The following is a 72,089-nucleotide window of genomic DNA, read 5'->3' on the forward strand; positions in this document are numbered from 1 at the left end:
TCCCTCCACAAATTTTCTATTGGATTTTGGTCTGGTTCATTGGCAGACTTAAGAATGGTCTGTACGTGCGGCTTCTTGAGCACGGGGACTTTGCGGGTGCTGTGGGATTTCAGTCCATTAAGGTGTAGTGTGTCGCCAGTGGTGTTCTTGATGACTGTGGTCTCAGCTGCTTTCACATCATTAACAAGCTCCTCCTGTGTAGCTTTGGGCTGATCCACCACCTTTCTCCTGATCATCGTCACACCATGAGGTGAGAGCTCCAGATGAGTATGCAGCTCCAGATTGAGGGAAACTGATGGTCATTTTATATTTCTTTCATTTCCAAATAGTTACACCAGCTTCTCATCAAGCATCTTGCTGATGGCCCTGTAGCCCATTCCAGCCTTGTGCATCTCTACAGTCTTGTCCATGACATATCTTGACATATGTTTGGTCTTACCTATAGTGGTGGAAAGGATGGAAGAAATAGATTCTGTGGACAGATGAGCTTTATACACAGAGAAACTTGAGATCATGAGTATCTGTAAATGTTCGATTGATTGTAATATATGTGCCACATGGACACACAGCCAATCTGCAGAGCAAACATTCTGGCTGAGTTGTAGGAGATGAAATATTTCTTTCTTTCAAGTCAATTTATAAATTCTATGTCATGTTTTTTTTTATTTGGTTATCATAAACTGCCATGAAAATTAGAGGCTGTTCATTTCTTTATAAATAAATAAATAAACTTACAAATTCATCAGGGATTCCAATAATTATTCCTCCCCATGTATTAAAGTAGCTTTACAAAAGAATGAGGAGTAAATAACCCTAACCCTCCTGATGGGCTTGTTGCCAGCTTGGGATGTTCTACAACATATTCTTTCAAAGAGCAGTGGTTTCCTTTGTGCTAGTCTTCCATTGACCAAATGTTATACCAAACTGTGTAAACTTCTGGTCATTTTTTGCTTTTTTCCTACTTTTTTGGGCCCATTGGGTTTTTACAGCTCTTTTAAAACTACAAAAGTCTCCAAGTCTTTACAACTATGTTTAGTTGACTCTGTTGCCTCTAAAAGTAACAACAGTCTTGAATTTCTCTCAATTTATTTGAATGATTGGGCGTCGGTAAACAGCCAGTAAACTTATTTTTGATCAACTCATAGCTCATACAAGGTTACAGATACCATGTAATGAGTAATCCAGACTCTGCGTAATGCTTTTAATAAAGCTGGCATAAACATACAGTGGATTTTCATGGCTTAAAACATGACTATGCAGGCTTTAGCCAGTACCTCAGTCCATTTCCCACCTCTGCATTGCTACACTATTTTCACCCCCTTGCCCCTTCAAACTATGGCAGTTGAGCACTGTACACCACACAATATACAGTAATTTGTCTCTGATTAAAATTTCTGCTGAGCTTTGAAGCTGGTGTTCTGTGCTGAAGTGGTCCTCCTTGGTAAAAATTGAAAGCCTTTTCATCTCAGGGGGCTTAAAGGGTCAAAGGAACACCAAATAACCCTTGCAGTTGTGTCTCTCTTTTTTCCCCCCTTAGAAACTCGTAACAAACTGCACCTTTGTTGGACGCGGCCTCTGTCAGGCCGGAGCTCTGAGGGCTGCCCCCAGGTTCAGGCTTTGGAGACCCTGTCAGCTTCAAAATGGGGGTCTGCTTTATTTCACCCCCTGACCCTAGGCCCAAAAAGAGCCACGCAGGAAAAACAGAGAGATATATGATACATCGAGGCCCAGTGAAACTCGGTGAGGTGAGTGAATGAGGTGACTGAAAACAGCAGAGTGAGCAGAAAAAGAAGGAGCTTATTGTAAGGGGATTTTTTTTTAACACCACAGTTTCTATTTGGGGTGAAGGTTGCTACATTGTGAGATAGAAGCAAAGACGTTCATCCATTTGATTTATTATTGTAAGAGTATAATTTATTTTTATTTTATCGCCACTCAATGTAAAGGAGCGCATTCTCTGTCACAAGCTTTGCATTTAATTTGCACCTTCCCTGCTGTCAGTTATTTACAAATAAATAAACAGATCACACTGAAACAGAAATAGGGTATGATGATTAAACAATCTGGGGAACTGAGTAGGATTCAATTTTCTTTATGAGTAAATTTTAAGATAATAAACTGCAACATCAGAATAAGAGCTAGAAAAAAAGGCAATATTTGCTTGTGTCTGAATTGAGATTGATATAACAATTACATATAAAAAAATAAAATAAAATCCATGGATACATTTTCTGGTTTGGTGCATTTGCATAAAATGAATTAAATTAATTGACTTGGGGGTATTGCTGCATAGCCAATCAATCTAAACCAGGACAACCCACAGGGCATCTACGGGGAGGCGGAGAGGAAGGGCCTCCTATTGTTTTGGGGCCCTATGTCAGCCAGTCCTTGACCTTGGGGTGGAGGTCCAGGCCTGAGTGAGAACTGTGAGACAAGGGCTTGGTTGCTCAATATGGGAGAGCCAAGCTTTCAAGCTCAGGGTCACAGGGTCACCATCGATGCTGAGGAGTATTAATGAGTGACCTTCGGAAAATGGTGGAGGAGCGCTAAAGGATGGAGGGAGGAGGTGAAAAATACGAAAGGAGCGGGTGGGGTGAGTGGCAGAGAGAAAACTGTAAAGCCCTGAGAGAATGGAGGCTGAGACCTGTTTCTTCAAGATAACAGAGATTGGCCTATGAAAATGCATCCATCACAAGGCCACTAAGCCGCCGCCGCTGCTGCTTTTCTGTGTCCGTGTCTGCTGAGAGCTTGCTAGGGCTGAGAGGAGGAGGGGGAGGGCTGGGGCGGGAGCGTGGGTGGGAGGGCAATCTGTGGAGATGGAAACGGAGGTTAGGGGAAGAGGTGACAGAAGGGGGAAAAGGGTAAGGGTGGGATAGGTGGCTGAGGCCAGCCTGGCGTGGACAAGTGAAGTGGGGATGCATCATTGCTTATTCAACAGGGAAGCAGATCTCTAAGAAGATAGAGGCCCACCAATCTTTTGAATGGTGGGTGGTGGTAGGAGTGTGGTGGGGGCATTTGGACGAGGAGCAGCCAGCGTGCAGGTTATTTCTAATTTTGTGCATGAGATCAGGGCTCAGGGTGTCTTGGACAAGGCAGTCGCGATATACAGAGGATGAAGCAAGTTAGAAAAGATGAGCTACTGCTATAATGCTCTTAGAGGTTAAAGGCTTAGGTACTTCAGAAGAGTCTGTTCAGTGACAGGTTGCTTCTCCCCAAGACAAGAACTAACAGACTTAAAAACTCCTTTGTCCCACACGCCATCAGACTGTTTAACTCCTCTCTGGAGGGGAGAGGGAGGGGAAACAGGAGGACAAAGGAGGGAACAACTAAGCTGTAGTGCCTCTTCACCTCACTGTGCAATACCTTTTGTGCAATACTTTTGTAAATAGTCAACAGTGCAATAGACTCAATACTTGAAATGTGCAATTCACTTGTATTTTTATTTTTATTCCTATTTATTCTATTTATCCCCTTCGTATATTTTATTTATATTGTCTCTGTATTTATATATATGTGTGTGTGTATAACTCTGTAACTTCTGTCGGTGCTGTGCTTTTTTGGAAATCGAATTTCCCAGAGGAACCCACCCGAGGGATTAATAAAGTTCTATCTTATCTTATCTTATCTCTTCACATTCTGTAAGGATTTCACAGGGGAAATAATTGCTTGAAGTGCATGTAACAGTTAACTGTCATTTTATCCTTATATATATATATATCTGCTTCTTAGAAACTGGTTTGGAATTCTTTGAAATAATAATCCATTTCTCCGCAGCTTCAGTAAACTTTGAAGTTTATACTTTCCACCGCACCTATATGTTTTTCTCTTTAAAGTGCTTTGTTTGAGTCCTTCTTAATACTTTTCTTCTTTACACTGGCGAGCTTTTCATTCAGAGTACAGTGCATATCCATCTCCTTTTACATCACAGATCAATGCTATCTGCAGGAGTGCAGGCACAGGATTGTCTGCTTTATACTGACTTGTGTTTTCCTCCCATCACCTGCTGTGCTCTCCAGAATTTCCAAGAAAGCCTTCTCCCTCCCCTCCATGCCACTGCGTGTTCAGCCCTTGATGTGAAGAGCAGGTTGACACAGATGAGCAACAGACGAGAGATAGATTGAGGAAGTGGGGGTTGGGTGGCGAACTGTGTGCTTGTCCTGATGACTTCTATTCTGCACGGGAAGTGGCACGCTGGCGCATTCGCATCAATGCGACTGCTTTCAACTTTTTTTTACCCGCCTTTTTTCTATCTCTTCTCTCTTCTTTACCCTGCTTTGCCCTCAGGCTTTTTAATTTTCACCAGTATTTCCTGTGGTTTCCATCCACGCCGAAGACAGATGCACCATAGGCGCTTTAAAGCTCTATAATGTATACATTATTCATATCACTCCACAAAAGGTGCTCATTAAACTTTACATGGCCAATGGAGGAGGCAGCCATAGATTGAAAGTGTTGCCCATATCACAAATGCCACAGTGGATTGACGGAGAGCATTGGTGGGGGGTTTGATTTGAAGATGGCTTTGATTTAACTCCAGAGCTATTTGCATCTGTCTTCTCCCATCCCTTCCCAGCTCCCTGTCTGTTTTCTCTAGGGCTTGTGCCCTGTGTTTTTGAGTACTACAAAGAAGTTAAAGATACTAGGATGTACATGCATAAAAAATATCTGCAGATATACGTTTACTCACAACTATTAAATATGAATTTATTCTGAATGCGGATCATAAGATCCACACAGGATATACATGTATTTATGCATAAACCTGTAATTCAAGATGCATCTTTAAATCCGCCTAAACCCTTGCAGACTTTTTCACAAAGCATACAAGCTGCCATAGAGGGCCCTCTGGGCAAGACCTGTACGCTTTCCTTTTCCTTCGAGCATTTATCCCTCAATAATACAACACTTAACCCTCCTGCATTGTCCATGAAAGGCTTGGCTGGCAGGTACAGTAAGCTGGTGGGACTAACAAAAGCTTGGCGCTGAGCTAAGAAAAACATCCACACAGGGAAATGAGCTGTCATTACAGTAGCAAGACAGCATTCAGACACTTCTGTGTATGTGCTCATCTCCGCTTGCTCGCTCTACCCCCAAGGTCCTCTTCCACTCATAAATACATAATTATGCCCACCGCCGCCATGATGATTACTGTTTTCATCAGCTGTCAGAAATGACCTGAATTACCCATCACTGTTTGACCCAAATGCAGCCGTCAGATATGTTAATCACAGCTTACATAACCACTCAGCCCTCTTTCCAATGTCTTAAACTGTGTGTACTTGTGTGCCTGAAACCCTGGTAAATAGCCCCTGCCTCCCATACAACAAATTAAAGAGAGAAAAAAAGGGAATAAAAGAAATGCCAAACTCTGGGTGAAGTATTTGCATCCATAAATTAACCTTGGCTTTGACATATCTCTGCAGGTGGTGTGCTGAGCTGTACCCTTCTAATATTTAACATGACAGAAAAACGAGAAAGGCTGATGTCCCTGAAAGTTATGACCTCAAGCTTTCTGATAAGCAGAGTGGAGAGAAAAACAAGATAATGTTGAATTGAAAACTCTTTTTTTTACTGTTCTTTCTTACTAAAAAAAAATGTTGACAAGTATAAATATGTATTTATGTAGAAACTGCATTTTTAAGAATGTAAACAATTCCTCCTTTCATACTTTGACAATGACTTGTTTTTTATTCATTTCAGTGAAATCATTGCAAAGTTTGTGCATGTCTGTGTCTGCCTTTGGAGCATGCAGTGAACTGGGAAGACCCATCTGGACATCTTAAGTCTTGCAGCCATAATCTCCTGATGTTTCATGTTGTGTCTCCCGCTCTACTACAACCCTCGTCGAGGGTTTCAACTTCAAGTATGTTTGACATTTTGCAGCTTGAAACCACGTAGCTGGGTACAAGACAGCTGTCTCAGTGGGATTTGTAGGTACAATCCCTCAGACTCACGGCATTAATATTTCTTTGTAGCCCATTAAAAGAACAACTCTTAACTCTAGCCACGAGAATTTACATCAATTTACTACTACAATATTATGTGCCTTTTTATGTCCACATAAATTCATAGCTAGCAGTTATTTAAATTATGGGTACGATGTTTGCATAGTGTGACTAACTGATCATTTTGTAAAAATACCAGCTTTTTAAGCACATTATATTATCTCACTTGTATATCTGATTTATGTGGTTGTAATTAGACACAGGATTTTATCAGCTCATCAAGAGTAATATTAGAGTAAGACTTCTCGCTGTCAGTGTAAAGCGTCATAGCAACAAGTTGCAGTAAAAGGCTTTTGCAATGTTATCTCATTAGTGGTAATTATAACAGATATGAGCCTGTATTATTGTGTGAGCCCGAAGCGAAAGTCCTTCCCCCAGCACAGTGTCTGTTTCCACATAACAGTGGGTAGATTTTGCTCTGCCATCTTTTCTTTGCATAAACAGTGCCTGCAGTCAGAGTCTGCTCTGATCAAAGGGACAAATCTATCCAGGAGCAATCAGGTTGCTGCGCTGGCCCAGGCTGCTGACAACTCCAGGCTCTTTGATCAGAAATACATCATCTTCAGTAGGCTGCCTGCCTGGATGCCTTTGTCTGAGGCCAGGAAATAGGGGATGTGATAGCTCCCTTTTGGTGCTCTTCTTCACTGCTACGCCTTTTGGCAGGCAAGATGAAAGCTACCCTAGTTATAAGGGAAAATACCCCCCAATGAACTGAGCTGATCTTCTTAGGTGAAGCTGGAGCCACCACCCTCTATAACATCACTAAATCTCTACAAACTGCCTGTGCATAATGATACAGAAGATATTGTCAATTTCTCTTTTCTCTTCCCCTGTCTTTCTTGGTGAAATGAGACTTTGGTTCAGATAGTATGCCAGTGCAATTGAGGTCACACCCAAAAGCATCAGTCTCCCTCCTCCCAATTCAGCAGCCGCAGTTCTAATAACATGGTCTTGTCGGCAAGGAAAAGAAAAGTGAATGTCTGGGCCTCTAAGCACACCTCCGTCGCTCCCCTCCCCTGCTTTCAACCCCTTGACTGTGAGCTAAAGTGATTTTTTTCCTTTTTTTTTCACCCAGCTTGAAGAGGTGGAACAGGAGATGTTGAATGATGGACAGGTGTGCAGGCATTGTGCTGTTCTGCTCTGCACTGAAGGAGATCATTGATTTGCATTATAGTCCCACACATAAAACACAACCCTCCCCGCACACCTTCGCACCCCCCCCCCTCCCCATCCACATCTTACTGTTCCACCCCTATGACTGCGCCGCCTCCCACATGGCAGCCCACACCCCAGCTCCTAATCAAGGAGTGAATGTTTATCTCTCTTCCTGTCTTTTATAGGGGTAGAGTGTTATCTCCGATTTCTGGTAACACCTCACCTGAATTGACCCGAGAGGGGAAGCTATCTCGCTTCTGCACGGGCCTTCCAAGTCTGCTCAAATGATTTCAAAACATCATGTTACCTCGCAGCAAATGCACACAGGCGTTTATTAAACGTTGGTTATTGTATGGGACTTGACTTTACCCGCTAACACACTTAGCTCATATCTAAGCTCAAATCAATCTAACCGGTTTCACTTAAAACTTGTTGCTCGTAGATGTTTTTTTCCTTTCTCTCGGGAGAAACTGAACAAAGCAACAACAACCGGGGAAGCTGATGCTGCTTAAAGGTGTAATCCCCTGCGTCAACAGCCTCAGAAGCATATCAGGTGTCTTTAAGCTCATCCACCTGTCAGTGAGCTTTTCTAGCAATTACACATCTGTCAAGTGTCACCTATCTCGGCTCTCACTGACAAGGGTTATGTCAAGCAGTCAGCCATTACGGCAGCCCAAATGGAGTCTGCATTGTTTTGAGCCAGCAGGAAGTCGCTGCGGCATGGAAGAGTGAGCAGGGTGTCCACAGTGTGACTGGGAAGCCAAGCTAACGGTTAGTTTCAGAGAAGAGGTGGAGGGGGGGGTGGACGGGATCTGTCCAGACCTCTTTTCTTGCTTCGCCTCATATTTCTCAGAGCAAGAATAGCATCCAGGGGGTTTCTTGTTTGCTACACCGAGCCTAGAGACTCATCCGGGCTGGTTTAAATCTTTGCCCAGAGCAACAGCTTTTATATGCATGCATGACCTGTCTTCAGACTGTGAAGATGGTTGTGCATAAGAGAAAATGTGGCAGAATGCTAAATATGATAGTGGGTTTAGAATTTCCAGGGAGTTTAATTTGATCTCCTGTCTGTTTGAAACTCAATTGCGTGGGTTTTTTGCAGAGATGAGTCATAAAGCACATAAACTGAGAAATGCTAGAAACTTTCCTGTCATTAGATGATGTTTTTTGAGGAAGACACAATTGCACTGATTTCTTCTTCTTAGTAATGAGTTTAGCGAACCAACTACGCTGGACATTTTGCAAAATGCAATCTATTTATTTAATAATAAACCAATAAAAAAAACAGGTACTGATTGTGGGGTCAGTTTCAACCTAAACGAATGTCGGCTATGAAACTAATAAATAGGATAAATCATTATTAATGTGCTGAAGGTTATCATAAGGTGAACAACTTTCTTTGAACGCGCCTCAGTCCCCGTGAATATTTTAGTGCATATTATAGTTTGAGAGCCTCATCAGATTCCATGTTGTCTGTGTGGCCTATTGTAATAGCTGTTAACATCCATCTTTGTGGCTCAGCTGAATTTTGTATCACAGGTGCTATGCTGAGTGTTAAAAGCTTGCAAGTAAAGAAAGAAAGGCAGAATCTGGGTCACTTTAATGCTCTCGTCCGTCACACCGCTACATCTCCTCAGGCCTGAGATGCAAGGCACATTGTCAAGTATTAATGAAGAAGATGTCCCCGTGGGGTTGGTGTTTGTCAAACCAAATTACATACGTTCAGTTGAAAAGGTGGGGATTATTTTTCGAATACCTTCTGAATGTGTAGGATGCAACATACAGTGGCACATTTAAAAAAAACCCACACAGCTCAGCCATCTCTGAGCAGAAGCATTGTGATGTTGTGGTATACATACTGACATACTGCAAACAAGTGGATTTGCTCTCAACAATACGCACCATAGCTTCAAAAGCTAGTAAATATGCACACATGTAAACAAATAAGTGGGGCAGAATATATTGTAGCAGCGTGCCAATGACTGTTTGGTGTTTTTTATTATTGTGTTTCTATTTATGGCTTTTCATTGAGTGAATAACTGTGACTGGCGAAAAACAAGAACAGATAAGCAATGATGAGCTTGTGCGTGACTTTAAAATAATAAGACAAAAATAAAGAACCTGCATGACAATGGTAGTGCTTACGTGGCCATAAAACGACAATCTTTTGCAGGGCCTTAAAACACATCCAGTTGTTTATTTTATATTATAAAAACACACACGACCAAATCTACTTGTGTAAAAAAAATCCTGAAAAATAATCTAAATGTCTTCTTGGCAAAAATGCCTTTTTTCACAAACTGCTTGTTGTAGCGATGTTTGAAACTTTTGTCCCACGCGGTGATTTTATTTGGGTGCCGAGAACAAAAATCATTCTCAGGCAATTAAGTGGCATTGATAATACAGAGATGGCTTGCTGTGAGAACTCCGAAGCTATCTGCATCCTTGCTCATTTATGGTTGGGATTTGGCCTACCATGGGAAAGAAGCAGAGGAGGTGGATCTGCAGAATTTTCCCCCTCCATCACTTCTGCTTGTGTCTTGCTGAGATTTTAAATAAGCCTAAAGATTACTTGAGGGCCTTTAAATGCAAATTTTGGTGAGTGTGCAAAGCCCCTCCTGTAAACCTCAGCCTTATCATTTGCCTCTCAGATTAGTGCCTGTCTGAGATGGGAAACTGGCTCCAGGCCCCCCAATAAGCTGCGGGCCAGGGGCCACTCCAGCGAAAGAGAGAGAGAGAGCGATGGATTGAGCAGGAAGGAGCTTGCTACGGATATTTGTGCCAAGGTCAGTGGTGGCTGCTCTCACAGTAATCAGCAAGTATCAGGAGACTTACATCTGGTGGTTTGCTTATCTCACTGGATGTTTGTTTGTGTGTTTCTGGTTGTGTTTGAACTAGCTTAAAACTCACAGTGCACAGCACTCTCAGTCGCGGGGCTCTGAGCCAGGATCCCTGACAGATTAGGCGATAATCAATTAACAAATTAAGAAAAAGTAAGCATAAATGCTCTGTGTCCCAGGCATTCCTAAACACCATGTGCAGCTACAGCATTTGGACCAGTATCCTACATTTTGTAGGTGGATAACAGATGTTTGAAATAGCTTTGATAGGTATACTGGGTCAAAGGAAAATTCAATAGTATTTATAGCTTAAAAGATGAAAGGATCCTGGCTTGTGGGTGCATTTATATTTGAATGGCACTCATTCCATTACTTAATGATTTGAAAAAGCTGTTAGGAAGCTGAGGCTAAGCCAACTAACACATGACCCTGATGAGTCAATGTGCTAAACAGACAAGGCTCTGCCTTAGGCACTTTAAGAAAATATGACATATGGAATAGAGGAGGATACATTAGCAAATATCATACAATGCCAGTGTTTGCAGATTAGAAAAATGCTTAATCTTTAGTCTTCATTCTTTCTTACTATATTTTTTTAAATATTATAAATGCATTATAGTATCATATTGGGATGGGTATCCTTTAGGTTTTATCCGATACCGGTGCCAAACCGGTACTTTTGAAACGGTGCCGGTGCTTAAACGGTGCTCAAACCGGTGCTTAAAGAATGGAGAACACAAAATTGGTCCAAAAACCTCTCATGTTCAGCTGTTTTTTTTGTAAAAAGACAACAATGTTAGCCTTTTCTGCAGCTATAGGGGATTTATGGCGTCACTCTTGGCTGGAAGCAGTGCTTAAACAATGGAAAAAACACAAACTTTGTCCAAAAACCTCTCATGTTCAGCTGTTTTCCACTTTTTCTTTGGTCATTTTAGCCTTTCTGGCCAGGGTGAAGGGAGCATCTGCCATCAAACAAGAAGACAGCCGCATGTAGCTATGATGATGTTTGCTAGTTCACCTTACATGCATTAATGTAATAACGTGGTTAGCCTACTCAACGTAAATCACACACAAACAACATGAAGCTACTCACGCAGAGAAGAACGGCTGCTGCTGCATCATCATCCGTCATCATTTCTGCTACACTGGCAGGGCTAGGGGCCAGGACTCTCCTCTTCGGGTTTTTGGGGGATGTTGCTGACTCCGGGTCCGATAACAGGCACCACACCCGCAGTAGATGTGCCCGGTGTGAGGTCTCGCAGCAAGCTATCAAATACGGCGCATTTCTCTGCTTTTAAAAACACGCTATGCGTCACCAGGTGTTTCATCGGATTTGAGGTGTTACCTCCTTTGACAGTATCACAGTATCAGCTTAAAGCACTTGTTGCAGGCTGCTGAGTTTGCATCTTTTGCTGTGAAGTACAGCCAGACTTTTGACCGCTTCGCCTTGGGTGTTTTTAATCTGTAGCTCTGCTCTAAAAGAACGTACGTACCTGGGCCCGCCTGCTATCCTCGGAAACGTAAAATGATTGGCTAGAATCTAAAGTGTATCAAAGCTCAGGGAAAAAAAGCACCGAAATGTGCGCTGCTTTTCGGTCTGGTTACTACCGTTTATGTCAGAACCGGTGCCATCATGGCACCGGATACCGGTACCCATCCCTAGTATCATAACTATAATACAGGGTTAAATCCCTCACCTGAAATTCAGGTTTAGTGCTATCAAGTACATCTTAAGGAGATAGTTTTACTTTTTTTCACGTTTGTCACTATGATCATGTGTGGGCTGCTGTGCTGAAGACTAGCCATTGAGAGTTGCTTGTGTGCATCAACAAACTAATTTGGCTCTGGTCTTTTTTGGTGACACAAAAATAGTTACTACTGTGAAAAACTGAGCCACAGAGGATAAAATGTGAAAAGGCTGACAAAAATAACTCTGTCGATGCTCAGAGATGACTGTAATCATCAGCACTGCCCCCAGAATACATTCTGTGAATATAAAATGGCTTTTCAGACCATAGGTTTGAGACTGCAATGTACTTTTTATTTCTCCAGTTCTTCTGTAGTGGAGCCTGCATCTACTAGCTATTACTAGAACTGCAGCTTAAGGCTATTCTGCATTGGCTTAAGTGGCAAGCCATGATGGTACTGTAACTGCTTTCTGCTAAGTATGACTCAAGGAGCTGGGCCGCTCAAGGGTAAAACTAGTGTTGTTGTTTGGAAGTGTGTGTTTATGTTCCCAGCGCTGATGTCTCTGGCTTGTCTTTTCATGCTACACTTCTCCAACTAGTCGGCAGAGCTTTTTCCTTTTTACTACATGGTATCTAACTATCTCAAGCACTGAGATCACTGAACTGCTTTTCAATGTTCAAGTGCCCTATGCAGCATAATGCTGCAGCACCTTTTGATTTCCCAAAGCTCACTCTGTGCGTCTGACCCATTGTGCAGAAACAGCTGGAGTCAACGAGACCCTGTGTTGTCATAAAGCATCAAACTCAGGTCAAGGTCATGCAGGGAAAAAGTTATTGATGGAGGGAAGAGACGTGGTGGCAGTTTCAAATGTTGCTTTGGTTGACTGGTCTTTTGGTATGACCCCACCCACCTCGCCATTACTAAGGCACACTTATACACAACTGCCCTTTCATCCCCTTTTCCTCCACTACTTCCCCTTGTCATACAGCCTCCCCTTCCTCCCAGGTGCTGTGAAATGCTGTGGATGAGGTCGAGGACATGAGGAGCCCACCAGAGAGAGAACAGATGTCACTTGCCTCTTGCAGCACGCTCAGGGATGTTTGTGTGCATATGTGTGTGTGTGTGTGTGTGACAGGTAGCATGTTGTGGTTGAAAGGTAAAGCGGGGGCTCTACTCCTAGAAGGACATGGAATGAAATGGGGGCTAATAAGGGGGAAGAGGCACCACGATAAAAAGGAAATATATGAAAACAGATCTTGGATGTAGATATCTTATTTTCTGTTGTTGCTTTTGGGTATCATGACAACAGAGTAATGCCTAATTTTATCAATTGTGGATGACATTGTTGTGTATTAGTAATGAGATTTGACAGCTACAGTACATTAATGTGCACATACATGAGCCTGCAAACATTTACTTTCACATAAAACATAAAACATAAATAAATAAATGGATGGATGTACAAGCCCTGCACTTGCCAGGTGAGTGTAATTGGAAGTATCATTGCTGGTTTATTCAACAGTGCTGTATGCTCCCAGTCACTGTGGTCATAATTATACACACATGCATCACTTGCTTAATGTACACTCACCTGTAAATTGACTCATTACATATCATACTGATAACAGGCAAGCCATATGCACTTAAAGCATGGAAAGTGATCGGCTGTGTCCCCTCTGTGATCCCTGCCTCTGTGATTAATGTATGTATTCATTATTCAGCTTGGCGTGCAAGATTAGCAGAATATTTGGCAGATTAGCCACAGAACTATCTTGCGATCTTTATCTTTTATTCAGTAACTCGAGTGCCCCTACTAATCATAATGGTAGCTATCCCGAGTTGCGTGTAGTGAAAAAGGAAAGAGATATTTTTTCCTCAAAGGTTTGGATGGACTGTGCCATTGCTAAATGTCTGCATTGGATGTTGATCTTAACTACACTCGGATATATATTTACATGCTTTGCCGGCTACGAAGGAAAGGAATGTATCCTAACGTTTGAGTATCTGTGAGCCAGCATCTCCTTTTACCTTCCACTTTCTGAAGCCTATGTATTTCCTGTAGAGCTTAAGTGTTCAAAGCTTCCTTTATGCTGCAGCCGGTGAGTTCTGCGTGATAAGCAGGCGTATTTTTCCTTCGGCATGGCTCCCGGATGATGAAAACATCAGAACCGAATGATGACTTCTGAGTGTTGGGGCACTTTTCAAAAAAACTGCACACCACTGGAGTAAATGCATGCATGTGTGCAAATGTGTTTACACAAGTGTTTGTGTGTGCACGCTAACCAAGCTGTTTAATCTGAGCCAGTCACTGACGGTAGAATGGTTGTGGCATCTTATCGTCTGTCGTTTGAAGGTGACATCACTCTGAGGATTCTCTGCGAGTGTGTGACTGCATCCATTGTGTTAGTGAAGCATAGCTTGTGTGCCTGTTACACATATGTTGGCAATTATGCCTCAGAGAAACCAGTGGGCAGGATGTAAAGTATACTTGAACCTATATTGCATAAGTCTACAATCAGTGGCTATGGTAGTGATTCAAACTATGGTAAACACGCTGGCATGTACTAATCAGGCAATCTTTCATCTTCTCGTGTTGCAGGCAGTTGATTCATCTTTTTGGCATGGTACTGTATACTCTCATGTTAAAGTCCTGAGAGGTTGTGTTGAGGTATATAGCACTGTCTACATGCAAATGCATGATGGAGAAATAGCACAAGAGTTTAAAGGTGCACTGTTCCCATAAATAAACACTGCATTCTGCATCATTTCTAGGAAAGAAATGAGGCAAGAGCCTTATGAACTGGTATACCCCAGCAAACTCTAAGCTTAAAATCATTAATTGGTGGAGTGGATTTCATTGGACAGCCCTTTATTTATGTTTTACAAGAAGATTGCCTCATCCTCCAATTACTATCCAGGCTGAAAGTATCGCTGATTTAGCTATTAGTAACACTCTTCTCAGTTGGCTTTGTTGGGCTCCCTGAGTGTTTACAGTTTCCTTCTGTTGTCTGAGAGCAGTGACAGTTCCCTGCAGTTGACTTCTGTTAACTATCAGATGCCAAGTTCCTGCTCTCTATATAGGGGATACGCGGCTAAAAAAGCACCGGAGGGGCATCATAAAAGAGCCTCACAGGATATTGAAATAATGACCGTTGTTTGCAACAACAGGATAGCCCATTCAAATGATTTCCTTATGTATTTGTCCAGAATAATCATAAAGTCTTCCGAGAACACTCAAACTTGTCTGCGGTCTGCTAATCCAATATAGAATGAGGCACATGGAAAAGAAACATTACCTCTAACTACCTAGTTATCTGGCTGGGTCTGCCACGCAAGCTGAATCTGCTCTGATTTTAGGGCTATCAGTCTGGAGAGTGAGGGCACAGGCAGTGAATTAATGGTCAGGAGATTTATTTGTTTGGTGTAATAAGGACTGTAAAACAGTAAGAGCTCTGTGCAGCCTTACAGGCCCCATGCCCCTGGGTACAATCAAATGTTGCCAGTAAATCAATAGAGCTGGAAGAGGTTTTTATAACCTGAGTTTAACACCAGGCTCTAAGTGCTCCAGGTGACAGGTCATTTGTTCATTATCCCAACTTATCACAATAAACAATGGTAACTCTGATTGGACTACTCTGCTACCACGAGGGGAAAAATTGGAGAGGAAGAAGACAAAAATCTCAAGTGGGCAAGGAGGTGCTAATAAGGAAGGCAGTGAGTGGGCAGGAGACAGGGGAGAACCAGAAGATTAACCACCATAATTATGTACAGGAGCGCAGAGGAGGACTGGGACAGTACAAGTAACAGATAGCAGGAAAGCTCTACAAGGCTCCACTGATGACTCTTCTGATGCAAGGGTTATAATCGTACCTCCCCTTTTGGTGCCACCAGCCGCTCTGGTCTTTTAATATTGTATATACAAACAGTGTGCCTGGTTCTTCTCCTGGGAGCAGTCTTGCAAATGTACATCGCACTGTGAAGAAAAAAAAAAAGGGATTCAGGATTGGGTTGTGTCTCGAAACCACAGTAATTCCTTTAATAATTTGGTGGCGTCTGTCAGTCCTTCCAATTTCTCAACCACTTCAGTAGGGCTGAAACCTACGGCCGCTTTGGGGTGAAAATTGACACTTTTTTTGCCCTATATTTATTCAGACATATTGCAAAAGTACAGTCTCTGAGAGGTTGAATGCACAACAGCTTAAGAAAACAGAAGGAAACAGAAAAATGCTGCAAAAGCTCACAAAACACAATGAAAACTGAAAACAACACAACAGAAATAGAAAAAGAAAAACACAACAGAAGTTGAAAAAAAAGTGCTGAATTAAACACACACACAAAATGGAAGTAGAAAAAATAAAACATAACGGATGCATTTTTGGGGACCTGATGAACAGTTGCCAAAGTCACAGAAACCAAAATATGTGAAGGACTGCATTGAGACACACTAGAACCATTTCGGCATTTTAAAATGTGTAACTTGGTTAATTTAAAACCCTGACTTTTACTAAAATTGGATTATTCATCAAATACTGAATTTTGGGGTGTGTGGGATCCATAACAAAAAAACCCCCACTTTTACCTTCGAATCACGAGGACGTCATTTTGACCCCATAGAAATGAATGTAAAACCACTACTGCAGCACCATGGGTTACCTAGCAACATAATAATTTACAAACATTTTGACAAGGCTGGGTATACCCCAGACAGGTCGCCAGTCTATTGCATACAGAGAACCAATCCCATTCACATTCACACCTATGAGAAATTTAGCAATTAAAAATTAACTACATATCTGTGGACTGCCGAGGAAGCAGCAGTACCCGGAGAGAACCTGCGAAAGGCCCAGCCTGTTGGGGGATTTCAATGCAGGACTTCTTGCTGTGAAGCAACAGTGCTAACCACGGCACCACCAGAGTGTGGAGAACTAACCCGAGCAAATCCAGAGTGGAATCCAGAGCACACGTTATCCAAAAATAATTTTTTACTTCCATGATGTTCTTGCTTTTCCTCCTCAGATTTACAGTCTGTAGTAAAATGACAAAAACAAATTTTGTCCAAATGTATAAATAAATGAAATGAAAATTTACAACTTAAAATATTCCAGAAATTACGTCTGTTGTTGAACGATAGGGTCAAAATGGTTCTATCTGGCGGTTTTAATGAGTTTGGAATGTTACTGTCTCCCCAAAAACACTTCCACTGTGTTTTATGCACTTTTGCAGCTTTTTGCTGTTGTTTTCTTAAGTTGCAGAACGTTTCACCTCTCAGGGCCACCATGGAAAACCGAATAAGAGGGATCTAATGGTAAGATATGACAACTAATCAATAAAAACATGTAGTGTTTGTGTACAAATACAGCCACTGTCTGAACTTGCTGGAGATTTTAAAGACAAAGCCCCTGCAGTCGGTGAAGCAGTAAACTGGGCCTCCATGCTGTTTTTAGATTGCTTTGCCCAGAGAAACCTTACAGCAGTGCGCGTGCATATTTGTGACCCCACTGGGAATTGAACTCCTAACCCATGATAACCACATGCTCCATCAACCAACCTCGACGCGGTTCTGCACCTTGTAAAGGTGAGTAAAAGACACTGCTACATATAGAAAACACATGGGATATGTTGCTTGTAAGGTACAGTGCAAAAACTACTGCACAGTTATTCAAATTTTGTGTGCTTAATTTATGACTCCTGTACAGGAGCGTGGCAGCTGGAGTTTGTAATTATACAACACACTCCACTCTTTCTACTCTGCTGGCGACACGCTACTGCATAATTTACAAGTCTATTATCTCATCAATTACAGTGTAATTACTTAGACGTACAACTAGTTTCTTACGATATTATAAAGCAAGCCATCAAATGAATAAGTGAGCAAACAAACAAGCAAACAAAGAGAAAAAGGTGGCGCAAACAAATAGATTAAAAGGGTAGGTTTTTAGTGTGAGACGTAAAGTCACGCCGGTGTCTCCAACCTTTTCTTTTTTTCCTTCTTCTTGCAATTAGTCTGCGAGGGAGGCCTTATCCTCGGCTTATCATCTGCATTTGTTTACCCCTGTTTCCACTGTTCTGCAAACCATCTCATGATTCATTACTGTGATTAATAAGCCTATCATGTGAAACCAAAATACTGTAGCTATGCATCTGAAGACTTATTGTCTCTCCTCAAGGATGCATAATTAAGCCGCACGAATCTGTTCCTTCTTTTCTTTTCGTCTCTTTCCCTGTTGCTTTCTCTCACCCGCTCCGTCTTTCACTTTTTTTGATGAATTAATGACAGAGTGAGTTAAGCGATGCATTATGCATGATAAAAATTGCTCTGTAATGGAAACAAACACACAGCGTTGTAGGTCGGGATGGCAAATCTATTGACCATCAGCTGCACCTCATCCAGTATGCATTAACAGCGGAGGAGAGATTTGTTTTTATGGCCTGAATGCTAAAAACTAAGCTGACAGAAAACACTAAAAACGCTGATGAGCTCTTTGCAATGTTGGAACATGGTCTGAATTCTTGTCATTTTAATAATACTCACTGATGTGCAAACTCTGTGAAACTTCAAACTGAATTGGGGAATGTTTGGGGTTATGTTCGGAGCACATTTTCTTTCCATTTGTGACTGGTGTGAGTTTCAAACAATGTGGCTCTTAAATGGAGATGGAAATAGCCGTGGATGAAGTTAAAAGAAATAAATGGCAATGATCCCATCACCCACTCTCTACGAGCTTCAATCAAAGACATCTTTACTGCAGCTCCTCCATGTTGCATCCCCCCCCCCTTTTTTTTCTTCAAACATCTGCGCTCTACAGACGCAAAAAATGTCTAGACATTTCACAGAGGGTATCTTTGAAATATTTTTCGATAAACAAAGGTCTCATTTCTTTCACGAATCGGGCTTGTACTGGGCTTTAGCATACTCAGAACAGCCCATTGAATACTCAGTGCATTCATGCTGCTGGTGTTTTGGCTGCTGCAGGTCATAGTGGTAATAAATCTGGGGAAGCTGGCCTTGGTAATGGACTCCAGAAGGGGCTCGGGAGTTAAACAGTGATGAGCAATGGAAACTGTGGTCAGCAAGAGAGCAGCTGTAACCCTTAAACAGGCGTGGACAAGATGAGAGGAAGGAAGCAGCCAAACGTTTGGAGGCCCAGAAATGGGTCTATTTTAAGAGAGAGCTGGAGGGAAAGGCGCAGGAACCCGACTGAGCAGCAGTTGAGCAGCACATGTTGGTATGCTGTAGGCTGCCTGTTCGGGAAGCAGCGAGGGCTCAGCAGGAGAACAAGAAAGCTGGAGATGAATTGCTTGTAGGGAAGCACGGTTAACTACAAAAACTAGTTTTTAATGTTAGGTGTGCCTTAAGAGGTTTGTGTAACAAGTAAGTGGAGCTACACAAGTATAGTCCTGGAATAACATATGTGGTAAGCCACCGTTGCATAATCCTCTAGAGACTTGGTTAGAAACTAGCAAAAAACAAAAAATAAGGCTATAAAGATACAGCGAGGAAAGGTGGGAAGAAGGAAAGATGGAGAGAGAGAAATGTAGCCAACAGTTTATTTCTTTTAGATCATTAAAGTCTGTCTGGTCACTTACTGCCCTCATCTTTTCACCCTTTACCTCAGGATGATCTTCGATTAATGACAGATGCTTTGTGAACAAGCAAGAGAAACAGCTCCTGTATTGATATGTATATTAGCCTCCACAGGCTTGGTCTCCCCTGCCGGACAATACTTATTGACAAGCATTTGCTGCCACCAAAAGTTATTGTCTAAATAATTGATCTGATTGATCGGGCTCAGTGGAAATCAACAAAACGACAGCTTTAATAGGTGAAAATGTTTCTCGTGAATCAATACGGATTATTACTCAGCCATACATTGGATGGCCTCAGCTGTTTATATTTTAATCTGGCTGTTATTTGGGTTTTGACTTTTAAAGGGTTTTTTTGCCCTGAGACTGAAATTTGCCCATCTGGCTTATGTCTTGACAAAGTAAATAAATGAGTCGGTACCCTTGTAAGTCAGGCTAGAATGGGTCAAAGGTCAGGGGGTCAAAGCTACAAGCAGCTAAATCAGATTTTAGGCCACCGAACATTCAGTTCCCTTCTATTTGATTACTGCTTGTCCGTGTGCTCGAGAACACAGACAAACAACTGAAACAAAGCTCACTGGTGACTTTAATGCTTAAATTTCCAAGGTGAACACCCAGCAATTCTGTCACCTTCAGCATCTTACCCTGTACTTTTCAGACATCCAGTCCTGCTTGGATATATTCCTCCTGTGGATGACAGAAGGAAAGCAGGAAAAGGAATATTTAAAAGATGATCTACTCTGGCGTACTTGGCAGTGTGCTGCCTCTCAGTGGGAAGAAAAGCACACTAGGTGGCTGTTTTTGTTGAAAAGTTAGGACTTCCAATGCGCTTAAAGTAAACAAATTAGACTTGGTTTAAATGGCACAAATGACAATAGGTTTGAAAAGATAAAGAAAGTCTTTGATATGTTGGTGGCTTCAGCATGTCTAGAAAGCAGTATGAAGGGAAGCCTGCGGTTTCACTTCACAGTCTCAGTCTCATTATAAATCTTCACAGCAAAACATTTTATAATGCTGTATTTGGCTGAATAAACAGTTATGATTTGGCACAGAACAGACTCTGTGGATGCCTGACTTCAACAAGCTGCCAGCTTCTCTGTGTACACGATGGAAAGCAGGGAGCCAAGGATTCTCTCTTGTGGAAATTATGAATATAAAGTCATGCATTATAGATTCACAGGTGAATTTATTTATTCTCCTGCAAAACTCAGAAATGTAAGCCAACAAAATCAATGCAGGAGAGTTCATCTCTGTGCACCTAATCATTTGCTAATGGCCACTATCAATTATCTGCCCACGGCTTCAGCATCCAACACTCCTGCAATTAAAGTCAACAAGCAAATACTGTACTGTCGAGCAAAGGTGCTTTACCATGGCTTTCCAGGTTAATGTATTGATTATCTTCTGCATGGTAAATTGGATTTATTCCACATCATCAGCCTTGTTTAATTATTTATAGCCACACTGTAATTTATCAAAAATGATCTTGCTGATGGCTGAAAGTGTTAGCTGTCAAAGCAGTTGCATGATTTCTTTTGCTTTTTGCACCAAGTGCTGCAAAACCATGAAATAAACCCAAACAGAGTCCTGGAATTTAAAAGGAAGCGATAAATCACAGACCTTGTGCTGACCGTGTGCAGTGCTGAGTATCTTCTATGTGTTATATGACTTGTATGTCACACAGACTTAATAACAGCTTGCTTTTTGAACACGCTACTTATTTATTTGCTTACTAGCTAGCCCTGCACCCACATCCTTGTGCTTCTGCCAGCATTGACAAATACAACCCAATACAAAGGAATACTTGCTTTTGGATGTTATTATTTATTCATCATGCCCTACAGTCTTCCTGTCCATTCCAGACATTATTTTAACATTTCTGTTCAGTGTTGGTCTCACTGTTTTTATGGTTTTTTTGCATAAATTCAGTGACACTGGACACACTAAGATGTGTGTATGCATGCAGACTCGAGTGTCATTCTCTGATCCTCTGACATATGCAGTAATGTCCGTGTGTGGGCTTTTATTTTGGGAATTGATTCCTCCAGATAAAATGAAAATAATACACCCAAAGCAAAGCGACAAAACACAACAAGAAAACTGCGAGCAGCCTTTGTGCATTCATTATCCAGGTCAAGCTTAAAAATGACATATTAAGTGTTAGATAAACAGCTAGTTTAAAAAAAATATATATATCATGAATCTTCATGTTTTATTAATATAATGTGTTTTCTGTTGCTGGTAGTGATCCCAGTCTTTTTTGTCACTTTGCTATGTGTATAACACACTGTGTAAATCTACACTGTAAGCTCTCCTGTCATTGATGTGCGCTAATATACTCCACTTCCCCCTTCGGTGAGCCTGCCTGGACCATCTCATCTGAATCCCGTACATCCATCTGTACATCCTTTCTTGTGCAGCACCATCATCACTGTCCATAATAAAATGGTCTTAGCTGAGAGAGGCTGTTTGATTGCTGCTGCCCAGCACTGTGTCTCTTCACTATAATATATCATTCACCCTCCCAGTAGTCTACACCTGTCTCAGACTGACAAGCATACATTACCCTGTGGGGTCAGCGGGGTCCCCCATCACTGTCCAACCACCTAGTTTGGCTGACGCAAATCCTATAGAATTGCCTGTTTTGAACTTGAGCATAGGTCCCCTCTTGACACTTCCAGCATGTCTGCAGATCTCTAGTAACAATATCACCTATGGAATCAATCTCTGTGCTCAGTTTGTGGCCTATGGAAGGCATTGATGTCATGGCCTTTCATAAATTGCGACCTTTTTAGTATTGGCATGCCTCGTCACTCCTAGAGACGGCTGATTCTCTCCAGTGGGCAGAGTTAGAGCGTGGGAGTCTGTAGCAAAGCAGCACGGTGTCACAGGTGTCAATACATCTACTCCTTATTGACAATAAGACTCCTCTGGAACCCCTGAAATGAAATCGAAGATGACAGGACCCTGACTTTGATGCTGACCTTACATCCTTGAAATACAATACGTAATTGTGGGCTCTCCTGGGATACACAATTTTTTGTAAAGAAATAAAAATAGGCAGTTCTTTTTTTAAGGGATGGTTATGAAAATTTAGTGCTGTAGTGTCACGGTAGTTGTTAGCTCCATATATTTAAAAAAGACAACCAACAAGCAGCATTGGGTGATTCATGTGCTTGTAGGTCTTTCCAGTGACATCTCGTGCTATTATTTCTTCTTCGATGCTCTAAGCAGTACGGTCTTTCAGAAGAAGGCAGCAGACAGAAGTGCTTTAGCTTGTTAAAACTGACCATAAACAGCTCATTGTTTTAAGAGGGCCAGGCTCGGTCATTTGATACCAGCACTATACTGGCTTCTCGCCCCTTAGCTATTCTGTTATTTCACTCTAGTAGTACACATGGGGTTCCACAGATGAAATATTGCTGGTATAAGACAAGCACATGCTGCTTGGAAAGGATTTGTATAGAACCTTTTTTTTACACTAGGGGAAATGTCAAGAGTTCATCCTGAAAACTCATGGAGGATATTAATGTTGCAGTGCATCAAAGCAGCTTTATTTTTGCTTTTATTATTAAAATCTCAGTTCTGTCAAACATAACTCTGTACAGAACATTTATTTCAGTGATTCTGGTAAACAGCTGAAGTTTAAAGCAGTTATATATATATATATACACACGCAGCCTTTCACTTTTCACTGTGCACTGCCCCCACCTCCACCTTTCTGTTATGATGCCCATCACTGGTTTGCCTGACGGCAGTCTGAGGCACTCTCAGCGTGTTCCTTTACAAGCACATGTTGGCGCAGTTGAATGAGTCACCTGAACTAACAGCAGATGGTGCTCTTTGGGTATGAGAGGCCTGATCCATCCACTCAGTCTACTTTCCATGCAATCTATCATCATTCCTCCTTCTCTGTCTTCTCCCCCAAGACCATCGAGAGTATTCTGGACCACCATCCTCTGTGCCATCATTACGTTTGTGCAGGAGAATGTCAGCTTGCTCAGCCTTGGGCTTTTTATCCAGGGAGCTAGTGGTAGTGAGGCGACGTGCAGTTTAGACAGGGATCCATGGGGCACCTCTTAATGATGTGGTTCAGTGATAAACCTGGGAAGACTGACTGAAAATTGTCTCGGCGTGGTAGGAGAAGCAAAAACGAGAGTGCATTGTTTGAGCTACTGCTGGAGGAAAGCATAGAGAGAGGGAAACTGAAGTTCAAGGCTTTAAACTTTCAAACTTGTCTCAATTGCCAGTTCTTTGTATGTGGTTAAAATGATCTTCCAGGCACAGGGATATAGTTTGAACCATGTGTGAAGAGAATAAGTACAAGAAAGCTGTAAAATAAGAAACGCCTATTGAAAATTATACATTAAATGGTCATGGTGTCTATAATGTCACATAAAAGTCCTAACTAATCAATTTGTGAACCTCAGATACTGTATTACGTGTAGCATTTAGCTGTTCACAAGCTTTCTGGCCCATCTCTCCAATGCAAATGTTTTAATATGCCAGAGTGTTGCTAGCAGCAAGTCGGGCATATTGCAGTAATTAGATTAAAATCCGATTTTTCTGTCAACTCAGCAAAGCCGTATTGGTAGTCAATTAAGATCTGTCATAATGTGATGGAGGACAGTTTGAAATCATCCCCTGCTCTGCTAAATGTATGACAGGCTACTACTAAAAGGGTCACTACTGTGACCTTGATTCACCAGAGGCTTTAAATACTCAACTTGCTGGTTTCAGCATATGCAATATTTCTCGCAGTCTCCAAGTGAAACATCAATGAACCCGGTCTGCAGGCGCCTGTGCAGACATTTCTTAACACATTTCCCATTTTCCCAAACAATAGAAATCAATGCAAAAGTAATTCATATATTCATTAAGAAAATATGTCCACAGCTCTAAACCTGTTTGTAAATTAGCTGACAGATTATTCCCTTTTACATTAGTGCTTTGAATAAGGGAATGTCAGTGGAATCCAGACTTGAACCTTTTTTTTTACTTGCCTAATAGTCTTACTTAATACCCATCAATCATAACAGTCAAAAATATTGATTGCTAGCTAGATTAAATCAGAGTTATTCCACTGAAATAGCTATTACAAAGTGAAGCTATTATAGCAAAACTGTTCTTGATTTACTATGCAAGAAGATTTGCTGTCTTGCTGTTGCTGTCTTGTGCATTGTACTGACTTGTGTGTGTGTGTTAGGGTGGATCTGTGCCGTTTCTGAATAGGTGTAGTTCAGTTCAGCTGATTCAATCATCACACAGTGCTTATAATTTTGTATTTTTTTCTTTTCTTCACAGCATGTAGAGCTTTTACAAAATAAACATGCATAACAAGTTGACCTGCTGTGCTTTTTGTTTGCTGACGTTTGCCGAGAGACCGCATGAGGTGGATGTTGCACTTAATGACTACACCTTATATAATGGAGATGACCCATAACTGAGTGTGTCACAAATGATGTCATCAGAAATATTGGTCACATTACAGAGTCCTTAACACCTGTGTCACTGAACTTCAGTTACACACAGATAAACAAGCTGGGGCATCTAATGATAGGATTACACCAGCTGTGACCCATGTTAACTTGCTGATTTGCAACTAAAACAGTAATTTAGCTGAAAGTAGATCCTGATTGTTTTTGCTATTCATTTCCTCTGGGCCTTTGGCATTTGAACACATGCTTTTATTTAAAGATATAACGATATCTGTTATTAGGGTCAGTATTCTGTTGTATTGATGCACAAGTAACTTGTGTAACCATTGGTCAGCTTTCTTTTCTGTCTCAACTGCACACCTGTAAGATGTTCTTGACACACATACAATCAACTGAAAAGCAGTTATGCTGTTGCAGCTCGTAATAATGGAGACTTTGTGCTAAAATGAATGATATTCTTCTTATCTTGTTGTCAGCAGTGCTGGTAATACGAAACCACATTCTGATGGAGATGTACTGATTGCCCCATTTGAACTCTGCTGGCTCCACACTGGAGAGTTACAAAAGCCCAGTGAGGAGCAGCCCCATTCTGTGCTGCAGTTGTGTGTGAGCTAAAACTGCCTCAGACAGGTGCTGCTGCCTGTGCTTCAGTGCACCAAAACAGCTGGGGCCAGTCATCAATGCTCACTGGAGATGACATCACCTGACAAGTGTTCATCTGACTCATCTCCTGTTCTCTGGCTTCATCTCGGGCTCCTGACACATGCTTCACCTCCGAGGCGCTCACTCAGGACAAGGGCTTGGCTGTGGCTTCAGGCACTAAATTCACTAATATTGCAAGCCCACGCCAAAAAACCATGTGAAACGGAGATGAGGTAAGAGGGTAGATGCAGGTGATGCAGTCTCACTCATCATCAGGGTTTGAAAGGTGGTTTGCTTCAGTGCATCAAAAGCCCTTTAACATCTCGAAGAAGAACGCTCTACCCAATGTATCATGTATTGAGCACTTAGAAAAATAAACTAGACATAAAGGGCAATTAATCCAAAGAAGCCAATAGTAAGAACATGGCTATTTTCATTTTAGTGTGTTGGGTTGTGAATCAGAGAAGGTCCGTCCCTGCTTAGGACATAAAACAGTGATCCCTTTAATTATCTAGCATAAAATCTACACTATAATATTCTCACCCCAGTATTATGCAGGACTTGAGTCATATGATTCTCTGGAGGTGACTGTCTTGTACTGTGGCAAGGGGAAAGATGACGGTAGTGTAGATGTATGGGTTCCTTTGTAGGTTGCTGGGTGGGGGTGGGGGGTGGGCATCAATTAATTTGGTAATTTTTATATTTCAGTAGAAGGTGAACTGGATGGAATATATGATTTGCCATAAAGCTGTCCAACACATCCTTCTTAATTACACATGGCTTTGCATCCGCTGAAAGAGGTGAGTTTTCAGAACCATACTATAGTGTGCCTCTTTGTGATTTATCAAGTGAGGATGTTACATAAAGTCTCTCTGGTATTTAAACATGTCCTTAAACACATCCTGTGGAACTGGAACGACCAAATTAGCTGCCATTAGCTAAGACATGATCTATAGTAAACATGTATGGTGCGTGTATGTATTTGCACAATACAAAAAAGAAGTGATGACTTTTGCCATAATTATTCTTTTTATAAAGATGATGAAGCCTCACCAAATCATAGTTCAGTTATTATTATTAAATTGGTTGGTTCCCCAGCCTTTCTGATCCATAGAGCATCTGATCAGTGCGCACTGCCGCTGCGGAAACAGCATTACATCATCCTGCTCCTTCCCGGCAAAGTGAGCCGCGGCGCGATGAGATCAGAGCCCTACTTGTTATCCCAGTAGCAGAGCAGACTGCTGCAGGACCTAAAGCATCCTCTACCACCGTCAGGGAAATATGTAAGATGCTGTCTCACCCACACAACCTGAAAAAAAAGAAAAGAAAACAGAGCTTAGCTCAGGTTCATCCACAGGTGAAGTCTCTATTTCAGGTGCATAGCATAGAAAAAAAAAGTAGACGCTTTTAAACATGCACGCTCGCACACAAACAGACACAAATATACACAGACACTTGGAAACTTGCAAATCCCCAAACACCCCATGGTGTTTGCTGTGTGATCACAGAGCATACAAATCATTTTCTAGATCAAAGACTCCTTGTAGCTTAGAGAGCTTATTCGACTTTAATCTTTTTATATCTTTCAGAATTACTCCTAGGTTTATAGCAAACACAAATCGACAGAACAGTTTCATTTACTAGTTAGGTTCACACTGTTCACACACACACACACAGAAACAGATCCTCATAGCTGGTTCTCAGTGAATACATCTGCTATGTAACAGATGCTTGGGTATTTCCCCTTTGGGTTACCAGGCCCTCAAGTGCCTGGTAACCCAAAGGGTTACCAGGCATATGCCTGTGTCCCACAGGCATATGAAGATGAATGGATAGATGAGCTGGTTCTTGTGGACCTCGGTGACTCCTGACATAGGTATGGTTACACAGTTTCAACCCTGTGACTGTCTTCCCCACTAACCCACCCCTCTTCTGGTTATCTTGTCTGTGACATCGTAATGATGACAAAGCCTAACCAGTAAACAGCAGCATCTACCACCATAGACGGCGCCTTTATGTGACAATGAAAGTGAGGGATGAAGCATAGTTGTCATCCCGTGTAGAGCCAGCAAATCACCGCACAACATCAAATAGTCGGGCAGTGTGGAGTGGAGATGGCCGCGGTAACGATGGCATTGAGTTCAGCTGTTTGTCAGCTATCTGTCAGCGTAATGCATCACGGCAAATCAGCTCTGCCACCACTCTCTGCCTACGGCCGAGCGCCAGAAGAAAAAGGACTGTGTTACGGCTGCTGCAAGGTGTAAAGAAATAAAAATCCTTCTCTTGCTAATCAGGCACTTATCCTAAATTTGAGTGGTGTCAGATTTATAGTCTTAAGCAGTTTTATACTTGAAAATTCCACATTAAAACCTTATTAAGTAAAATGAGTAAATTAGTTTTCTTGAACATTTTGGCCCTTAAAATCCTAAAAAAAAGAAGTGGATACATTTAAAGCCTGACGAAACTGAATATGTTCAGCCGCTTTCTCTGTCCCCCGCCCCCCATCACAGAATCTAGTTTCACATGCCTTCATGCCTACTTTTTGTTGCCCATCCCATGCCAAGTTGGGCAGCTGTGACAACACAGGGACTAGAGGCTTTAAGAGATATATTGTTATTAAACGCAAGCCTATCATGCATGCAGCCATTCAGTCCCTGCTTCACACTAGATTAACACATTACCAGTACTTTGACAAGTATATATATTTTCTGGTAAGTACAAAGGAAGAAGCAAATGGCATAATGACCTCCTGCAGACTGGCATGTCCACCCTCCTCTTTATAATATGCAGGCACGTACATGTACACACATGCTTTTTTTCTTCCTGGGCATGAAATCAGTGGCCAGACGTTGCGGCCACGCTTGCAGTTGTCCTCTTTCAGTGCTTTTACCATTGTTGAATGAGGCACCATTGTGCAACCAAAGAGGATTATGAAGCAGAGAATAAAGAGCAAGCTTCACACATTTTCAAACTTCTTTAAGAGGCTGCCCACAGTGACACAATATGCTTCTCCGAGTACTCTGGTGTGTATGCGTGTGAGGGGGTGTAATCCCTCAGGTCACCATTTACACATAGTAAGATACTGTAAAACACACACACCGTTTATATTTTGAAGTGAGGATAGGTGTGATTAAATCTGCATTGTCAAGTGGGCGGCACGTGGTTATCAATATTAATCATCAGTAGAGCGCATGGTCCTCAATCACTGCTTGATTAATCAATAGATTGACATTATTATACCTGCGTAAGATAAATCACCCATGAACATGATCTTGTTGTGCAGTTCATTCAATATACATGAGAGAATCATTCAAGACGTAGCATCCCTGTGTAGTACAGCTGAGGATGGCCCGAAGGGGATTCAGCATGTGGGGTGTGTGTTTGTGTGTTAATTTCATCCCCACCTGAAACACACACACACAAATGCGGTAAAGGAGACAGTGCGTGGAAATGCATGTTACACTCTTATGACATCACCGTCTTGGCTAGCTAGCTGGGCCATTTTCCATAGGCTGTCCTCTGTTGCTGTGGAGAGGCCTCCACCAATCCCCTCCCCTTCCTCCCTAATGTATACAACACTGACTCAATGAATGATCAGTGACATTGCTTCTTTGGGCTGATCCAAAGACAACATTATGTGACCGCTCATAACCCCCCTCACCACTCCCCCACCCTCCGAGTTTCCCCACAAACCCCCTTTCAGCTTTCGGATCGCCTGGTGTAGAGTGTTTACGGCTATTTGTCGCATACTGTGTGAGCAGAAAACTGAGCGGGCCTCACGAGAGCCTGATATTTGACATCCCATCATCGCAGGGCATTTATGTTAAGTAAGCATTTCCATTTAACTCAATCTCTTGCTCTTGGCTTGTACACATAGTAAAGGTGTTCTGCACATCAATTTGATTTGGGATCTTAAGCGTGATACAGTAAACACTGAAAGCAACGGTCCGGAAAAGAATTGACCAGCTTTGCATGGAGTACGTGATTTAACACTGAACAGAGCTCATAGGGAAAGCCAGGCAGAAAACTGCTGACAACACTGTCTATTTTTCTGGGCTCTCTGCAGTCCATGCACAATACATGAAGCGTACATGCTATAAATCTTTGGCTGTTTTGCACGATACCCATACCTGACACCAGCTGTAGATCTATACCTGTCTTGAAATGTCTCTCTACCCCCTCTCGTCTCAATAGCCATCTCCCTTGGTAGACATTTAGAGAGGCATGGGCAGCTAAACCATTCTTTCTCTAGGGCTTTCAGAGAAGAAAGAGTTCAAGAGGTCAGAGATATGTGTTATTTTCCCACCGGTGCAACATTCAGGATCTGTCAGAGCCATGTGTCAGGGAATGACAGCGAAAGGAAAGACGGCAAGAGAGGTAGATCTGGCAGACAAAGGCCAGACTTCACAGCAAAACCTTGAGATCAATGGATCGGCAGACTCTGCACCCCGCACGCACAAACAAGTGCACATACCCACGTACACACTCTAACAAACACCGAACGCTGCGTTTTGATGCCAAGATTGACCTATCTGGAGCCCGTCAAAAAGCCTTGAGAAAGACATACAAGCACATTAAAAGGCAGACGGAAACACACAAATGAAACACTTCCACCTATATACCTCACTGCAGTACATTCAGGGTGCACCTCAACAACCCCTCCCTCCCCAGGCTTGTCATCTTGACGAATGGATGCGGGTAACTGTCAATTAAAATGAAATTCCATCTGGGGAGTCAAATGAGGAGGATACATTCAATGAAGCGCGCGCACACAAACACATTGCAAGCTTCTGGTTGGTCCTCAAGCTGGGTTTTATATGTGCAATACATCAACCAGACAATATTATCACTGACTGCACCTCTGAAAACTTGAACATGATTAATTATAATTAATTAGCGAAATGCTGTGTGTTGGATAATTTATCATATTTGCATTACTCAAAATTCATCACTAAAGTGAAGCCAGTAACAGACCAATTTTACAAAAAAGCGCAAAATCAAGAAGAAGCCATTTTTGCATTTTCACATGCTGCTTAGATATAACCCGTTGTGTAAAGGCAACAAAATGACTTGCATTAAATTAAGCCGTTTCAACGATTTTGTGGATGCTAATGAATTTTAAAACACATTTGTCTGTTTTATTGATCTCTGATTGACACTTCGTAACCTTGCTGAATAAGGTGCATGTGTGTCAGCCTGTGCTAAAGCTTTTACATACCGGTACATGAGCCAAGGCCAAGAAAAAAAGATGAGCCACCAAAGTTAAACTTTTTTAATTCTTTTCATTAACTAAGTTTGCAAAAAGCTGGTGGACTGCAATGTAAAGTGGAGCTAAATGGCAAGCATACATTACTTATGCCCTCAGCGAGGACTCCAGCCCATTCTCTTAATGCAACATCATCACTATATGATTGAGACAAAAAATGATGGTGAGAGGCAGTATGTAAGCTTCATTACCTCAATTAATGGCACTTCTCATTGCATAAGCAAAACTCATCTGAGGATAGAAGTCAATACCTTTGTCATGCTTATGATAATAGCTTTAAATGCTCATCAGTAGTGATACGCACAGAAAGAACTTGACACTGAAGCTTGACACTGAAGGACATCAATGCTGCAATAGGTAATTAAAATGAGTGCTTCTCAGCCATTGCAATTAAACAGGCAAAAGTGTGTCAGGGACTGTGTATGATTTGTGTCATTAATTTTCATTACCAACTGTTTATTAACTTTTTATCTTGTGTAGTCCTGATGATACCCCAATCTGCGTATGTCAGGACTTGGTTGTGTATGTTTATGCGTTTTTCTTTTCTTTTTTTTTGCCTCCCACAGAATGCCACTATCTTGGGAAATTTCATCTGCAGTCCGGGGAACTGTAAATGTTTGTAGTTTTAATACACAGTACATTCATCAGAGGCTGAAAACTGCACACTAATAGCAGGCGGTCCAATGAAGGAAATGTTATGGCTCATAATTAAATTTGAAATTAAGTGATATTTCATCTCTTCTCATTAATTGGAAAAGAGGTCTTCTGTGATATAATTATTTATTGTTAGCAAAAGGATAGGACAATCAAAAACCACTATGTGATTTTAGATTTAGTTAGGTTAGGTGTCGGTAAGGATACATTTTAGGTGCGGTGCTGTATATGCCCTTGCCACTGGCATATTTAGGTGAGATAACTGGAATTTTAAGAATTTCTACACATGTATACAGTATATAACACAACTAAAAGGAGGTGGCAAGCTGCAATACTCATTAATCAGCTTGTAATGACATTAGGCTTCCTCTTTCCTGTGCTTTCGGGGGTGGGGCGTTGCGCAGTGGTGATCACTATCACAGCCCAACGCTGCAATCCCTGTTAAAGATGCACAGAGGTATGGATAATGACTGGTAAAGGATTAGGAACGCAATCTCTCATTCTGGCCCCATACGTTCTTGGTAATGTCAAGAGGGGATCTAGAGAATAAATACCTTTGCCCAGATACATGGATACCAATGCCACCCCAGTCACCTGGTCTTAACTTTGATCAGTAATTTTCTAGTAACGAGATTTCTCTGATTTCATTAAATAGTCATTTCGCACCTGGAAGCCCAAGGCTTTGCCGAGAGATCAATGATCTAATCACGTTACCGTTAAGCCAATTGGCTTGAAAGTCCTTTGTGATATCCCTTTACTGTTTTAATGACTTAGTTCAGATTAAACTGGTTTTAGGAGCCAGGGATTAAGGGACACATTCACTGAGGTGGAAAAAGCTTTTTCTGATGCATAATTTATTGCACAGAAAAGGAAAGGATTAACAAGGGCCATGTGCCAACCACTCAGCCTCCGCTGGTCAGTGATTAGAACAGAGACCCTTAGGACATGGGGGACATCAGTGGACTTGAAAGATTTAATTTCTCAGTTTTTTATTGTGAAAAACAAGGAATACCTTTCATATCATTACTTAAAGCGTCTCCGAGCTGTTGGTGCATGACTCACCGCTTTCTCTTCATTAAGCTAGCGTTGCGTTCAAATCTTGCAATGAATCAACACTGTTAACCGACCCATCCTGACAAAGATTTACTAACTACACAGAAAAGTAGGCAACGATTTCCTGACTTGCTGAGAGACACACAATTGTCTAATTTGCGCAATTTGCGTTTTAATAGTCACATGCCTACTCACCTGGTGGCTGCCTTAGGTGTTACGACTAAAATTAGAAGGGACTGCCTAATAACATTCCCACATGCTGAGGAAATGATTTTAAAGTAAGGTGCAGGAGAAAGACAAAGATAAAAATGAAGAAAGTAATATGTTTTTAATGTCCAGGCAAGCTGTAACCCATTTACCAATCATTAAGTCATAGTGCTCTCCTATCTGCGACTGTTGTATCTTTCCTGCAGACAAAGTGTGCGCTTGTCGATCCGCTGGCAACACGTGCTTCCTCAGACTACCTCATGCACGGCTGGCACTGAGAAAACATGTAAATAAACATAATGAAACACCACAGAGTCACATCTGCCAGTGAAAAGGAATAATTCTGCTGGCACGAGCCTCCGGCCCGAAGCTTTGTGAAGGCTCTAAAAAGTTAATTATGAATTGGAGGCGTGTGGTTGAACACTTTCCAAGCATATTCGTCTTCCTCTTTTCTCTCTCTATCCGTAATTTTTCTGGCTGTTTTCTTCAAGCTCTGTTTTATTTCTTTGCTGCCATACTCTTCCTCTGGCTCCTCAATTATGTGTTCATGGGCAGCAGAAGCCATTTGCTCCTGCTTGAATACCATGAATAGCAATAACGGCACTTGAAAAACACATTACCAAACACAATTAGAGCAGACATAGCTTCTGTAACATGCAAGGCCACTTACTCACAGCTATATAAACACATATTTACTTTTATATTAAGTTTTATTCTCCAGCTCTATTGGTCTTCTTTTCTCTTTCTGTCGTGAAATACACATGTTTTCATTGTAAGTTATTTTTATGTATGCAGCTGACTGCAGTGGAAGCGGAAGGTTTATGAACTAAGATTAAAAACAGGAAGAAAAAAAACAAACCGGAGGTGGTTTTCCACTTGCTGATTGTAGATGAATTGACATTCTGCTGGCCTGAGGACACCAAAGTAGTGTTTTTTTTCTCCTTTTATTAACACAGCGATGAAGCGATAGGCTCTTACTGTGTCAGTGACAAATGCCGGATTCACCAAGCAATGACTAATCCAATGCAAGTGAGAGGGAGAAAGAAGGCATAAGACTTCATTTTTCCTCAGACACATTTCTCTAGTAAAACACTCAGTACACAGCCCCTGGCTGTGCAAAAAGGGATGTTTATAAGTACACAGTACACTCTAATGGCCTCACTTTGTCTGACCTTGTGGAAGAGCTGATGTATGAAGTGAAAGTAAAGCAAGATTACAAAACGAGCAGTAGAATAATTCCATGTTATATGTGAAGCTTTTCTTATTTTGACACGACATATCGGGGTTACATTTCATGTCTTAAACTTAATGAAGAAGAAATAATCATAGCAAAAAGATCACAGCTTATTAAGATCTTCTTAATGCTACAAATTTACACCAATCCAGTATTTTTAGCTTGTTTTCCTCTCAGAATGTTAAATTTTGCTTTTCTAAAGATGATGCTGGTGTCTCAGATATTCCTGTCAGGGGCGTAATTTCCATGAGAGTTAGGGGGGTTATGACCCCCCCCCCCACCCCCCCCCCCCAATAATCAGACCCAACCAATATAACCCCCCCAATAAAATGATGAATTATCTTGCATAAATACCTCATTTCAGGTATTTCCAGCAAAATAGTTGCATGTTTAATCATCCGGGAATTTACCCAGCTTTATATATTTATTTAGACAGAGCTCTTGACCCCCCCAATGTTCAACACAAAGTTATGCAGATGATTCCTGAAGGGACACTTTCACCCGATATCTGTGAAAAAAAAGAATCCTAAACAAACAGGTTCTTTATTATAACTGTTAAAAGGTTTGCATGGCGTGCAGTGTGTCCTTCAAAAACTAAAGATACTGGATAAGTGATTGAGGAAAGATCATCAGAAATCATCACTGTCTTTGCAGTGCAGTGCATTTTGACTCACACTGTGAAGTTATTAATCTGTTCTCCCCAACTCATCCCATTGTCCGCTGTATAATGACAATCTGTGTTAATTGTGACTGTTTATAAAATGGAGCTCAACTTTGGAGCCAAGCTGTGCTAATCTCATCATCCTCGTTTTCTTTCTCTGCACCACTAGGTTTGAAAATCAACTATTGATGTTCCTTATTACATTAGGTGAGCTGCTTGATGGCAACACACAGCTGCAGGCCGTTTGTATGGATATCCTATTGATCTGATTTACATATATAGAGAGTTTGTTGTTTGTTGCTGAGCAGACATTGTGTATCTCGAAGTGAACTATGGAAAATGTGACATTCTCTGTCACTCTGAAGAGCTCTGTGGTTTTTTTCCCTTCATATAACAGCATCCGTGACTAAAGACTTATTACCATTGTGTCGTTCTAGCCTATAGTATGTCCAGATATAACAGTTTTTGCCACATTTTATATGATATTTGGTGTCTGCTGTACTAGGATTGTGATCTAAATAACTACATTCTGTAACAGCACTATTAGTGGAGAATACTTTTAAAAATAACTTCAACTAACTCAACAACAGAAATATGTTGCAATGTCTTTGGAAATGATTTATGCTTCAGTGGCTTTCTATAAATCAGATGGCAATAGAGTGATAGGATGAAGAAATACTGGAATGAGTCAAAAGCTGAGTTGAACGTCCCCCAAAACACCAAAAACTACAATTTAAATGATTAATTACAGATTACACATCAACACAAAGTTATGCCGATGATTCCTGTATTAGCCATAAGCTAACACTGTTTGCTGTGTTTGCTAGCTAGAAAAGACAAATCATGATTTTTGCTTCCGTTTTTAAAAAAAGGACAGAGTAACAAAGGCAGAGGTGGTGATGGCATATTTCCCTCATCATACAGTCAACTACATTCCCCATCCTACTTATTTTGATATTATTTCAACTCTTGAGTTTCTGTTTTTTTTTATTTAAAAGGGCCACACAGTTCAGATCACAAATGATGTGCAGTACATAGAGTGTATAGCTTTTGCTCGTTTCCAACCATTTTCTGTTGTTCCACAGACAAGATTTACAACATTCAACTGCATAAAACCACAGTAAACTATAAATATAAAACAACCACAAAGACAGACATTAGACAAATATAGCGTAAGAAATGTACAGAAATTAAAATTATTTCCAAAAGTATGAATTTAAATAGAAATTGTGATAATAATACCACCAAACTGAACCGGTTTACTTTTTATTCTCTGCTTTGGTTAGATTTATGAACCAAAACTACCCGATTAAGTTTTGAAAAAGACGATTTGAATTCAAATAGAAGCTCACTTTATAATGTTGCCTGGAAACAAATCCCCTCAGAGAAATCTTGAAAACATCGGAATGAACCAGTCCAGTACTTTAATTGGATGGAGGTCCGGTCCTCACTGAGGATGCTACCGAGTATCTGTATTGGATGCTGTTAAACATCAATCCAATTTGGATGGATTTTTTTTTCTGTTGCACAACATTAAATCCCTTTCCAGATGTTGCAACAGTGATGAGAACTGATGCCTAAATACTGTTGTAAGAGAGGTATCAGATGCCCAAGCTGAAATACAGAGCAGACAAACCAAGTGCCAGTATGAATTACCAGTGCAACTAAATAACTATGGTTATACATTCATCTTGGTGTTTAGTTTTTCATCAGCTTGTGTCTTCTTTTGTCCTAAAAACCACTTTAAGACACTTGAACAACCTGTTTTTGTACTGTAACTCTAATTTTCTGATATAGTTCGGCTATATAAATACAGGTTATTTAACCATGATACTGTTGCTTTCTGCAGCTGTGTCCTTTTTCACTAGATCACTAAATAGGCACTTCAGCAAGGTTTGTGATTCACACTGTAAGTGCGCTATACTTTGAGTGTAAAATATGGCACAGAATATTGTATAGACACTTCTGCAGGCATATTTAAAGTTGCATTAGTTTGCTGCTTTGATATGTTGCAGTTGAAAACATTGCTGCCCTAATTTCATGTCATTCCAGGGCGAGCAAAGGAATCCTGCCTCATTTGTCTCTAATTTGTTCCCAGAGCACATATGAGAGGGGTTATAAATACATTAGTCCTCTCTGTAGCACACCACACTAGGGGGGCTGCTGGGCAATCGAGCAGCTTGCTGTTTGTATATTGCTACTTTTTACCCACTCCAGCAGTGGCGGTGGGGAGATGGGACAGCATATACCACCTACTTTATGTGGTGACTATGAGCAGGTTGTGCTGTCCCAGAGGTGGACCGCCTGTGCCGTGCATTAAAGCCTTGAGCACTGGACAGATTGGAAGCAAACCAATGCAAAAAAGGAAATGGTGAGCCACGCAGATACAAAAGTACTCATATCTTTTATGCCCTGATGTAATCCACCAGTGGTTTCAGTTAGTAGAGCGGAAACATCAATTAAAACATGACGATTATCACTAAATTTGTTATTAGCCCCGCGGAGGAAGCAACCACAGCTAGAATTTGTCTCTTTCTTCTCACTGACGCACACATGCAGACTACCGCCTGCGGGACTTTACAGACCCAGAGATAGGCCTGAACTTGTTCTCCACTTGGGAGAATATCAAATCCTGGTGCATTTTCATCAGCTGTCAGTGTCAGATAGATATTTCTGCCGAGCTGGGCAGGAAATTAGGCTATTAAATTACAGCTTTTCACAAGGCACTCGTCATTTTCTCCTGCTATCCTACAGATGTTCTATCAAAGTAAGTCATTGTAACCATCTATCTTTCCCTTGGCTAAATACTTTCACTACAACCCAAATGCTGGCCTGTTTTTTCCTTTTTTGCTCTTATCTCTCTGTCATTCTCTATCTCCTCTTCTGTTTTCTGTTGATATGTTTGATTAATTTGCACCTGCTTTTGGTTCAAGCGCAAAATTAATTCCAAGGAGGTCAGCAAGGGTCAGCGGTCAGGCCATAGTGGATTACTGATTATCAGGCAGGCGATTTGACTTCCATATTGGCTCATCCATGACTTGGATTGCACATCTGAGAACCAGTCACAAGATCTGAAATGTGGAAAAGCATTGAGACCTGCTGCAGTACAGAAATCCAAAACACATTTATTCACATGATTCAAACCTTATTTTGAGATATGTAGTTTTGAGTCTTTTTTTTGTATTCGAACAAAAAAAGAAGGAAGAGGAAAATGTGTGAAGTTTTAGTGATGATTTCAAAAGAAGCATGCAGATGCCTTTTCACCCCAATTCTCAGTGTTTCAACAAAAATCTGGCATATGGATATTGATCATCAGTTATGTCAATGATGCGCACAAGCAATGTTTTTTTAATCTGTGCAGTATTTCTGTATAGTATTCATTTTGTGTTATACCGCTTTGCTATGAACAGATGTTTACTTGTTAATATTTTGATTCCTGCCATGTAGCACGAGAAGATTATTACTCCTTTCACATTTGCACCAGGCTATTTGTCACAGTTCACTGAGAGGACTCAAACGCAAGACATGCTGAGAAGTTTCACAAGGTTTGACGAACAAACTCTAATTTTACAACAACAGAAGTAAATCAAAGACTTTCTGTGTTCAACACAGGTCAGTACTTGTTACAAAAAGTCATCTCAAGTTTTCTCTACTGAACTCAGGTAAGTAATGTTATTATTCGATTAACTAAGTCCTCTGAAGTTTCATCTAAGGCAGAATGTCCAAACCTGTTAATGTTGTTACATTACATTAGACTTTCCTTCCAAACACAGGTTTTCATCCTCCTGCCTTGATGTAGCTTCAGCTGTTAATTACCAAATCTCTGAAGCCAGTTTGTTTATAGAAAGTGTGTGGGAAAGTATGTCAGGTAGGAACACAGGAGGGTATTCTAACAGACACACCAGACAGGATTCTCTAGGAGGAGGAGATGAGCAGGTAAATACAAATCTATCATTACAAGACTTGCAGGTAAGTACAATATAAAGCTAACTGGCAGTCAGCCTGAGTAATCACATGTAGTAGGTTAACAATCTGGCAGCAAGTGAAGATGAGTGCTGGGTTTAAATACTGCCAGTAGTCGGAGACGGAAAGCACATGCTCATGTCTGGTTCCTCTCTGGACCACACCCGCTCCTGGAAGACACTGGTTAGTTACTCTCACTTAAACCCTGCACACAGATGGGGGAGAGAAAGAGAGCACAAAAGAGGAAGAGACAGATGGAAGCTAAGTTCCGGAAGACACAGGCGACTGTACCAGTATAACGCAAAAAACAGTCTTTGTTTAGACTATTAATGGAAATGCATGTAGTCAGACCCATTTTCACACAAAATAGTGCATGTGAAATTATTTTTTCTCAGTTATACTTTCTCACATGCATCGTGCAGGTGGAAATAACTGGTTTCAGATATGTTTGCGCTACTGGAAAGATCTACGTTTTAGTGTAAAGGAACGGCTTGGATCGAAGATGCAGGAGGCAGCAAACATGCAAACGCAAGTAGTAACTACTGTATTAGCTGCGGTGTTTAAGCGCAATTCCAACTGACACAAACTCACAGCCAGCAAGTTAAAGGCCAGATATCGCACAGTCTGACTGTGTTGGACAATTGCATCCTCACATGTATCCAGTAGGATCTCAAGCCTAGTTGTAGAAAGATTCATGGCAGCAGTGCAAGCACAGAGTATGTCCCACAATGCGTACCTGTAATTGGTTTAATGACAACAAATGTTAAAGGCCTTATTAAAAGACTTGTTGTTGTTTTTAACAAAATAAGAATCATGAAATATGAGGAAAAATCCATTTTTAGTCAGATAAGTCTCCTTCATGCACTCATGTAATCAGATAATGCAGAGGTTTCATTAGAAGATAGTGTTTGACATTGAGAAACCTAAGCATCACAGTAGGCATGTTTGTATATGTAAATCCTGACATTTTATTTGGTGAGTTTTGACTTTCTGAGGGGACAAAGCACATATGATGAAATGACATTTGAAAGATTACGCAAATACTCATGTTCATCATCCCTACTACTCCTCAGAAGCCCTGACACGCTCACTTTATTGCTGTGTTTCTCGAGCTCCACGTGCTCTCGTACAGTTTGTTTTATAGGCCACAAACCGGATAATTGATTTGCCTTGTCTTTTATTTTTAGATTTGAATGACATTCCAGGGAATTTTTTCAATTGTCATGATCTCATTTGGACTTCCTCCTTTGTTGTTGATATCAATAGGGGATCTAGATATAGTACATCATTTCAAAAGCAGGGCGCATTACGCAACACTTTTATCCAAGTTTGATGGAACAGCTGCTGTTCCTTGGTTTCTTTTTTCGCTCTATCTCCCTCTCTTGTCAGAAAACCCTCTCAACTAATCTATCATCCTCTCTCTCTACTTAAACTTGGCTTTACTATTGGAAGGCAAGGGTAGAATGAAAGGGAAATGGGATCTCATTATTTCAGACTCACTGCTCACTCCGCTTATGCATGATCATTATCGCAAAAAAAAGGGGGAAAGAAAAACATTCGGAAGCAAGTGATTTTTGCTTTAGAAGAGAAAGGATGCATAGGTCTATTATAAAAATGATATTCAAAGTCCTCACAGAATAAAGGAAAGTCTCTTTGCAGGTGGTGTGGAAATGATCACCCTTTCACTATGCACATAAAACATGCTTTTGAATAAGTCTCGTTATTGTTTTTATGACTGTTAAAAAAGGTAGCTCTGTTGGAGCTTTAGGTGTGTCAGAGGGTTTGTTATATGTGTATCCTTTATAGCATTTAGCTACTCAATCTACAAGCCTCATCTTGCTTCAATTTGCTTTCAGAATAAAATGGAAAATTTGATTAGACTGAAAATGATTTGACAGGAAGGCCTGCTGTTATTAATTCAGAATTGTTCATTTATTTATTTATATATGGTACTGTATTACTGATACACTAAACAGCATGCAAGCATTCCAAGAAATCCTATCTATGTCGGGCACTTCTTCACCTGATTTGATCCCAATGGCAGTATGATAGTGGATGCAAACATAGAATATGGCACTGGATTGGTGAGAATTTGCTCAGTTATAGCCATAGCTCAAAACTAGTTGCTTAAAATAGCTATGCTTGTTGTTTAAAATTGACTAGACAGTAGACTGATCAAATGAAACAGTTATTTTATTGGTCATTAAACAGTGACTGAAAAAAACAAAACAAAATTAAATAATAATTGTTTAGCACAACTGTGTCACAGCAAGAAGGCCCAAAGAGATGCATGTTAGGTTAACTGGTGATTCTAAATTGGCTGTAGGTGTGAATACAATAATTAATGGTTGTCTGTCTCTCTGTGATAGCCCTGTGACAGATTGGCAATATGTCCAGGGTGTATTCTGCCTCTCGTCCTATCAGCTGGCATAGGCTCCAGCCACACCATGACCCCGAATTGGATAAGCGGATGAAAATGGATACACTGATAAATAATAATGGAAGAGACATTACAGGGGACATGAACTCCAGAATCCTTATTGCCTGTGCAGAGCTTCTGAAAGCAAACTGTAGGAATAATTTTCCATTCTTATTGGAAATGGAAGTTTCTTAAACACCACCAGCCATGTTTATGCCAGAATCCAATCTGAATCCAACAGCACTGACAACTGCAGCAACAAGACATTTATGTCTACAAATTATTGGGTTCATGAAATGCTCATCATGTGACATCTGTCTATAATGTCTATTCTCATTTTTAGTCCTAATATGCTATATTCGTATGCCCAATCTAGCTTGGGGGTCACTGCTCTGTTACCACAAGGAACAATGTTGCCTTCACCTTCCACACTTTCTTTAGTTCCTTCTCTTGGTATTGCTAAAGCTTCTTCCTGATGTTGCTATCACTTGGCATGGCTGCATCTATCACTATGGCCTCATTTTTCTGCTTCTTCACCACTACCATGTCCAGTTGGTTAGCTATCACCAGTTTGTTCATCTGTATCTGGAAGCCCCACAGGATCTTAGCTCGGTCAGTCTCCACCACCCCGGGAATCGTCTCCCATTTTGACCTCGGGCCTTCCAGGCCACACTGGGCACAGATATACCAGCCACTTGGCTTTGGTGTTCCAACCAAGTGTTCCCTGCCTGTTAGCATCTTGCACCCTGCTGTTATGTGCTGGATAGTCTCTGGGGCACCTCTGCACAGTCAGCACCTGGAATCTCATCTGGTGTAGTAGACTCATGCCTCTTAAGCTTAGGGCTTGTCCTATGCTGCTGTGATTAGTGCCTCTGTGCTGTCTTTCACTCTCACTTACTTGATATCAGCCACCTTTTCTATCTGCTGGCGGCGCATGCTGTGCAGGGGCCTGTCTTTCCATGCTGGTTTCACTTCTTGCTCCTTATCTTTCTTGGGTTTCTGCTGCCTGAGGTATTCACTAAGCATATGATCATCTTTCTGATGTACTTATGGATCTTTGTTGTTCATCCTCAGTAGTGTTTCTGACACTCAGTAGAACTCGGCCTCCATCCTTCCACTCAATGTTCAACCTCAGGGTGCTAGATCTGGAGTGGAACTCGGTAAGGAGCTTTGTGTTCTTGATGCCGCTTCCGTTGGCCAGCTTGTCGGGTGTCCAGAGATGGAAAGGTAACATGCCTGCTCTGCCAACAATAAGTAATTGTAATCAGCAATAAATTATTATATTTATGCATGTTTTTGTGTGTTAGTGCTCTGATTTCAGTACAGGAGATGAGGCTTGAGGTGAGGAGGAAGAAGATGACATTTTGTTAAGACTTCTGGTGGGGTTGTCTCTGTTCCTCGCAATTTCGTCTCTCTGGTGACGGGGATTCCTTTTCTGACAGTGAAATATGGGAGTGATGCTTCATATCTTGAACCTGAAGGTGCTGTCATGACTTGAAATGTCCCTCCACAGCGCATTAACGACTTCACTTCTCCTCCACCTTTGGTCTTTCATGCACGTGGCTGGTCTCTAGCCACATATATAAAAAAAATTAGTCAGAAAATATTTAAATATGATGGGATAAAATTGCATTTTAAGAAATAAATTATATGTTTATGAGAATGCATCATTGTTGTAAGACATAATTACACACTAATCTATATTTATTTATAAATACAATATTCTTTTTTCTTTTTTACTACACCTTTAAATGTTACGCAGCATGTGTGAGAGAGTTTCTATAATTTCGTTATGCTTGCATAATGACAATAAAGAGTCTTGAATATTAAACCTTAATTTAGTCTTTTAGTTACAAACCATATCCCGTATCCATATTTCATGCTCCTTTAATAAGTGGATGTTTGTGTATGCATATGCTTGTACTTTTCAGAACACCATCACCATCGCGACCTCTGTTTCTGCTTTAAATTGGGTACAGTTAGCACATCTTTCGTCTGGAACTACAATTCCAAACTGTTTAAAGCATCAAAGTAGGGAAGACACTGCTGACAACAACAGAGTAAAGGCCATGTGAAAGAGCAATTTTATAAGCTATTCCATGCACTCAACCTGTCAGACAAGGTTGTGGGGTCTTGCCCTGTCTGCCAGTAGCTATGAAACCCGGGAGTGCATCTTCTGGGAGCAGTCTCAAACTAAAGTTGGAAAGTCTGTCATCATTTTTTCCCCCACTTTTTATGTTGTAGTTGCGAGTCAACAACAAACAATAAGCAGATTAGATGGTAGCTATTTCTTAATATTAACTGCAACAGAAGTGTAACATCACAAAGTAATATGATTACACAGTAGTTTGGGAACTTTAATTGCTTAAGTCCCAGGTTCTATAAGGATCACTGCCAACAGCAACTGCTAGCTACAGCTTGCACGTATATATCACCCAAAGTGGATGAGTGAAACTATTAAATGATCCATGGAAATGGAGCTCATGAAATCCCGAACATAAGTAGCCTCTGGCAGGCCACACACGTGCTGACCTCACAACCCACACTGCACCCCAGACACCACAAATGTATGCTCATTCATGTAAGACGTGTGCCATTGCTACAGCTTAATTTGAGTTCCCTCAGACTGAGCACAGTGGCAGCAGAGTGCACCTGGGATGGAGTTACGCACCCAGGTGACTCTTTTCCAGTTTGGAATAAGTTCATTCCAGTTGGGAATGGCATTTATAAGCACTCAGCATATCTTTATTCCACAAGCCAGAATTTACAAATAGATTTCAAATTAGAGCTTCTGCTTTAATTTTCTAGTGCAGTGACCCATTGTGCAGCAGTGTAATAGTGGGTCCCAGTGTGACAATTAAAATAAATCATGTCTGAACAAAATTCACCATATGTATTCATGCCTCATCAGTAACTGAATTGATGTAAATGATTTATCCAAGGGCACTTAAATACCATTGCCCATATCACATAGGGCTACCACCCTGCAAATGCTTGAGCTCTACATGCTTTTCAGCAGAATAAAGAAATTGACATGTCTATGACAAATGAATAGAAGTGAGAATACAGACAGCGTTTGTTCTGAACAAAGCAAGGCAAGGCAAGTTTATTTGTATAGCACAATTCAACAACAAGGTGATTCAAAGTGCTTTACAGAGACATTAGAAACAAAAACAAATAAAAAGCATGATTTAAAATTGATTAAAACAAGCAAGCAAGCAAGCAAGCAAACAAACAAACAAACAAACAAACAAACAAACAAACAAACAAACAAACAAACAAACAAACAAACAAACAAACAGGATATAAAATCAAAACAGATAAAATCAGAACAGTAGATAAAATCAGTAGTTAAAATGTTAGTTTTGAAATTTAAGCTTAAAAGTGTGGATTTGGTGCTTTATTCAAATGCAGCTGAGAACAGGTGAGTCTTCAACCTGGATTTAAATAAACTGAGTGTTTCAGCTGATCTGAGGCTTTCTGGGAGTTTGTTCCAGATATAAGGAGCATAAAAGCTGAATGCAGCTTCTCCGTGTCTGGTTCTGACTCTGGGAACTGATAAAAGACCGGATCCAGATGACCTGAGGGATCTGGAAGGTTCATACTGGATCAGGAGGTCACTGATGTATTTTGGTCCTAAACCATTCAGAGCTTTATAGACCAGCATCAGAACTTTAAAGTCTATCCTCTGACGGACAGGCAGCCAGTGTAAAGACCTCAGAGCTGGACTGATGTGGTCCACTTTTTTGGTCTTAGTGAGGACTCGAGCAGCAGAGTTCTGAATGAGCTGTAGTTGTCTGAATGATTTTTTAGGTAGACCTGTAAAGATGCTGTTACAGTAATCAAGCCTACTAAAGATGAATGCATGGACTAGTTTTTCCAGGTCCTGTTGAGACATCAGATCTTTTATCCTTGATATATTCTTGAGGTGATAGTAAGCTGATTTTGTTATTGTCTTAATGTGTTTTTCTAAGTTTAGGTCTGCATCCATCACTACACCCAAATTTCTCGCCTGGTTTGTGGTTTTTAGATGTATAGATTGAAGTTCTCTGGTGACCTGTAATCGTTTTTCTTTGGCGCCAAAGACTATTACTTCAGTTTTGTTTTTGTTTAGCTGGAGAAAATTGTGGCACAACCAGTCATTAATTTCCTCAATGCATTTACCGAGAGCCTGTACAGGGCCTCGGTCTCCTGGTGACATTGTGATATATATTTGTGTGTCATCTGCATAGCTGTGGTAGTTTATTTTATTGCTCTTTATAATCTGTGCTTTTGATTAACATATCTGTCATCTGTTGGTTGATCAGACTGCGTCAACAATTGCATGGACCATTACTGAGGGTCATATAAAAAGTCAAAGAAGTTCTCAAAGGCTGCAGATTATTCTTCAGCTCCATCACCAATCACGCTTATCATCAGCAGCTTAACATACCTGACATTAAAGAAAAGTTGACAATCTGTAACAGGTCTGACTCTAAAGTCTTTGAGACCTTTTTGAAAAAACTTGTTGGCAGGACATCTAAACAGCAGGAGGAGGAGTCCAGTTGACCTAAGATGTCCTCCAGGTCTTTGCTGTGAACAGCCCAGGCCTTAGCGCGATTAAAGTGAAATACTTGCAAATGCACCTTTTTGTCATATCGGTGCATTTTTTTTAATGTATTTATAAAGCGAGTCTAACAGTTTGATTTGCCTGAGCTTTTCTTTCTATTTAAAAAGAAAACATGTTTCTTTTTCAAGCTGTAGCTCAGACTGGAACCTAAGCAACCGCTTGTCTCGCTTGTCTGACAAAGTGCTCCTTTTTTCCTCTGCCTTAAAAAAAAAGAAATAAAAAGATGAAACTATGAGTAGAATAGCCAATTGCCAATTAAGGAGCATGATAATGAATAGCCCATATTCTAAACTTACTAGTGCATGAGAAAAAAAAGGTGCGATTCTACGGGCTGTCTTCACTTTTTATTAAAAATGACAGCGACAGCATGCTGAAACGTCTTTTGATTAAAATGGGGAAGCATACTTTGAGCTCTAAATATCATTAGGCTTTTGTGTGAAGCTACTTATACAGTTTTAGTCACAGACCCCCAGCAGCCATTAAAACATTATGAATGTGTTGCCCACTGTGTGTAACCAGTCACCTTCCTCATGATTTTGACTTCCTCATCCTCGCGCACCGCTTCAGCCTCATCAGCTTTACTTTCTCCGCTTTTGATTAATCCTGTCTCATTTGAGATTTTGAAACTATCAATGGGAATTATTCAAATCCCCAAGGTATGAAATAGCTATGAGGAGGCTGTGGAAGACACTCATTAACCCCAAATGGAGGGGAGCCCACAGTAAATCTCGAAGATTTCTCTCCGTTGTTGAAATCTGATTAGTTATGGTTGCTGTACTTAATCCCAGTTGAAGGTAGAAGTTAATTTTGTCCGGTGTGTATGCAATAACTCAAGATTTGAAAAAAAAAAGCATTATATCTTCAGCAACAGCTTTTAAAGTATATATTACTATGTTACTAGGAGCTGCACAAAAACAAATCATATCTTTGTGGAAATTCTGCTGTGTATATTTTTAAAAACAAGAACATCTGATCCTCTGTAAAATACACTTTACTGTAAAAAGGGGAAAAAACCCAGCAAAAAATATTAAGACATCGGCCAACTTTGTGACTTTACCAATAACATTCTACACTTGCATGGATTTAATCACTGGGTTGTGTTGGCTAGTAAGTCTTTGTAGATTGCTTTGTTGTATTGATCATTCCATTGTAGTTAGTTCTGGATTTCTGTCCGCAGAGGCTTGTCTTTATCCTCTTTAAAATAATGGAGGATTTTTTTTCATAGAGTCATGAAATGCACCCTGAATGGCAGCTGAAGAGATCCAAATCTTGCCATATAGACCCAAAGTAGACATTCTTCCCTGGGGGGACTTGTTTTAGCTGTAGCACCACATCCAAATTGGATCAACAGCTGCTGTATATGATTCCACAATTTGAAGCATAATATGTTCCATTAATGCCGGAGCACTCACAGGCATTAGACAGACATTTGATGCAAACCTCTCAGGATGTGCTCTGCTTATTCTCCGCCTTATTTCCCAGAAACATGGCACAGACTGGTGCTGCTGCCATTCTGTTACATGCAGATGTCAATTATAGTGGTGGCAGAGAATGGTGAGCGGGCACATCTGCCAGTGGATGATGTCTCCCCGAGCACTGCGCAAGTCAATGAAGCATAAATCTCAACCATCAGTTGGAACCTTAACAATAATATCTGCAAGATGCTGCCTGAACAAAAAGACTGTCTGATACCTGCTTATTTTCAAATATAGAGCAAAAAAGAACATATAATATGTTTATTATAATGTTTTGTTCTTCTCAATGATGTTTTCTTTCTTTCTGTCTGACATTTTTTCTGTATTTCTTTCTGTCTTTTTTATTTGCTCTTCATGGGTCACAGGGCCTGAAGGGCATGTCAGGGATGTCTGCATGCATTCTTCTGTGTTTCTTACTGGTGGTGGTGGTGGGGATCTTCCTCATCACACCCAGACCTCTGCAGCCTGCTGTGTTATTAAGCAAATACAGCACATTAGGGACAGAGCAGCTCCACCACCGTTGTCATCGAGAACATCTAGTTATCACATCTTGCGCTCAACCACCTGCTGAGTTCACAGAGCTATCAGCATCCCCCATGACCCGCTTGTGTCTCTGTGTGTCTCTGCTGGAGACCTTGGATATGTTAAACACCCCCATACGGCCGAGACCAAGTTTGCTACATGCAACATCTCCCTCAGAAATTAGTTTGCTGCGAATGTGCATTTGCTCCTTGCACATCCACACAAAAACAAACACATATTGCAAACATTTTTTTTTGTGAATGTAGAGCATCTCCACTGCATGTATTGACTCGTTTCAGAGCGACTTTGTTTGTGTTATACTGTAGAAGGAGCTGTTTGTCATCAACAACACAGCTTTTTCCAAAAGCATCTGGCTCTAAGTGTGTGGATTACAGCAGTATACATTTGTATAATGCCTGTGATAATGGGATAAAGCAGCTTCAGTGGGAGAAATCTGTATGGAGAATGGATTATTTCAAAGCTCTGCCTATGGGACATTGAACCCAGGAGTTATCACAAGCAGTCAGCATCTCAAGTGGGTGCACTGCCTCGCAAAAGTGCTCCGATGCCACATTTAGTGTCCACATTTCCCTCACTGGAGAGAAAACATGGGATGGGGAGGCCACAGTTGTGTATGTTTTGCCTTTTTGCCTTTAGTAGCACTCAAGGATGAGATATAGTAGTTCCATTTCAAATTTTCATTTGCTTTAGATTGGGACTTGTGCACATGTTCTGCATTTATTTATTGTTCTCTCGTTCGTGATATAGGAACCCAGTAAACTAGTTTGCATGTTTCTCTTGATAGCCATTATAGAGGAAAATTAGCATTTCCATGCATACAAAAGCAATTACAGCCAATTTATACACATTTGGTCGAAACATGTCCCCAATTAGAGGGCCATTTCAGGGGCCTGATAAGACGAGCGGCTCTCACATTGAACATCTGAGGCCTGGACAGACGTAGCATTCGTTCCTTTCTTACTGATTCCTATCTCTGTCCACAGCTCTAGCACTATGAGGAGTTCAGCTTGCAGCTCTCACTTACTTTAAACACAGTTAATTTCACCCTTAATAAGGGCGCAGTTGTGAAAAACAAATGTTCCTGTGCTGATAGTGTTGCTTTGATATTAGTAACAGCAACCGGATAGTCGTGCAAGCTGGAGCTCTTTATTACATCAAAGACTGTTAGCTGTCTTTATTGTATGCCTCTTATGTTTGTAATAAAGTTGCTAGAGGACTGTAACAAGATTTAACATTATATGAGCTGTAAAAATGGCATATTCTCTAATTCCTTTATTGACTAACGGTTTTATGCTGATGCGTTCGAGTGCCCTTCCTCAGCATGTCCTGCTGCCATTTGCATGAGTGCGAGAAATCTCGGATGACATCTCAAAATCTGCCAATTCATTAGCTCAAACAGGTTTATCTGCTTAAAGTCTTTGGCTAAGACCCTATCCTCACTGAGGAATGACTCACCTCCATATTGCCTTGTTATTCACTAACAGCAACAGTTACGTCACCCATTACGGGCTGTTGGAGATTATAGAGTTATTTGTGCAAATCCTCTTTTTACATGATATCAAATGCTCTGCCAGAGGTCTGGCAAGAAGGATACAATCAGCCTGCTGAGGCACTTGAGGGACCTGAATGTTTCAAGGAGTTCACTGATTGGTAACATGACAGAGAGAAGGTGGTGGAAGGAGGAGATGATGAGATTGATTACAAGGATGCTGACATCACTGACATCAGTGTTTATTGCTAGTGCTTAAAGGATTCAAAGGATAAACAAGGACAAACTGTTGAAAGGTAAAAGTTGATGTTCATTTAAGAAAGGAGCTGTCTGAGCTATTCAGTCACAGTAAAAAGAAAGTACACTCTTTCACTCTCATGCTTTGGTTTTGTGCATCAGGATATAATGTAAACCAGCAGGTCATTAAATTAAGTAAAGGCACCTTCAGATCAACTAAAAACCCAGAGAAACTAAAATCCAGACATATTGCACTGTTCCCTTATTCATTTAACAAAAGCTAAGCCAAGTTTCACATAATGCTTTTGCAGTATGTGAAATAATACTGTTCATAAGTTCTCTTAATGGTTTAGATTTTGTTAAGTACATAATAATAATGTTGTAATACAACACGTGTCTTTCATCTGAGGTTGTATTTGCTTAATTTTAAGACCTGGTAATGACTAAATATATATTTTTACACTTTGTCTTGCTGAGAGCTTGATATCACTTTGGGCATCTGTCCATTACTGGCTCAAGATGATGTAACTAAAAGCATAGGGGCATGGCTGACTAAGAAATCCACCTAATAGCTAGCATGATTTGTCTTTTAGTTTATCACTGGTACTGTTTATAAGCTGTAATGATCAAACCCATGTAGATCTTCTCAGATCTGGACTCTATTCTATGGTTATTTATTTATTTATGATTTCTGTTTTTAACATGACACTTTCTTTTGCCTTTTTAATGTTTAAAATTTAATGTTAAAAATACATGTGCCATACTTGGACTCTTAAAAATCACGAGAAACAACAACAAGAACAAAAATCTCTCTTACAGTATAACTCTGAAATCCCATTCGAATTACAGTAAAGGAGAAGGAGGAGCCTGTTACAGTAAAATGATTGCAAATGCCAAAAATCCAAATTCTTGATTTCCTTTTTAGAGGCCTCTATTAGGCCGTTTTTGCTATATCTATACTACCAGTGAAATATGATTTTCTTTTAACACTTTAGCTGGAGTTCTCAGACCCCTCAAAAATTGAATTTAGTGATCTTGCAGATCAAAGAGAACTTTCACACCACTTTGTGCTTGGGCTCTAACAGCAGAAGGTCTCTTTCAAAATTAAATCCAGCTTGAGGGTGGAGAAGAAACATAGACCTTACTGTTGATAAAATCAGCCTTACCCAGTTACGATGCATTCATAATTATGCATAACTATAAGCAGACAACACAGAATAAAATATACTTTAAACGATATTACTACAGATAATCTCATCAATGCAGTGGGTATATGACTCCTACAGCTACTGTATTGCAGTTTCCATTTATTTCTTTGGGAGCCATATATACTTGGGTGGAAAGGCGTACGATTGTGAACTCAATCACAGCGCAAGAGGATGTCAGGGCACAGGGTGCTCCCCGTGAATCACACACCGAAAGGCTATCACCCAAACCTCCAAGGTCCACTGCCAACTCATCAGTCATCGTGGACCATACCAAGCTGCAGCCTGATCAACCGTTGACATCCTCTGGTCACTGGGGATTTTCACAAGCTCAGCCGCTCCTTCCATCTCCCATACATCCATACCAATAACCATACTCTCTGTTGAAACCATAGCATAACATATTCCAAGGACTGAGTGTGACTTTGCCTCTTAAAATTCTGTCACTCTGACTAGATTTTATATGAAACCGAAGGCCACAGAGGCTTGTTTTGTCACACTGGCTGATCTTTGATGATAGTTTCTTTTATGCTTTCACTTTTAGGTTATTGTTAGAAAACGGTCACAGTATATCGGTGTCTCGATTCTTTTTATATCCTGTTGTAAAAACAGAAAAAAAAGACATTGTAAATTTTTGAACAGCATTTGTCTAACATGATGTGGCCGATGAAGTATGGAGAAAACATGCATAAATGAGTGACAAGAGGTGTGCGGGACATGAAAGATAATGCACATTTGCATGATTACATGGACAGATGAGTGATTTACCTTCGCTTATGTCTGACAGCCATTTTTGATAAAGGACAAGATGTGAGTGGCATCTGATCCTGTATTCTTCAACTGTAGCCCCCAACGAAGCTTGCATCACGTCACGTAATTGATTTATGACACGAGGAGGTACGACTTCCAGGGAATGATGTTTATCCAGCAAATTCCACCACTGGGACACAGATGCTTTATGGCATGCCCGGTGTGGTTGATACAGAGGCTGTCACAAAAATTCAAAACACTGCCCGTTGGTTTTCAAGTATGGGCTCAAAATGTGGTCATAAATATTTTGTACTTGTAAAAAAGATTTGTATGTGTAAAAAAGATTTGTGTGTGCGTAAAAAAGATTTGTATGTGTAAAAAGAATTTGTGTGTGCGTAAAAAAGATTTGTATGTGTAAAAAAGATTTGTGTGTGGACTTAGAAAAAAAACCCTGCAAGTTACAAGTACGGATTTTTGACCCTATTTTTCTTCCCTTCATCTGATTGGTCAATGTCATGTCAATCACAAATGTAACAATCCAATCAGAGAACAGATGGGTTTGGCTGTCGGAGGGGCGCTGTTTTGAACTGCAGGTCCTTGAAGGGTGATACCGTTTGAAGCTGGAGGATCGCTATATAAATATCCGATAGCAGCTAGGTCCCCTAACTTTCAGTAGCTGTTGAAAGGATAAAGTTGTGGTATATCAGTGGTTAGAAATAACATTATTACTTTAGAATTAGTTTAACACAAAGTCAGGGCTGACCCAGGACCATTGCTGTGAGTCACAGTGCGCAGCATAAAAGTCCTTTCACATCGGATGCAGGATACGCTGCTAATGCTAACTGCTAACTAAAAGCAAAGGATCCAGAATTTGTTACGCTGGCTGCTGGGCTCTGTGGGTTTTTGCAGCAGCTCTACCTGTACTAGATGCACCTGCTCCTTGTCTTTTCTATCTCTGACTTTATGTCCTCTAGAAGAGTTTGTTTTTTTTGCTAGTTCTTCAAATGTTCAATAAAAACATGTATGCTAATTCATAACGAAGAAAGCTTTGTAATGAAGACTGTCATTTCCAAAACACTGCCCACCCCCACCCCGCGGTCCGCAGCGCTGTTGAAAAGGCTGTGGAAGTCCCTGTATTAAACACGTAGACCTGTGACACAAAAATCACCAAACTCGGACGACCACAGACTGTTTTCCTTCGTGGTGATGAAGGAAAACGCTGGGTTGGCATGTAAAAGGGCATTTACTCCCTTCAAAGACCTGCAGTTCAAAAAAAGCTCCCCTCGACAGCCAAACCTATCTGTTCTCTGATTGGATTGTTACATTTGTGATTGACATGACATTGACCAATCAGATGAAGGGAAGAAAAATAGGGTCAAAAATCCGTACTTGTAACTTGCAGGGGTTTTTTTTCTAAGTCCACATACAAATCTTTTTTACGCACACACAAATTCTTTTTACACATACAAATCTTTTTTACGCACACACAAATCTTTTTTACACACACAAATCTTTTTTACGCACACACAAAATCTTTTTACACATACAAATCTTCTTTACACATACAAATCTTTTTTACAAGTACAAAATATTTATGACCACATTTTGAGCCCATATTCAAGTCAGGATTACCGAATTATACGCACATATGCATACAGTAGATCGTATTTTCTGTGAAATTAAACTTCTAAGATGCAGAGAGAAAAAGGTCTATTCCCTCTGTATGTCATTGAGAACATTGTAAAACTTACTGTCTGCGGTGAAAGTCAACCAACATTCTCTGACCCACTGCTTGCCCTCACTTCTCTGTGCTTTTTCAAGTTTTCCAATTACAGTTTTCAAAGTTTAAATGTATTATCTACCTACTTCGCTTACTTTCTGGCTTATTCAAGCCCACTGGTCCTGCGCACACCATACAGGGCTTTCTCCGCCATGCACATCTCTCACATTTGGCACACTCATGCCCAGCCTAAGCCACATTAGAAAATAGATGATATGACAATTTCACACATAGCGTTATCCTCTGCCTCACTCCAGTTCACCTGTGGCCAAGCAGCCTTCCTCAAGTAAGCAAAATAATAAATAATTGCCATAATGTTTGAATAAAAAAGGGAAAAAAACCCAACTTTGAATGCTTTGAATGGAATAGGAGAGCCGATGGAGGGGTGGGTTGGGTGCGGTGAGAGGGTGGGTGGGGGGGATACAGGGGAGGAGAAATATTTGATTAATCTTCTTAACACGTTTCATGTGCAGATTCTTTGAGTTAATTTCAAGGACCATGCCTAAAGGAGATTACCTCCCCATGCTCCTGCACATTTGCTCATGAGTGATTTTGTTTATTCATGTTTTATATTATAATGCTCCTCCTGCCTTCTGCAGCCACAGAACCACCGGCAAAAATGCAATTTATTTCCCGCTCTGCACACGATGGAGACAGCTGATAATGTCACCAGGAAATATGAAGACTGCTGGGACGGGACCAAACAGCCTACTATTTATGTATGGAATATAAACAAAATATTTTGTGTGGGTTTTGGTAACACGTGCACGCACATTAAAAACACACCCCTCCAAAAAAGTTGCTCTGGCCAGGATTTTTCAGCTTCTTTGTGTGTGTGTGTGTGTATTACTGTAGCTTTTGATTAACATATCTGTCATCTGTTGGTTGATCAGACTGCGTCAACAATTGCATGGACCATTACTGAGGGTCATATAAAAAGTCAAAGAAGTTCTCAAAGGCTGCAGATTATGCTTCAGCTCCATCACCAATCACGCTTATCATCAGCAGCTTATGGTAAGCTCATTCCAGCTAGTATATGTGCCTCTCTTATATGAAAACCTATTTACAGTATGTTGTCATGGCATATATGACACAACACACTCATAATTCATTGACACGGCTCCGTCATGAACGTGCATCAAAGTGTCTTTCATCACTCCTGCTAATAGGAATTTATCTGTTCCTCTGGCAGTGATGGGACGACTGACGTAACTGTTTACAGTGACTCCTTTGCTCTCTCCAGATGACGAGGACGATGATGACAACCGACGCTCTCTGCCCAGCCGACGGCCTAGATGGCAGGATTTATGGCCTGCGGTGCCCATCCTCTGCACAAAACACATTGTCTCTGGGCGGATCGTTCTGCCTGTCCTTGCTTTATTGATCTCACTCCTCACAAGTTCCCAACTTCCGTGTTCCCGGTGCTTCACTTGACAGGAGAGAGATTTAGTGAAGGGATGAGGTCAGATAGAGGAAGAGAGATGGAGGGAAAGGGGAAAGGAGGAGGGCGGGCGGGACATCGGGGTGGGACGAGAAGGAGAATGGAAATGAGAAAGTGGAGGAGGAGGAGGCGAAGGTGGTAAGAGAGAAGGCTAGAAGAAGGAGAGGGTGTGAGACAGAAAGAGAGGGAGGAAGAAGGAGAGAGTTTCTCCTATGGGAGGATGCAGCTCTAGGCCAGGTCAGCGAAGATTGATACTTGTGAGAGTGTAAAGGCCTACAGAATTAGCCCCTGGTACAGTGGAAATCCACTGGTAAACACATCCAGCATTTCTCAAAGGTGTTCACATCAATCTCAGAACTCCCGTTTTGCAGTACACAGTGTATATACACACATGCACTTTTATCTCGAGTGTTTGGCTCACTGAAGTGGTCATTGGACAACTGTACTACAGCACAGTAAAGCCAAACAACACATAGACATGACTTCAGCACTTGTTCCATCAAGTGATTTTTGCTTTTAGCACTTTTAAAGCCACAGAGACACATCTCCGAAACTTCCTCACCGTGTACGAGATATGTGCACAGGTGTGTTGACAGGCAAGCGCTGCACTTTAAAGTGACATACAGTACATTCAAGCCATGATTGATGGTCTTTTTAGTCATCATAATACCTTAAATTTCTTGCAAGTTCTCTTTTTGACCTCAAAATTAGATTAGAAACAGTGATGTCTGTAACGCTCACAAAGCCCAAAGCTAGTATTTATTTAGCAAGGGAGAAGACTTATATAAGGCCAAGCTAAACTGACAACCAGTCACCCCTAAGGGAGGACAAAGCCAAGGCTCTATAATGTTTATGTCAACTCTTGTACAGTCTAATTGGCTTGGCAATCATGGATCATGTACTGTTTTTTGCGTGTTATTCAGTGGGATGGTGGTGGGTGAGAATATATTCCTTGTGGATTTAAACAATGCCCTGTACATCCGTTCTCTGGATGTGTACACAACTCATGCTAAAGACGTGTCTGCATCATTCAACAATCCACCGTGGCAAAACATTCATTAGCAGCGCTGTAGCAGAGCTGCTCTATATTTTTGAAATCAGACACTGTGATAAGGATTTCAAACTGACTAGAGATCAGAGTGCAACTCCACTCAATTACTTTTCTGTCATTTGTAAAACATGTAGGCTTCCAAATGTGAAGTCTACACACCAACATGTGAATGGAGATGCTATTCTTATCAAAATAGGAGGAAAAGTAGTATTGAAGAAATTGGCTCTGCACGGTGCTGTTAGTATGGAGAGCCTTTGATAATCAGACTTTTTATTCTTTTTGCTGAAGTCTGTGAATGCAGAGCACACACGGAGCAGTACACATGGGAGAGGAGCAGAGAGATTTGGGGTGTGTGATCCAAAAATAAAATAGGTCATCAAATTACCCCTGTGATTGTGTGTACCTGCCCAATTATGATTGATCTTTGCAAGAGAAAACAAAGTGGTGTGTTTTATTTGCATGTTGAATGATACTCTCCCTCTCTCTCCCCCTTTCAATCTCTCTCTCCCACACTATAATCATCTCCAATGTGAAATGCTATTTAGGTATTCATAATTTATTTTTGTGTGGGGAGGACACAATAGACAAGCGTGCAACGCTCTGCCAAGCCCCAGATTTTTTTTTTTTTTTTTTTTTTTGGTTAATTGAAAATCTCATTTGCATGAGGAGAAAATCAAACACTCATTTCCATACATGAGATTATAAAAAGATAACCGCCAGTGTTTGTTGTTCCATATTTGATCTGAGCGTTTCCACCTAATTGCTAAATGCTGCAAAATAGGGCTAGAATGTAACCTCCAAACCAATGTTCACTTTTAAGGCAACTAGATGTTATGTTCCGGTGCAAATGCCTCGCTGTGTTCTCTATTTGTATTCTCTAAAGTTTGTATGTGTAGTCTGCTGGATGTTTATTTTTGTCAGAGCCCCAGCGATTCCACATCAGAAACTCTGAAAATGCATAGCTGCTTAGCTGGGTGTCTGCCAACTTCATAAACAGCAATGCCAGCCCAGCTGGATGTTGTGTAGTGAAGCAGATGCATTGAGCGGACTGTAGCAGTCAGAGGCAGTGATCAGAGGTGTCCTGTTTCACCCCTTATAAACAACCCCATGTATTCTGACTCACTCACTAACAAATGCAGACAAACACAACCCCATCTATTCCAGGCGGACTCCATTACAGGCCCAACCTCAGCCTCTGGTCCCTACTTGAGGCTCATTAATGCAGCCCCCAACATGGGCAGACACCAGGAGATTTACAGCCCTTCCCCTACTTGTCCTGCTTACCCTTTTCTTCATTTTTTTTCCTACAAAAACCTAATTATTCTTTTGCAATCTGAACGCAGGTAAAACTGGCTTAAGTATTGCTGAGCATGACTAAGTGCAGTACTGACACATTTCTGTCTCACCAATTATGAATCAGCCAGGGTATATTTAGATGACACGTGCTCTGTGGGGATTTACTGTTGATAATTACTCAGAAACCTAACGTGAAAGTAAGATTGTGCTTAGTTTTTGTTGTATTTTTATTTTCCTTTTCTCCTAAATGTTCTTTACTATCTGTTTTTCTCTTTATTTTTAATCTTTCTTGTATTCTTTTTAAACATTTCTGTCTCACAGTCTCGTAAGCACATCTTGAACGTGTTAGCCTCTAAATTCACATCACCTATTAACATCTAATTTAATTCAATCCACCCAGCGTGGGCACTATGGCATTCCTCATATAGTCATGATGAAAAAGAAAGCTCACCCTCTGAAAATTCAAAGGTTTTACATAATAAAACAAATTATCTTCTCGTTAACAGGTCTTAAAATAGGATCAAAAATAATCTGAGATAAATAACGAAACGTGTATATGTTTGTCATTATTTGTTTGATGAAAACAAAGCCAAAATATAGAAGCAGCATGAAAAAAACAGTACATCTAATAGCTTTTAGATTTCCTTTTTTATCATGAAAAACTTTAACTTTATCAGTCAAACTGTGGAGGAATTTCTTTTACAGCGTTACTTCAGTTCACTGAGGTTTGTGAGTGTTTCCCCTTCCGGCCTGGTGGGTGTCAAGGAGTTGTGCGATCTGCCACAGTATATTAAAATAAAGAGATACAAATCATAATCTTATTTACAGCTTCGACTGCAGGGTTTATTGTGCTTTCTTAAACAAGGAAACGCAACCTCAACATTCATTTTCCATGATAACCAGCAACTCTTTGTAATGTATGGCATGACAGATGTTAATAGATGTCAGGAAGTGCATGGATAACCTTAGTGAGTATTATTCCGCATTAACTCGCTAACGGGGATTTGCCTCGTTAATGCGGTTATGCCGTTAACGTCATATTAACGTGATTAACGCTAACAGCACTATTTTTTATCTCTTGACTTTTCAGCTCTTATTTTAATCCATGTTTATGTCTTAACCACACATTTTTAACCTTTCACATGAGCATTTATTTATGCACACCTGTCTTAAGGTCCTGACACAGTATTTTAATCAAGTCGAGATCCAGAATTTGACTGGGCCATTGCACCAACGTGATTCTTTTTTCAGCCATTTGTTTCTAGATTTGCTGCGTTGCTTGGGATCAATGTCCTGACCCAGTTTTGGCCAAGCTTGAATTATTTCACAGATGGCCTCATATTTGACTCTATATTAATTTGGAATAAATAGGAGATCAAGGTTTGCTCAGACATTGCAAGTTGCCCGTGTTATGTGGCTTAAAAACAAGCTCAAATCATCACCCTTCTACCACCGTGCTTGAAAGTTGGTGTGCAGCGTTTTTGCTGATATGCTGTGTTTGGATTTTGCCAAACATGCCACTGTGCATTATGACCAGCTATAATCCAAAGAGACACTTTTGTCTCATATGTCCAAAAGGCATTGTCATAGATGTCTGCCTTGTAAGTTTGAAAACCTAAGCTGTGCTGCAATGTTTTCTTTTTAGAGCCTTTCTGCTGGCAAACCACCCAAACAAGCCATAGTTTTTTTTTTAATTGTATAGTAATGAACTTTGACAACTGTGTCTCAGTTGTTTACACAATTGCTTGGCATATCAAAAGTCATTGATTCAATTCAGTTCTAGCTGAAGAAACAAGTCCTCTTTGGGGTTTTGTTAGGAAGGGCATACTTACTTACTAGGAAGGGCATCTAGTGTAAAACTCTAATCAAACATAGTAACCACAGTCATGAATTTTAACATGCTAATGGAAGCCAGTAGAGTCTGACATGAAGCTCTTGGGTTTGTTGCAGTTTCTCTGAGCAGTGCATGGTCCAGTCCTTGGAAAATTGGCACCAAACATTTTCCATCTGTGAAATATTTTTCTCACTATAGAATTATTGTCTGGAAAAGGCCTCTTAACACTTCCTAGAATTATGGGCAATAACAATTGTGTCTTTAAGATTATTGTTGATGTCTTCTCTCTGTAAGTAACAGACTATTTTTATTATGCCCTGATATGTAAAACCTTAGGATTTAAAGAAGGTGTGCTTTCTTTCTATCAGTACACTTTGCCCTGAGAGGGTTTGAAAGTGATACAAAAAAAGTTCCCCATGATCAGATAAAAAATTTTAACATGTTGTTTATTGGATACAGAGACTTAGGGAATCAGGTTTTCTCAAACAGACAGATGATAGTTTTTCTCATACTGACGTCACTAGAATTTAGCTTATGGATTCATACAGTTTTAAAGCAAAGTCACAGCAAAAAAAAGAGGCTCATTTATAAACACATCTGCACGGGACGCACACATCCACATGCACTGTAGACAGTTACACTACAGAAGCTGTACATGTGACGACCTCTATTCAATAGCTGGGAAAGGACAACTGTCAAATTAAATGACAGAAGGTATATTTTACTTCTCTGTGCGTCTGACCTAAGCATTTTGCCTCAGAACTATGTGCTATGTATTTTTCTCTGGAGCTCAGCTCAGGTAATTGAAAAGCATTGCTCAGTCTAGCGTATGCACTCAGACATGCGATGAGGCCACCATTACGGTTCAGCATGGCCTGGAGGGATGAGGGAATGAAGGGATAGAAGAGCTGCGTGTCATGATAGAAATTTAAGATTGCACTATGCCCTGACACTACTCTCAATGTCATGGGTAATCTTGATGTGGTGGTGTATAAAGAATATGGAATATCAAAACTACAAAACTATAAAATGACAATTACAAATGCTAGTTAGTATTATTATGTTACAGTTAATTTATATATGTATATATAGATATAGATATATAATAATGTAGTTGTTAATGTCGGTTTTTGCTAGTAGAGGCATTCAGTTTGATCCATTTTTACTTAATAAAAAGCATTGCACATGCAGTCATTAAACTTTTTTTAAACCTAACACAAGATTTTTTTTTTCACATTTTCCATATGGCCTTCACATGAAGTGTGCAGTAAATGGAAAGGGAGCGTGAATACTCAGTGCCTTGTGTAATAAGCACATAATTAAACTCCTCTGACAATTACATCATGCATTATCAGCCAACTCCAGATCCATTACTCCTTGCGATCAATGGGTTGGCCACAATTGGCCTCCTACTCTGACCACACCAGGGACTGGCTGCTAAGCAGCTCAGGCTTCTTTGCTGCATTGCTGGACCAGTAAGTGCTGTTAGTGACATCCAACACCCAGATTTTGAATGGGAAGAGGGAGGAGGGCATGCTGCTTAATGCTAGGTAAAGGGGAAGAAGGAAATGGGAATTAGCAGTGATGAGGACAGTGAGGAGGTGGTGAAGCTACTTGCCGAGGTTCTAGAGTGTAATGATGAGTCATGGTAGAGTGAATTAGAGTGTGGTCCTTTTTCCTCTGCAGTACTGAAGATTACTATCTGTAATAATGAAATTCTCAAAGATTACTGAGGTCGAGCAGAGGCTAGCCCAGTGCTGAGTTGCATAATGATTATGAATTAAACATCAGAGGAACATCCAGTCAAGCATGCAAGCTCACAGAGATAAGTTTAAACTCTGGGTGCATCAACAATTCATATATAGAATATTTTAAAGTTGGTTCTTTCATACTGTAAAGAGTCGGCAAGTCAGTTGCACCATGTTCTCAGAGTCAGGCCAATTAAAGCACTTTCCATTAATGGATCACTGACTATTATCAAATATTAACTGACAGGAAGAACTCAGAAAAGTGACCACTAGCATGCCATTTGGCAATTAAAAGTGAGAAGGGTTTGAGATTATAATTTTGATCAGTCTATATAATCCCTTCTACCTGTCAGAGTGGTCTAAGAGGAGCTACCACAGGGTCTGCGAATAGATTACATTAGCCTAACCTCTTCCTGGCTCCATCTACTTTCCTCTCTTCCCTTTCTCACTTTTTTTTATTACTGCCTCTCACTCTACCCGCTCTTCATCTGTTCCCCCTACTCATCCATCCATATCATCCCCCCCCCCCCCCCCCCCCCCCCCTTATACCCCAGTGCTCCTTTTCACAAAAAATTATTACATTACACATCCTAGGAACATGTATTAGCTCAGAACATGCTCTTTCTTCTCCTCATCTCCTCTTATTCACTTTCTGTCCTTTCAGGAATTGGCCACGGCAATGTTATTTCAGATTATACAGTTGTTAAAACTCATTTTAAGCTAACAACGGGACATCAAAAGCAGTGAACCCTACACAGAGGGAAAGAAGGAGGTGTTGATGGAGTTTCTGGGCAGGTGAGAAATGGAGAGGGGCTGTGAAGAAAAGACCTGGTCAGATGGAAAGGAGAGATTAGAGAAGGAATTATTAATGGGGCCAGGACCCTTTGGAGCAGGAGATTTGTTTGGAGGAGGATGCAAAACTGTATGCAAGATAATCGAGAAAGGTGAAAAAAACTGATTTCCTCTCCTTTAGCGCAATGTGAAATTGGAAGATATGAGGATCTGGACAGAATGTATCATTTTAATCAAAGACTACACTTTGAGGACCAATGAGATTAAAAGGTACACATACGGGATAAATGTAATGCTTTGATGAATTGCATTGTGCGGCCTATATAATAGAAATGAGCAAGGAAAAAAATCTATGGCATTCTCAGTTCTCCTTTTGGAAGATATACTGCTTTTTTTCTCTTTTACTCTGTATCCTTTTCAGGAGCAAGCAGGTCACCCCAAAGGGACTTTGAATGATTGATGTCCTGGTATCATGCTGATTGACTTCATGGTTGCATACCCTGGAAGAAGGGATGAGGTGTACTGTGGTGGGGCAATCACAGCTGCCTAGGACGTAGTCTTTTCCAGGTCCCTCTCCACATGTATCTGTCCGTCATCCACTCATGCATCTTTCAGGTTGAATTGACTAAAGGCACGGTGAATGGTAACCCATGCATGAACACACTTGTTTTGCTGTGTGTTTGATGGGGAATTTAGGGGTCAGTTGGTTTTGAACCCTGCTCTCATTGGAGGTCAGTATGACCATGGTGTTCTGGCATGGCATGGTTGTAGCCTCTCTAGGCTACAACCATGTGGTGTATGTAAGTCATTCAGTTTGAAGACTTTTGGATTTTAGATAATCCAGGATTTATAATCTTATTTTATGGAAATATCTGATTCAGAATACATTTCAAGCTTGAAACCTTTTGAAGGAATATATTAGTAGTTGTGCACATTGGGTATGACATATGCTCTATATAGTGCACTGTGCACTGCACAGACCTGGTGCTGTATTTATATTGGGGTTTCACATGATGAGAAACAGATGGATTTTGTCAAAGATAAAAGGGAAGGAAGTATGAAGTATGACTAAGGTTATAATGATGGGGAGCCAAAACCCTGGAGAACAAGTACACATTTTCTCTCTCTGTCTCCCTTCTGCTCTCTGTTTTACATTTACTGTTTTTTTCTTTCTTTCTTTTTTTAATGGCTGGTCTCGAGATGTTTGCTTGTTTAGCCCGAGACCAGATTCACACCAAATCAATCTGTGGTAGCACAGAAGAATAACTCCCCTCAAGCAGTTATTTGTCTGTGTGGTGGAGATGGGGAGGGAAAAAAAACTAAAGGAAGAGAAGTTTTAAGTGGCCGAGCACTGGCTGATAGTGAAGCCAGACTAATATCAAGCTCATTGCTCAGTTCTTCAGCCAGTATCGATCTACCATAATATATGTTTAGCTGATCCTGTTCTGAACTCCTTTCAGTAAACAGGCCACAGTCAATACTGTCACACTACGTTTGACTAACGCCTCCATGCCAGGCCAACAACCAGCACTTTACTAACTTGCACTGCATGCGAAATGAAGGAATTTGGAGCAAGGCTGGGCTCGAAAAACCAGCCAAGATCTACTTAAAACCACCCAGCATTAACTGCACCAGAATGGTAGTGATGGCTGTGGTGGTGATGCTAATGGGCAACAGAGTCCCAAGCTGACATGTAGCAGTGTTGTTTGTGCCATCTCCAAGAGCCAACCCCCCATGTGCACCTGCTGCTAGTGGGGTTCATTATGGATCTCTCTAATGGCTTTTAGAGTTTTAATAGCAGGGTTTTGCATGGAGCGGGTAATGAATCACTAGATGTCGTCCCTGTGCCTAATGAGAGCGCCCACTGTTTTTCAGTGACACAAGGAAGAGGCAACTCCTGGAATCTGTCTTTATTTATTCATTTGTATGTATTTGTTTGCGTGATGGATTATTTGTGCAACTGTCTCATTTATGGGGAAACATGCAAAGAACTTCTAGCCCTGTTGACTTCCTCCTATCTCCCTGCGCTTTATTCCGAGGAGTTGATGAATTTGGGTTTGCATTGTTTTTAACCAAGAAGACTGTTAGTTCAACGCAACAGCAATATGCTCCTGTCATGACGGAAAATAAGCCAGGAAACATCAGGGGGCGAACAACAGGGGAGGCTGAGGGTATTACACACCTGTGGTCCTAATGAGGCTCACTGCTCTAATATCAGTCATATTCACTAACTGGGTTTTCAGCTTCCATTTATTTCAAATAGGGAAGTAAAATATGGAAACATGAAGTGGCTGAATTCTAATAAAAAAGAAGAAGCACGCACTTTCAAAATAATGCAAAACTGGATGCAATTCGTTTTACGTTCTCCCAGTGCCCAACTGGCGATGTGTCATTTCATTCCATAATTATGTTTGGGGTCGAGTCAGTTCATGCAGAGTTAAAAACAAGAGTTTTATCTTTTGCAATCCCAATCAATATGACCTCTAGAAAACACTTCGACAAAATCAATCACATGTTTTAAAAATTCTGTCTTTCAGCAGCAGGTGACAGCACGGATTAGTATTAATACCATCCATTCAGATAGCTGCACACCTCCGGCTCATATGGGGGCATTACTTTCTTTCTTTTTTTTTTCTTGCACCTGAAATGTTTGATGAAAAATTGAAAGCGGAGCGAAGACTCTGCTCATCAAGCACTTTTTCTGATGAATCACTGTTATGTTGGTGGTGTTGTCTCTTCGTGGAATGAGCCGGTTCGATATTTTCACTCTGCCTCCTCCGGAGCAATAGACAGCTGTCTGTTCTCACAAATTGACTGGAGGTGCTGATGGAATGAAAGTGATGTAGCGCCGGCTTGTGTGGAGAACAACAGCAGAATTTACAAAGGTTATATGCAAAAAAGAATAAAGAAATGATACAATGTTCACGGCTGAGCTGAGTGCTCCGCACCAAATGTGCAGATTTATAGTGTTGCGTGAATAATAGTTTTGGAGTAAAGTTCCAGTTTGAGCTGAAGGCATCGTCCCTGATTACTTTCCCTTTTTGAATCTGTTACAACCGCTGCAGTGGACATGTGAAAAAGATGAAGGTACGTTTTGCTTAATACTACAGGGTTTTTACTTGTACGGTATAAAGGTGTCTCACTGCACCAATCCAAGTGTATGCACCTCTAAGGTTGGACATGCACTTTTTAACATGGAATTCAAAGTAATGTTGCACTGCTGCCATTTTCAAGGTGAAAGCCCTACTACTACATAATGCATAGCCTGTCCCGTCGGAATGGCAACAATCACTCCTGTAAATATCGACCTTATACTATTGTAATGTAGCACAATAAATGAAAATAAGGCTTCCTGGAAAGTGAGTTCTCTGACACAGACCCCCCCTCCGCCACCACCACATTAAGTAATGTCTGACATATAGTGGTATGGGCATGTTGTCCCCTGTACAGCGTGTGCAGTTTGTCACAAGAGTTTTGAAATCAATCAGCCTGTGCGAGTTATTCACAGTCCAACATCAAAAAGGCATTACTTATCTAAGGTTTTTAATTTCCAATCCATCTGTCAAGTGAGTTGAAATATGGAATCTCATTACTTTGAACAAGTGGGGAGGGGGGACAACATAAATCATTTTATTTTCATCTTACACTGACAGAGTCTGTTTAGAACTGGACTGGGGAGGGATGGCTAAGAGAGTGGGACCTGGCGAGTGAGGGTGAGATCTAAAGTGACACCTGGAGGTAAAGAGAGAGGAGGAGAAGTCACTGCCACTTTTTCTCTTTTTTGTGTTTTTATCTTTAGAGCAATGTAGAAAATGTGTGATTAAAAAAAATTGCAAACAAAAGGAAAAACAGGGATGCACAGGCGTTATAAGATATACGCTTGCTAGTCGAGTAATAAGTGGGGCATTGGAGACATACCTGGATGTTTGACAAATTATTCTGGAACAGTAAAACCCTTCATAGTGAAGAAAATGACAAGTGCAAATTGGCTAACCTTGAGTGAGAAAATAAAATTAAGAGACTACAGTGTGAATGAGGAAGCTTTTTATCAAGATCTTGGTCATTTAGTGCAGCAATATTAACTTCATACACTGCTTTTCTACTAATTATTCATGTCACCCTGGGAGGGATCGAGACACAAATTGAGTGTGGTGCCCCTTTAAATCCATCACCGTACCATAGTCTAATCATTCATGTCTATTACAGACCCTCTAAATTATTCATCTGTCAAGATAATGAAAATATGCTAATTAGAGAATTGCTATCGAAAAAAAGAATGCATAACACTCCTCAACCATCATAATTAGGGTTAGTAATTATTTAAGCCGTACTTTGTGAAGTTGAGTTATTAGAGCCTGTCAGGTTTTTCTGAAGGATTGGAACACCACATTGTGTTTGATTGAAGGTAGCATTTTGATGACTCATTAAAAGGGGGGCAAAATCCGATGTTTAAATCAGTAGAATTCCGCAATAATCCACGGATATTGGATTTATGCCAGCCAACAGTTCAGAGCCCTGTCATTCTGTCAGTGTGGAATTTGCTGTGTCCATATAGTGTTTAAAATAATTTAAACCACACCCCAAAGAGTGAACCAGCACTTGTTCCCAAACTGTCACCCTTCACTCAGCTGCTTCTGATTAAGCAAAGGAAAGCCTTCAATCCCCCTCTCTCAGCCTGCTTCATTTTCTTCCTTCTTTTTTTTCCTTTCACGATGGGGCCGCTGAGCTATTTCCAACAGAGAACTATTCTGAAAGTTTATCAACAGCTCCTAGTCAATCCATTCCTCCGTCTTTGTGCTCTCTTCTGTGGGTTCCCTTTCCTTTTTTCCTCCCCCCTCTCGGGGCCCGCTAGAAAGAAGAGCACTGTCATGGCCCTGCGGAGAGAAAATGGTGGAATTCATCCCATGCTGTGTCGGTGATAAAACTCCAGAGCGTGACACATCCAGCCTCAGATTACAAGCAGAGGATTCATTCCTTGCATTCTCCTTGTCACCTCGCCTTCAATCCTGGCATTAAGCAATTTGCCATAGAATAATAGGCCCGTCCGCACAAGACTGGGTGTCTGTGCAGCTGCCACGTTACCGCGTTGCTTTCAGTGTTTGCATGCATAGGGTTTGTAAACACAAATGTACACAAGCACATGCATGCATGCACTCGAGTAAATGAAACAAAACGTGTCACACTGAACATATATCACACACATTGGCGTGCTATTAAAGCCATTTTCAAAGGTGAAAGCAAAAATGCCTGTACTTTATATCCAAACAAGACACAACATAGCGACGGTATACTTTAATGTAGCTCGGCACCCTTTGTAAGTGACCCAGATTACCACAAATGACACTAACTATGAATTATCAGCTGATGTGTGAACCCCCCGCCGGATGCGCCGCCGTATAGCTGGAGAGAGAATAGTGCTGACTAATGTCTCTGTCTGTGTTTCTGGCTGGTGCCAGAGCTGATGTAACTCTGCCAGGAAGCAGCCTGTTAACAGATATTTGAGTTGCAGCAATTACGAGCCAAGAATGAGTCACTTGATTCTTCAATGGACTGTTTTTTTTTCTTTTCCACAATCTACTGACAATAGATGAAAATCCCAGTTAGAAACAAGTAAAGGATATCAACAGTAGGAATCACACGGTAAGATTGTGTTGTATTTTATTTCTCTCAGAGCAGTGGTGCATGTGTATCACAAGTGTTAACGGAGCAGTTTTGTCGGTTTCACAGCCACAGAGCTGCTACGTCTTACAAGCCAGACTTCAAAGGACTATTACAAGACTCGTGGTGTTTTTACTAAGTACAGCACATGCCCTGCCTCAATTTAACCACACATACCACTCAGGTGGCTCTAAGACTGTGAAGGCTTTTCATGTTTTTTTTGTTTTGTTTTTTAATGTATGATTGTCTACTGGCACCAGCTGTGTGACATTGTTTGAATTTTAGGGGAATATTCCAAAAGGGTGGATTCTGCAAGCTTTATTCTTTAAATTCTTACTTGAAAATTACCCTCAGTTGTACTTTTGGTTCAGTGCAATAACCAAATGTTTGCAAACAAACATATTAAACCACTGATTCTAATTGTAAGGCTCATACACGACATTCTGCTTGTAGAATTTTATAGTGCTTTGCAAGTCATCAGATAATTATATGACATTATAGCCAACACACATAATCCCTAAAGTACTTAAAACATCCACTCTCTTTATATGCAAAGCAGGACTACAGGCAACAAACATGAGAATTCCGGGGTTGGTGTATGATAATTGGAGTGATTTTAAAAAATGGCATTCATAAAGACCACGGCGCTATAAGCAGGCAACATTTTTTTTTTTTTTTTTTTGCCTGTCCCGTTTGGCTCTTTTGCCCTCAGAATTGTTGTCTAAAGGCAAAGAAAGATGCCCAACGGATTTACTTTACCAAATTGACCATCCCAGCCTTGCCGTAATGGTCCATTTGATTCACCTTTTATTGTTTATTTTATTTTCACTTACTGAATACGGGACAGACTTAACTGGGGGAAAGAAGGGGAGAAAGAAAGAGGGAAAGAGAAACAGCTGAGAAGAGGGACGGGGGAGAAGGGCAAAAGACAAAAACCAACAGAACGGGCAGAAAAAAAAAAGAAATAAAAAAAAGAAATAAAAAATGCATATATCAATCACCTGGATCACCTGCTGAGAAAGAAAAAAGAAAGCAAGCAGAAGAGAACAAGAGTGATAGAATAAACAGCATCACAATAATATATGGGAATATGACAGTAAATACTAAATGTTAAACATTATTGTGCAGCACATAAGATCAACAGAACACAGTGTGCTTTGAGGTAGGAGCCAAAAAGGGTGTAGTTTGTGGGTGTGATCACCCGTGTGTACACCTGTGAGCATGGACGCGCTTGTTTTTTGTTTTTTTAAAAGGTTCCTTCATGTAATAATCTGCTAGAGGGTGTGGGGGGGCCACAGCCCCGTCCTCCAGGGCGTGAAGCAGGTATGGAGGAGATCAAAACTCCAGACATCCAGAGGCCCCCAGAACACAAGAGACCAAGGAAGACCAACAGAGGGGCAGCCGCACCACTGTCCCAGAAAGAGCTGAGGAGAGTCCCAGATGAGGGCTCACTCAGCAGCCGCGGAGCAGAAGCCAGGGGGAGTTGCAGTGACGCGCCCGTGAGCTCCGCCGGCAGCCAGCCGTGCCTGAGTGACCGAGCCCCAGGCCGAGAGACCGGGGGCACCCCACCTCCGAGCCCCAGGCTCCAGGCCCCGATAAGCGGCCGCCAAGGAGTGAGCCGGCGTGTACCTGGACGCCCATCCCCGGACACAAAGAACCACCAACGCACCGATGTCTGAGGGAGTCCGCCACTGGCAGGGGAAGTGGTGGTAGGGGGAGATAGGCCTCCAAACCTTGGAGGGCCTGAGATGTCCCCAGAGAGGTGGCGCCTGACACCCAACCTGACATATAGACACAGAAATACAGGCACACACATATACAAACATCCATTCCCCCCCTCATGCTCTCATATGCACTTACTCCACACTCAACCAACGTGGAGACAGACATAAAGAGACGCTGTACACACGATCACACTCCCCAAGCGTACTCTACAAACCGGGTCTAGGTACCCTTGCCCCTGGAGGGGGAACTGGACCCAGGTGGTGTTACCCTTTTCCCTGCGGTGGGGGGAGGCAGACCGCCCCGACTCCGCAGCAGCAGGGAGGCCCCACACTCTAGACAAGCATGCAACATTTAATAGGGAGACCTCTGTGCTAAACCATGATAAACATGGTGAAGCTATTTATTGATTTGTTTGCTTATTTTATGTGCCATTCATGCCATTGTTAGTTTAATCAGTTGTTTGAAGTAATGACATTCTCTTATTCAAACATGCAGGTCACTTTTGTCTGATAAAGATATGTTCCTTATAGTTTCATTCAAACATGACAATGACACTGACGTTACTACGATATTATAGAAAACATCAGCTAATAACGGGCAGTAATCATCTTTTTATTAATTATTTGCAATAACTCTTTGTTCTCTGTGCTGAGCTGTGATCGTCTTCCTGGACCTTGATGTCATGGCACAACCAAGTTTTGGTTCTATTATAAAATTTTAACTTGAGACACAAACACTCCTATGGAACTGTTTATATTAACGCAATGTTTTTTGCATGTCAAGTTTGGTTTAAATATGCAATTGAGGTACTGATTGCTGGAATATAGTACCAAGCTCAACCAGGCAACCAGTTCAAACCTCCTAATTTATCTATTCACACTACTATTCCTTCTTTCATTCCTGTCATTATAATGCGGACACCACTTCCTGCCTAATTTCACTCCTGCAGTACTCGGCTTAACAACAGTGACCCTCACTGGCCCTGACACAACCTCACTGTCTTTCTCTGAGTAGCTAATGTCCAACGAGCCTCATCTCACCATTGACCCCTTGCCCATACTGAGGTGAATTATGGCACCCGAGTGGCGATCAAACGCGGCAGGTCCTGACACGGACACATCAGTCCATAAAGGCCAGTCCAAGCAGACTAATGATGCAGATATTGGTAAATGACTTGTAATGTTAAGGAGCGAAAGGGACGGACAAGGACAGCAAGAGAGAGCTTATTAGGGCTGATTGCCTGATCATTTTGTAGAAAAGACTGTAGAGTTCATTCCTTCAGGGTGACTCTTTTTCTGCCTGACTTCACCACAGGTGCTGATCACTAAATTGACTGTGGGCTTGATATGAGAACTGATTACAAATCTGTGGAATACTGAATAATGCTGCTGATTAGCTGATGTGCTGACTTTTGAAGTGGTGTGTCACTTTGCCCCTCATTTGCATATTATATTTTAAAAGATCTACGTCTGTCTATCTGAAATTGGATTTTGAATCGCACCCTTTGAAGCAAACAGTCCTTTCTTTATGTTCAGTATGTGTTTGCTGACTGCAAAGAGCTCAGTCTTACATTTCCAATGTAGACTGCACACAAAACATGCTTTTCCTCAGGACTCGGGCACATTCTGCCTCCTACTGTTGGTGGTGAAGTGAGCCATTCACCTCCATCCCCCTTACGCTGTCCTCTCTCCTTCTCCTCCACAAGTCTCTCCATTTCCCCATTTCCACCGTTTTTCCGTGGCCTGAGACAGAGGACGTGCGATGACAGAGGTGTCAGCACAGGTCACAGTGATCCTCTCCTGCTGTTCTTTTCCCACTGGCTCAGGAGTTGATGCATTCCTCCCCTTTCTCAGTCCTCACCAATCTTATGTTGCTGTTCTCAGGATCTACATTCCTGCCCATCAAGAGCTCTCACTGTCTAGCCTTACAAGGTCTTGTTACACTGGACTATAGTGGGAGAAAAGCCTGTGTGAATGTTAGTCTGTCTAATCCTTCATCTTTTCTTCCACTCATCCAGATTAGACTTTGTGTGTCTGTTGGTTTCTCCTTTTCTTTTCCTCTACCTGCTTATCTGTTCTCCTTCTCCGGTCTGGCCTGTGAGTTTCTCCTTAGTGCCCTCCTTCTCAGTTTGCATACCTTCCAGGCCATGGTAAGTCCACCACGTGTCGTAGATCGATCTAGTGCAATCGGGGCTTAAAATTACAACTGCTCTGACCCTACATAACAAAAACATTTGTCTTCAGTGGTTAAATAAATAGGAGTCATTGAGAAAAAAAATGTCCTTTTAAAGTTTTCACAGAATATAATTTTGTCCCTGATGACCTCCCAGCAACACATTTCAGCCTAAGTCCCTTTTTAACATTACATATCTCATGTGGCTGTGTGTGGCATGTGGATGTTTAGGAGGAGCATATCGCACAGTTGTCTTATGCAACAAAATCTACACACATACATCGATCTATTAAATCATAACTCTTGGTAGATGACTATTGAATAAAAGCACAAAATAATCCATCCATCTAAAGCTATATATTGTGTACAGGGTGAATCCACAGAACAATTTCAAGCATGCAATGCCGGAGATGTATTCAGTACCAGTCTCCCACAAGGCTAAGAAAGATAAACAAATTCACACTTAGATTCACACCTAAGGGCAATATAGAGTTTCTGGTTTACCTAAAGAAAAATCTTTCACCACAAAGTTATGAAGCCTTGGTGGTTTAGCAGCAAGCAACTTTATTATTGAAATCTGAAAAGAAAGGGTCTTTTGAGACTCCACAGGCAGATGTTTTCAGTTAAGGATATTTACAACAAGAGGGTGGAGACCAAAACAGAGCTAAAGGGAGAGTAAGTTCTGGACTTCATTTTGCCACGTTGTCAGAAAGTCTAAACTAAAGCTGGGGTTTCTCCATGACATGTGTATATGTACAAAGGCAATTTATTGCAAAAGCTATATAAACTGATGATATGCCAGTGTTGCGTTTAAATGTTGTGCACACTCCAAAGTAACCAAATATTAAATCAACAAATTTGGTTTTAATTTGGCTTTTAAAACTTCAATTTAATGTGTTGGGGCTGGAATAACAACCTCCCCTCAAAAACAGCTTTATAGTTTACAAAGTAATGTGCATCCTTTGTTTTTTGTCCTTTTACAATATGACATTTTTTCATGTTCAGTTACTTCGAATCTCCTGCACTTACCGAGAGGAAGTGGACATGTTTCATATTTCATGCACAAAAAAAAGTTTACATTTCAACAGCTGTCCTAAAGTTTTATTCACCTTCTGTTTCATCTTTTTTTTTTACTTTAATCTTTTCCAATATTACAGCCTTGCACCGTATCCCCCCGCCCAGGGCAATATTAGCGACAGTCTGACAGATGGTATTAAACAACAAAGCTAAAATCTGATTCTTCCCTCCCTATGAGTTTCCACTTTGCTAAAGTTGTCATTACCTGAGGGAGAGGAGGAGTAGAGAAGTCTCATTTTAGCATGATTTCAGAAGCAAGATACCCAGACCTTATATCTTTATATTCAGTGTTTCAGATTCAATCTCTTCCACACTTTCTTCTCTTGGTTATGAAGTAACCCGGGCCAAATATGTTGGCTTTCCTCCCTTGGCTAATCTCACATCATCACATCAGGCC

This window comes from Copadichromis virginalis, linkage group LG19 (genome assembly GCF_057382275.1).
Source record: "Copadichromis virginalis isolate Kocher_CV1m ecotype Utaka linkage group LG19, C_Virginalis_male_GT1.1, whole genome shotgun sequence".
NCBI classification, from domain to species: Eukaryota; Metazoa; Chordata; class Actinopteri; order Cichliformes; family Cichlidae; genus Copadichromis; species Copadichromis virginalis.